The sequence below is a fragment of the Osmerus mordax genome, chromosome 8, assembly GCF_038355195.1.
Source record: "Osmerus mordax isolate fOsmMor3 chromosome 8, fOsmMor3.pri, whole genome shotgun sequence".
In the NCBI taxonomy this organism is placed as follows: domain Eukaryota; kingdom Metazoa; phylum Chordata; class Actinopteri; order Osmeriformes; family Osmeridae; genus Osmerus; species Osmerus mordax.
Genome location: NC_090057.1, coordinates 20,331,480 through 20,403,568, shown reverse-complemented (window position 1 = coordinate 20,403,568; position 72,089 = coordinate 20,331,480). Strand labels below are relative to the sequence as shown.

At 42.0% G+C, this 72,089-nt stretch overlaps 4 non-coding genes and 1 pseudogene across 4 annotated transcripts; all 5 read left to right on the top strand.

Annotated features, from left to right (window-relative positions):
* Window positions 1-660: 660 nt before the first annotated feature.
* On the top strand, window positions 661-742 carry trnal-uag (transfer RNA leucine (anticodon UAG)). Its single transcript has one exon. It is a non-coding gene; the product is annotated as a tRNA-Leu (tRNA).
* A 364-nt stretch (window positions 743-1,106) lies between these two features.
* trnag-ucc (transfer RNA glycine (anticodon UCC)) lies at window positions 1,107-1,178 on the top strand. The gene has a single exon. It is a non-coding gene; the product is annotated as a tRNA-Gly (tRNA).
* Window positions 1,179-1,581: 403 nt separating this feature from the next.
* trnal-uag (transfer RNA leucine (anticodon UAG)) lies at window positions 1,582-1,663 on the top strand. The gene is given in 2 exon segments: window positions 1,582-1,619; window positions 1,629-1,663. It is a non-coding gene; the product is annotated as a tRNA-Leu (tRNA).
* Window positions 1,664-2,883: 1,220 nt separating this feature from the next.
* Window positions 2,884-2,955, top strand: trnag-ucc (transfer RNA glycine (anticodon UCC)). Its single transcript has one exon. It is a non-coding gene; the product is annotated as a tRNA-Gly (tRNA).
* A 34,322-nt stretch (window positions 2,956-37,277) lies between these two features.
* LOC136948163 (uncharacterized) lies at window positions 37,278-39,850 on the top strand (annotated as a pseudogene).
* Window positions 39,851-72,089: the final 32,239 nt, after the last annotated feature.

The following is a 72,089-nucleotide window of genomic DNA, read 5'->3' as shown; positions in this document are numbered from 1 at the left end:
CAGCCTTTTGAAGTAGGACGTGCATGTGCAATTTCCCTGATAAGTTTAGCCTGATTGAAATTAACCACATGATTTGGATCCGGATCAGCCGTTGACGAACCGATATTTGCTGTTCTCACTCATCTCGCTAATGTTAACGGGCTAAAGGGACAATTGATTAACTTAGCTTCAACCCTTACGACGAACGGGGCCCAGTATGAGCAAAATAATAAATAAGAATGGAGGTAGAGCAACAATAGTAATGTTAACCCTTCTGTTATCATTCTGACCCATCAGTCATTGTGACCCACCGTCTATTGCGACAAATGTACCTCATACAAAAACAAAGTGAAGCATTTTCTTTTAACTGTCGGGCTGTCTCAGACCCCCCACATTGGAATGGTTAAAAGAAAATTATATTTATTTGTTTTTGTATTGGGTAAAATTGGGTAAACACAACGATGGTTCGTTATGAACCTTTGGGTCATGTGACCCGAAGGCAGCACGAGGGTTAAATAAAGTGCCATAAAGTTCATGTGTAAGAGCTATTTAGGAGGGCTATTGTTAGATGTGTTTTATCTTGTGACGTTCACCCGCTTCTGGTCATTTAGAATGTCGCGGGAGCACCTGGACGATCAATCAGCTTCGCGAAGAGCTCGTGTGGCCAAGACCTGACAATGGGGTAGCGTGGCCGAGCGGTCCAAGGCCCTGGATTTAGGCTCCAGTCTCTCCGGAGGCGTGGGTTCAAATCCCACCGCTGCCACTTTTGTAGGGTGCTAATGCCCTTCCATTGCTTTGAAGTCAGTAAGTGGGTTTGAAAAGGTTAACTGTGGCTCGACATGTTGTGCGATCGTATATGATTTTTCGGGGCATCGTAGGTATAGTGGCAACTGCAGTGGCAACTTTTTTCCATAAAGATGACGGGGTTCAATCCCCGGCCAGTACAGACCGTGGAGGCATCTCATCTCTTGTGACGGTCGAACACATCACGATTAGGCCACGTGTTCCAAACTCCGCAGAAGTATAAACCAGGCTTAGGGCAATTTCTTAGTAGTTGGACGTCAGTAGGTGGTGTGGAAAGGTGAACCGTCCCTCGAAATGCTGTGCGATTAAGGAGGCTGTTGTGTGCATTGGTGGTATAGTGGCAAGCATAGCTGCCTTCCAAGCAGTTGACCCGGGTTCGATTCCCGGCCAATGCAGAACCTTGAGAGAGATTCAATTCAACTTTATTTCGCCATGTATACAGATACTAGATACAGATACTTATTTCGCCATGTATACAGATACTAGGAATTTGATTTGGTGTTCTCCATACAGGCTATAGCATCACAAATAGAACAACAAGACAAAACAGAAAAATAATACAAGGACAGATAGTACCAGTATGAGCAAAATAATAAATAAGAATGGAGGTAGTGCAACAATAGTAATGTTAAATAAAGTGCCATAGAGTTCATGTGTAAGAGCTATTTAGGAGGGCTATTGTTAGATGTGTTTTATCTTGTGACGTTCAACTGCTTCTGGGTATTTAGAATGTCGTGTGAGCACCTGGACGATCGATCAGCTTCGCGAAGAGCTCGGGTGGCCAAGACCTGACAACGGGGTAGCGTGGCCGAGTGGTCCAAGGCGCTGGATTTAGGTGCCAGTCTCTCCGGAGGCGTGGGTTCAAATCCCACCGCTGCCACTTGTGACGGTCGAACACATCACAATTAAGCCATGTGTTCCAAAGTCTGCAGAAGTATAAACCAGAGGCCTGTTCCATAAAGCGAGTTTACCGAAGAAGCCAGACTTATGTCTGTTAGTCGGATTAATTTAGAGTTTATTCGGTTCCATAAAGCTAGCTCAACGTAGTTCGAACTCAGTTACTATGGTAACTTATGCTTTGAAACTAGTCTCGTCCGGGTCAGGCTAATTGTCAGGCTTAGACCGTGTTCTTGCTTAACCAGACGTTCCTGTAACACTGACCCAATGGGAAAACGATGATTTACCACGGACATTGTCATTTTCTTATTCTCATCAGTTCAATATGTAGGCTACATTTATAGAAATTCAACTTAAATAATAAATAGCCTACAACATTTAGCCTAATGCATCAAACAATGATGAACAATGATTTGATACACACCATAGCCGTTAAATGTATGGCTATGGTAGTTTGTGATTTCAAATGTTTAGGCATCAGGCATAGGCCTATATCTCAATCTAAATTAGTATAATTATCATAGCTATATAATTGTTATCAGTAGCCTGTTGCAAAAAGAACCTAAAATCCATAGGACATCTATCCTCCATTTTCCCGACACAAAAACCATGTTAAAAAGTTAAGCTACGGGATAATGTATTGATTAATAGTAGGCTATTTATATTAAACAATGTCAAAAAAGTCAATTTAGATGTGTTTAGTGGGTGTCAACGAAGTAAAGGTCTAAAAAAGGACCTCAACCTACGTAGCTATAGTTCACGTCAATCATGGCGTGTCATTTTATTTTGATGAAGCGGTGGATAAGAGCTGTCATAGTACACGGCTTAAAGGGAACGTTCTTTCTGGAAGAAGTCACGTGGCTGTGTGCATTGCTTTTGCCGTGGTGGATTGTATGATCCATGTTTTACCTCTCGGGCTGTTTAAGAATCGGGTGCACGCGCAATTAGCTTGACGACTTAAATCTGACTTGAATTAGTAGGAGTGCGTAAGCTGAAATTGGCCTTTATGGAACCTCTTTAGCCCCGCTTGACTAATTAAACTAATTCAAGTCAGGTTTGGGACTTTAAGTCCAACTTTTTTGAGCAGCCTTTATGGAACAGGCCTCAGGCTTAGGGCAATTTCTTACTAGTTGGACGTCAGTAGGTGGTGTGGAAAGGTGAACCGTCCCTCGAAATGCTGTGCGATTAAGGAGGCTGTTGTGTGCATTGGTGGTATAGTGGCAAGCATAGCTGCCTTCCGAGCAGTTGACCCGGGTTCGATTCCCGGCCAATGCAGAATGTTGAGGGAGATTCAATTTGACTTTATTTCGCCATGTATACAGATACTAGGAATTTGATTTGGTATTCTCCATGCAGGCTATAGCATCACAAATGGAACAACAAAACAATACAAGGACAGATAGTACCAGGGCCCCGTTTGTCGTAAGGGTTGAAGCTAACGACTAATCCGCATTCAAATCATGTGGTTGATTTCAATCAGGCTAAACTTAACAGGGAAATTGCACGTGCAAGTCCTACTTTAAAAGGCAGGAAAGGTCGATCACCAAAACCGTGATTTTCTAATGGTATGATGGCGGAAAAGACAAAAGAGAGAGCGGTGATATTCTCGCCATCCCAGCAAACTATAATAATGAGTCTCTACGAAGACAATAAGCATATTATCATGGCTAAGTCAAACACCGCCACCGCTGCCAGAGCAAGACAAGCAGCTTGGCAAAAAATTTACGATAAGCTAAATGCGTAAGTTTTGGGAAAATGTATAGGCTCATCTTAAGTGCCTCATTACCCCAATCAATCATATCACATTTCTTTAAATGTGCTCGCTGGCAGTAGGCTTAATGGAAGTTAATAATCGAATGAGATCTTGCTAACGAAAATAATGATCTCAACTCTTCCAGAATAAGTAGATAAAAACAAGGCCAAAGAGTATCTAATTGATACAAATTCATAGACACTTATGATGAGGATATATGTACTGAAAGCGCTTATATCATGTACTATATACAGTTAGGTCCATAAGTATTTGGACATTGACACAATTTTCATCATTTTGGCTCTGTATACCACCACAATGGATTTGAAATGAAACAATCAAGATGTGCTTTAAGTATAGACTTTCAGCTTTAATTTCAGGGTATTTACATCCAAATCAGGTGAACGGTGTAGGAATTACAATACATTTTAGATGTGGCCCCCCCCTTTTTAAGGGACCAAAAGTAATTGGACAATTGGCTGCCCAGCTGTTCCATGGCCAGGTGTATGTTATTCCCTCATAAAGGGAGTTCGTTATTTCATTGACAAGGAGCAGATAAAAGGTCTAGAGTTCATTTCAAGTATGGTATTTGTGTTTGGAATCTGTTGCTGTCAACTCTCAATATGAAGTCCAAAGAGCTGTCACCATCAGTGAAGCAAGCCATCGTTAGGCTGAAAAATCAAAACAAAGCTATCAGAGAGATAGCAAAAGTGTGGCCAAATCAACTGTTTGGTACATTCTTAAAAAGAAAGAATGCACTGGTGAGCTCAGCAACACCAAAAGACCCGGAAGACCACGGAAAACAACTGTGGTGGATGACAGAAGAATTCTTTCCCTGGTGAAGAAAAACCCCTTCACAACAGTAGGCCATATCAAGAACACTCTCCAGGAGGTAGGCGTATCTGTGTCAAAGTCAACAATTAAGAGAAGACTTCACCAGAGTAAATACAGAGGGTTCACCACAAGATGTAAACCATTGGTGAGTCTCAAAAACAGGAAGACCAGATTAGAGTTTGCCAAAAAACATCTAAAAGAGCCTGTACAGTTCTGGAACAACATCCTATGGACAGATGAGACCAAGATCAACTTGTACCAGAATGATGGGAAGAGAAGAGTATGGAGAAGGGAAGGAACTGCTCATGATCCAAAGCATACCACCTCATCAGTGAAGCATGGTGGAGGTAGTGTTATGGCGTGGGCATGTATGGCTGCCAATGGAACTGGTTCCCTTGTATTTATCGATGATGTGACTGCTGACAAAAGCAGTAGGATGAATTCTTTAGTGTTTCGGGCAATATTATCTGCTCAGATTCAGCCAAATGCTTCAGAACTCATAGGACGGCGCTTCACAGTGCAGATGGACAATGACCCGAAGCATACTGCGAAAGCAACCAAAGAGTTTTTTAAGGCAAAGAAGTGGAATGTTCTGCAATGGCCAAGTCAATCACCTGACCTAAATCCAATTGAGCATGCATTTCACTTGCTAAAGACAAAACCGAAGGGAAAATGCCCCAAGAACAAGCAGGAACTGAAGACAGTTGCAGTAGAGGCCTGGCAGAGCATCACCAGGGACGAAACCCAGCGTCTGGTGATGTCTATGGATTCCAGACTTTAGGCTGTCATTGACTGCAAAGGATTTGCAACCAAGTATTAAAAGTGACAATTAGATGATTATGTTAGTTTACCTCCCTGCCCGAAGAGACAACGTGGGACCCCCTTCCAGTGGGCTCACCATCCGCAGGAGGGGTCATGGGGGTCGGGTGCAGTGCGAGACGGGCGGCGGCCGAAGGCGGGGGCCTTGGCGGTCCGATCCTCGGCTGCAGAAGCTAGCTCTAGGGACGTGGAACGTCACCTCGCTGGCGGGAAAGGAGCCGGAGCTGGTGCGCGAGGTACAGAAGTTCCGGCTAGATATAGTCGGCCTCGCCTCGACGCACAGCATCGGCTCTGGAACCAGTCTCCTTGAGAGGGGCTGGACTCTCTTCCACTCTGGAGTTGCCCTCGGTGAGAGGCGTCGAGCTGGGGTGGGAATACTTGTTTCCCCTCGGTTCAGCGCCTGTACTTTGGGGTTCACCCCGGTGGACGAGAGGGTAGCCTCCCTCCGCCTTCGGGTGGGGGGACGGGTCCTCACTGTTGTTTGTGCTTATGCACCAAATGGCAGTGCAGAGTACCCACCCTTTTTGGAGTCTCTGGGAGGGGTGCTGGAAAGCGCTCCTCCCGGAGATTCCCTCGTCCTCCTGGGGGACTTCAATGCTCATGTGGGCAATGACAGTGAGACCTGGAGGGGCGTGATTGGGAGGAACGGCCCCCCCAATCTGAACCCGAACGGTGTTTTGTTGTTGGACTTCTGTGCTAGACACGGCTTGTCCATAACGAACACCATGTTCAAGCATAAGGGTGTCCATATGTGCACTTGGCACCAGGACACCCGAGGTCTCAGTTCGTTGATAGACTTTGTAGTCGTGTCGTCGGATCTGAGGCCGAATGTCTTGGACACTCGGGTGAGGAGAGGGGCGGAGCTGTCAACTGATCACCACCTGGTGGTGAGTTGGCTACGATGGTGGGGGAAGACGCCGGTCATGCCTGGCAGGCCCAAACGTAATGTGAGGGTCTGCTGGGAACGGCTGGCAGAATCCCCTGTCAGAAGGAGCTTCAACTCCCACCTCCGGGAGAGCTTCGACCATGTCTCGGGGGAGGCCGGGGACATTGAGTCCGAATGGGCCATGTTCCGGGCCTCCATTGTTGAGGCGGCTGACCGGAGCTGCGGACGCAAGGCGGTCGGTGCATGTCGCGGCGGTAACCCTCGGACTCGGTGGTGGACGCCGGAGGTGAGGGAAGCCGTCAAGCTGAAGAAGGAGGCCTATCGGACTTTGTTGGCTGGTAGGACTCCAGAGGCAGCTGATGTGTACCGGCAGGCCAAGCGGAATGCGGCTTTGGCGGTCGCGGAGGCAAAAACCCGGGCGTGGGAGGAGTTCGGCGAGGCCATGGAGAATGACTTCCGAACGGCTTCGGAAAGGTTCTGGACCACCATCCGGCGACTCAGGAGGGGGAAGCAGTGCACTGTCAACGCTGTATATGGTGGGGATGGTGCGCTGCTGACCTCGATGGGGGACGTCCTGGATCGGTGGAAGGAATACTTTGAAGACCTCCTTAATCCCACCAACACGCGTTCCGACGTGGAGGCAGAGTCTGGGGACATTGGGGGGGGCCCTTCTATCTCTGGGGCTGAGGTCGCCGAGGTGGTTGAAAAGCTCCGCGGTGGCAAGGCCCCTGGGGTGGATGAGGTCCGCCCGGAGTTCCTTAAGGCTCTGGATGTTGTAGGGCTGTCTTGGTTGGCACGACTCTGCAACATCGCGTGGACATCAGGGACAGTGCCTCTGGACTGGCAGACCGGGGTGGTGGTTCCCCTCTTTAAAAATGGGGACCGGAGGGTGTGCTCCAACTTTAGGGGGATCACACTCCTCAGCCTCCCTGGGAAAGTCTATTCAGGGGTGCTGGAGAGGAGGGTCTGTCGGATTGTCGAACCTTGGATTCAGGAGGAGCAATGTGGTTTTCGTCCTGGCCGTGGAACTGTGGACCAGCTCTATACCCTCGGCAGGGTTCTGGAGGGTGCATGGGAGTTCGCCCAACTAGTCTACACATGTTTTGTGGATTTGGAAAAGGCGTTCGACCGTGTCCCTCGGGGGCTCATGTGGGGGGTGCTCCGGGAGTACGGGGTACCGGACTCCCTGATCGGGGCTGTTCGGTCCCTGTACGACCGGTGCCAGAGTTTGGTCCGCATTGCCGGTAGTAAGTCGAACTTGTTCCCGGTGAGGGTTGGACTTCGATTTCTAGGCGCAGCCAGGGCGTTGGGGGGGTCCGGTTTGGGGACCTCAGGATCGGGTCGCTGCTTTTTGCAGATGATGTGGTCCTGTTGGCTTCATCGGGCCGTGACCTCCAGCTCTCACTGGAGCGGTTCGCAACCGAATGCGAAGCGGCTGGGATGGGAATCAGCACCTCCAAATCTGAGGCCATGGTTATCGACCGGAAAAAGGTGGAGTGCAATCTCCGGGTCGGGTAGGAGATCTTGTCCCAAGTGGAGGAGTTCAAGTATCTCGGGGTCTTGTTCACGAGTGAGGGAAGGATGGAGCGCGAGATCGACAGGCAGATCGGTGCGGGCTCTGCATCGGTCCGTTGTGGTGAAGAAGGAGCTTAGTCGAAAGGCGAAGCTCTCTATTTACCAGTCGATCTACGTTCCTACCCTCACCTATGGTCACGAACTGTGGGTAGTGACCGAAAGAACGAGATCGCGAATACAAGCGGCCGAAATGAGTTTTCTCCGCAGGGTGTCCGGGCTCTCCCTTAGAGATAGGGTGAGAAGCTCGGTCATCCGGGAGGGGCTCAGAGTAGAACCGCTGCTCCTCCGCGTCGAGAGGGGCCAGTTGAGGTGGCTCGGGCATCTGATAAGGATGCCTCCTGGACGCCTCCCTGGTGAGGTGTTCTGGGCACGTCCCACTGGGAAGAGGCCCCGGGGAAGACCCAGGACACGCTGGAGGGACTATGTCTCTCGGCTGGCCTGGGAACGCCTCGGGGTCCCCCAGGAAGAGCTGGTGGAAGTGGCCGGGGAGAGGAAAGTCTGGGCCTCCCTGCTTAGGTTGCTGCCCCCGCGACCCGACCCCCGGAAGATGATGGATGGATGGATTATGTTAGTTTGTCCAATTATTTTTGGTCCCTTAAAAAGGGGGGGGCCACATATCAAATGTGTTGTAATTCCTACACCGTTCACCTGATTTGGATGTACATACCCTGAAATTAAAGCTGAAAGTCTGCACTTAAAGCACATCTTGATTGTTTCATTTCAAATCCATTGTGGTGGTATACAGAGCCAAAATGATGAAAATTGTGTCAATGTCCAAATACTTATGGACCTAACTGTATGTGTATATGCATGTAGGCCTACACTGAAAGAAAGGGAATTGGCGGTCTGTTCAAACTATACATGTTAATTTAATATATACTACATGATTTGTTAAAGTTTCTCTTCCAAACATGTTTAAATCTAGTAGTATTACTATAATCTCGGGACTTGTGTAATCTGTAAATCTATATCATGTTGAGAGAAATTAATTTAGTTAGGTTTGGGTAGTGTCTGTCCCTCCCCCACTCATGTCAGGTACGTGCCTGCGCATGCGCTTAGAAACGCGCCAATTCTCTGAAGATTTTCAGTTGGAATTTCATTTTCATGCTGTATCACTGAAGAGAAGATCGGATTTCATAGAAACAGAAAAAAAAGTCAAAGATAGATCTCCGCGATAAGTGAGAACGTTTTTAATGTGAAACATTGTCATACTGACAGCTGGGCTGTCCCCGCATTGAAATCGCCAGTTAGTACTAACCTAGCTAACACACAAATATACGAGGACCGCTTTTTACACGCTGTCAGCTTGTTAACGTTCGCTAGCTGGTCAGTTTTATACATGTGGACTGAAGCGTTTGTATAGTGAGTGCTAGCTACACGTGGGGCTAGCTGCAAATATTGCATAGCTAGCTAGCTAGCAATAATGTCCTTGGCTAGGCTTCATGGGGTAATTAGCCCACGTGTGGTGCATTCTTTTTCGACTAGCGTTAGTACAATATTTCGCCTGTGCTTATCTTTTTTCACAGGCAGTTGAAAAAATCTGTTGTAATTTTGTTATAATATTATTATTTGGTATTTTTTTTATATATATAGGGTTAGCACAGTACCCTCTCTCATGATCCGTGCTTTTGGTCCTCTTGTCGTACATTGGACAATGCGCTTTGAGGCCAAGCACAGTTTTTTCAAGCAGATTGTTAAACATACCAGCTGTTTCAGGAACATACCTTTGACCTTGGCTTCAAAACATCAGCTGATGATTGCTTTCCATCTAAACTCTCCGTCGTATGGTAAATCTGACCTAGAGGTTTCTAATGTATCCACAGTCCCAATAGATGTGGTGAAAGATGAAATGGCTCAGGCTATTAGGCAGAAGTACCCTGACACATTTGAAGTGCATCTTTCCAAGAAGGCATCATGTTTTGGAACACAGTACTGTAAGGGTATGGTTGTTGCTCATGGGTCAGCATATGGATTACCGGAGTTTGCAGAAATCTTTCAAATGTGTGTAATCAATGACAAGTTGTTCCTTTTTGTGAATGTGCTGTGTGGGTGGTACAGTGACCACTATAGAGCCTTTGCACTAAACCCGTCACCCACAAAAGAACTTAAACTTCTGGCACTTGATGAACTGACGGATGGTTATCCATTGAGTGATTACCGAGTTGGAACAAGCCGCATGGTAACCTTAAAAAGGCATATCTTCATAAAAGGTTGGTTGATGACATAAAATGAAATAAAAGGCGGCGACCATGTAGAGACAGAAATGACATGCCTTCGTGTAAATAAGATAAATAACATAAGGCCATTTAGTTTGTTTAATAAAAGAGCAAGCTATACACCTGTTTTATAGGAAAGGTAACCTGAAATTACTTATTTTGTGATCGGGTGCTATATATAAAATATTAATATTTATTTTTTACTTGATCTTCCAGGGGGGGCAGGGCGCCCCCCTAATATAATGGTAGGGGAAACACTGATTGTGATGGGTATCACATTTAAACAGCTTGTCCATTGTTTAGGGCTGTCAATCTTTCTCTATAATCCCATTCGAATTTGTATGCCTTTATTATTTGAGATCATTAAACGAGAATGTGTGTTTGCCAACACACACACATTCTCGTTTCTCGTATATATATATACACACATTCAACTGGCAATTTCAACATTAATATTCAAATTACATTATAATCCCTAAATTTATTCTTACAGCCCTACAATTGGTATATTTTTCCCCTCTGTTTACAATTTACACTGCACAATTGCCTGTCTCACTCTGTTACATTATAATTTGCACACTGAGTAATCATTAAATCTGGCATTTTTGTTTCACAGATTAAAAATTTGCAAAATGTCTGCCTCCACAGTGATGAGGGTTATTTTAGAAGACAATGACTGCCGAAGACTGAAGTTTCAAGATGGCTTCCCTGGATCTGTTCAGGAAATGGTTGAGGAAGTAAAGAGACAGTGTGAGCTTAATTGTGCCTTCAGACTTCAATTCATGGATTCACTATTCGGCAATGAGTTCATGAACCTCACATCGATAGATGAACTCCAGGATAGAGGGACAATTAAAGTAATCCGGATTGAGAGTTCATCTTCAGATTCCCAATGTGCTGCAACCCCCTTCAGTTCTCCTTCAGTTCTGCCTCCAGCTTCACCTGCCAGTGAATCATCTTCATCTCATCGGTCTCTTGATAGGGATATTCTGTCTTCCCCCGAGTCACTACACTTGACAAGATCAGCTTGGCCTGCCAGTTTCCATGTGCCACAGTTCTCATATGATTCCGAGTTCAAACTTGACAGGGGCAATACTGCTTACAAAGAGAACGGCAAACTTCTTATTCCAGATCCTAGACTAAAGTCCAACATTCTAGAAGCCTTGGTGCAAGAAATTGTAAAGTCCAAACTTTATTGCTCTGGCCACGAGTTGAACATGGTTGTGAAGGCCCTTCTATCAAAGCATCCTTGCTTGACTGAAAAAGGTTCTGTAACAGGTTGTGCCGGATGGAAGGCCAGTTTGGGGAATAAACTTGCCATATACCGCACTCAGTTGAGAAAACTAGGTTGCACTGAAGTGATGATAAATTCCCTGAAGCACAAGCCAGAAGGAAAGTTAAGTCCTGCTGCTGCCATAAAGAAACCTCGGCGGTCTGAAGTAAACTACTGCCCCCCCTTTCCAGTTGGGGAATCTGAGACGAGCTTGGAAAAGCTCAGAGAAGAACTTCTCTCTGATGTTAAGAGAAGGAACAACAGGGAGCTAGTAAAGGTGAAAATGGACAGAACATTTGCATATAGGAGACAAGAAGTGGTTTCAAATGAACCCATGGTAGAGACCATCAGGGCAAGATGGCCAGCGTTCTTCGACGTATGTGAGGTATGGGAGTTTTTTACATGGCATGTTCAGCAGGTGTATTGCTCAGGAACTGCTAGCCTGGAAGCCAGTCTACACTCAAACACACACGCACGTCATGTATTGTAGCTGTTGAATATAGGTTATTATAAATCTTTGACTGTGTGCTTTCAGATAAATGCAGAGTTTAAGCGTATTACAACAATGCCTCTCCAATCAAGATTCCTGTCTCAGCTTGACATACACACCTTTGGGCTTTTGAAGCTGTTTGGAAAAAGAGGAGGAATGATAGGCAATAGACTGAAGACCATCCGGGAAGCCATTGATCAAGCAAGTACATTTATTCCAGAAAAAAAACATACGTATTGCAACACGATGCTGATTTAAAAAGTGTAATGTGATATTTTGCTTGCAAATGATGTAGAGTGTTTGTACTACAGTGGTGTTGGTGTGTAAAATTATATCTTTTTGAGATGGGGAGGGGGGGAAAGACCAATGAAAAGACTCTCTTTCCAGAACAATGACATTGAGTTTGCAAGGGAGTGCATCATCAAGGGACTCTGCATCTACCTCCATGAGGACCCAGCGCAACTAATGAGGGAGTATGTGGTAAGTCAAACTGATGTATTGTTGAGAGCAGAAATGGGATGCATTCAGTTTACCGTGAGAAGTTTATTATCATATTTTTTATTATAACCATCTTGTGTGAATATTAGAACTGAAACCAAAAATGTGACACCATTTCAGACCAATGTGCATATTCCAAATAAAACAAAGACTATTGTTTCCTCTCCAGACTGCAGACAGATCTGCCATCCAGGAGGGCATTGAGGAAACCACAGTGGGAATCTTTACCATCAGTGACTCGGGTGAAGTGGCAGACGTCGGGATTGTCCTTGAAAGTCAAGCAGTGTTGCAGGAGCTACCAAGTGTGGCATGTGCGACTGCCATGCTGTTTGGTCTTATGTACAACTTGAATCTGGACTACCCTGCTCAACTGAGGTACACCTTTGAGGTGATACAAAAAGTTATCATGGAGTTGGAAGGAAGCACGCTTTCCAAGAGGGCACAAGCTCTAAAAATCAAACTCTTTGAGACCGACGTTTTAATTCCTTTTTCCTCCGTTTTGTATGCTCTGTACATCACACTTTTTTTTCATTATTCAAGTTTTGTTTTGTTTGAGCTACCTGAAGTGGCACATTTAAAACCAACAAGTCCATATTATTACTCAAGACAGTGACAACAACAAATTGATTATCACTCACACGCGCACTCATAAACACATAGACATAGTGCAGAGACATTATAACTACTGTACAAAGCATAAAAGACGTTTCACATTAGAATTTCATAAAACTCTTGCAGTCCAACACCTTTACTCTCTAACATCCTAACAGCTCTACTGCTCTTTAATACTCCGAGATGACCTCTTTATCCTGCTGTGGTACCCCTCTGTGTTTGTTTATGGTTTCCTTATGTCACGGTGTGTTCATATTAAAAAAGCCTTAAGATTGTACTTTGAAGTCTGGGTTTACTCATGATGCAGCATTTAAATGTTCTATATAGTGCATTGAAAAAAACATTTATTTTGCGATTCCCCAAAGTTCAAAGGCACTGAACATCTCTTCAGTGTGTCCTGCTTATTTTGTAAACATTTAAGGAATTTTGTGTATTGTTTAACTGATATAATAGTGATGTTCATACCATACCAATAAATCCATCTGAAATGTGTAGGGATGTAGAACGACCTTGTTTGATTTTTTTTGTTGAGCAGTGGCACATTTAAAAATTCTATAGTGCATTGAAGAACCCATTTATTTTGCACTTTGCAATTACGCAAAATAAAAAGTGCAAAGACACTTAAAATCTGTTCAGTGTGTCCTGGTGCTTATTTTGTAGACATTTAAGGAATATTGTGTTAATTGTTGAACTGATATGATATTGATGTTCATACCATACCACTAAATTCATACTTCAAGTAGAGATGTCAATTTAACAAATTCTGAATAAATATAGTACATTAAACATGAAAAATACATTGATTATGGCCCTAGCATAAAAAATACATAACCAGCTTAAATTTGTTGAACATGAAAACTTTGGGTTTAAATTGCGTAATACAATCGTTTTACCAATATATAATTAATAAGTATGGAATAAGTATATTCCAATGAAAGATTCATGTTGGCAAAACATGATTTTATTGTTAATTGAACATGAAATCTTTGGGTTTAAATTGTGTAATTAAACCATGTGTGTCTGATGTAAAATTGTTCAGTATATTCCAATGAAAGATTCATGTTGGCTAAACATGATTTTATTGCGTGCAACCAATGTACATACTTCATTTATGTAAATTCAACAGACTTTTTCTTTCAGTGTATGTGTAAATCCCTCTTTGATTTCATTGACTGGGACATGGCAGGGAATATGATGAATTCATTCATCAGCTGGTTAAGCGCCAAGTACACTTTTCTTACAGCAACGCATGCTGCGGCTTTGCCAATGTTTTCTGTATTGCCTATACTGTATAAAAATGTACCTGAAGCAAAAAACCTCAAGGCTATGCAGGGAGTCTGAAGCACAGTTAAAGTTTCAAGTACCTTTATTGTCAATTTCTTCACGTCAAGACATAAAAAGGAATCGATATGACGTTTCCCACTCTCCCACAGTGAAACATATAAAAAGCACAGGCACAACAGATAAGACAAGACATTTCCTAAAATATAGCGTTACATACTCACATACAGCAGCATAAGCTCATAATAAAGCATAAAGCTTGCTGCGGCGTGTGATATTTGCAATATACGGCCCGAGAAGGTCTTGCAAATAAATGAGTCCTTGTCGGCTGAATCGATATCGCTCAAACAATAACTCATCCGTGTGAAATAAAAGATCTTGGCGATCGCGAAGAAATAAGTGCAGCTAGTTCAGGCAGGGCTTTCGGGCAGCGCGCGTCAGTCATCTGGGACGTAAGGCGTCTTACTCCACCTTCCTTTCCTCCGGCCACTACCACACCCAGGTTAGCAGCGCATATCCATTGGGCCACGGCCGATAAGGCGTCTTTAAAAGACACGCAGATACGCACACACTCACCCCGGTTGTTGTATGATCAGTGCTGCTGCCACCCTCCACCATCCCCTTCTCCCCCATGCTGTCTGTATGTTCTTTCCACCTGGGGGATTATATCTCTAGGAGTCAGGTGGCTGAGCGGTGAGGGAATCGGGCTAGTAATCCGAAGGTTGCCAGTTCGATTCCCGGTCATGCCAACTGACGTTGTGTCCTTGGGCAAGGCACTTCACCCTACTTGCCTCGGGGGGAATGTCCCTGTACTTACTGTAAGTCGCTCTGGATAAGAGCGTCTGCTAAATGACTAAATGTAAATCTCTATTGCTCTCTGCCTCATATGTCAAGTATGGATGTGTTGCATCGAGGAGGCAGGGAGCTCTTCCTTTAGATCATCCACTCCGCCAAAGTTAAATCTACATGTCCATGTCATGTAACAATAAATGCTCAAATCTAATACGTGATTGTCTTGACTGAACTCTATTGGTGTGGAAAGCTAATCGAACTAGAATATAGCTCCTTGGTCAACTGGGTCTCTCAAAAAGGGAGCTGCCATGTTATTTTCCGGGGGTGTGGCAAGCTTATCCAGCTACACTTACCTTAGCCTGCTCTGGAGCAGGTTAGTGCTAATTGATATGTTACCATGGTGATTTATCTAAAGTTGCTTCCACGAACCAAAAAGAGGGGCGTTTTTTATCTTAGCCTGAAAATTAGCTCGCTAAACCGCTTAGCGAGCTATAACGAATACCCCCCAGGAGATACCTGTCTGAGCATTCCACCCAGCTGCTAGTCCAAGCACTTGTCCTCTCAAAGTTGGACTACTGCAACTCGCTGCTCGACGGTCTCCCAGCATGCGCAACCCGCCCTCTCCAGAAGATTCAGAACGCGGTGGCCCGTCTGGTCTTCAATCTACCCAGACGCTCCCATGTTACCCCGCTCCTCATCTCCCTATCACGGCCCGTATCAGATTCAAAACTCTGGTACTGACCTTCCGAGCGGTGAACGGGACTGCACCCGACTACATCAAGTCTTTTCTCCAGCCTTACACTCCCCCCGCCACCTACGGTCTTCTTCTGACAACCGTCTGGTGGTCCCACCGCTCAAGAGCGCCCGGTCCCAACACAAGCTCTTCTCCTGTCTGGCCCCCCAATGGTGGAATCAACTCCCCACCTCCATCAGGGACACTGACTGTCTCCCCACCTTCAAGAAAAGGCTCAAGACGCACTTGTTCCGGGAGTACAACAGCACTTAGGAATGCTTGTCTGGACCTGATGTTAGTTTCCTCCAGGATCACAATGACTCGTATTGAGAGACGTGTTGCTCTTGTTGGTTAGTTGTAATGGTTTTAAATTCTTGTACTCGCTGTGAAATATTTTACTGTTGATTGTTTTTTCTACTATGGAAGCAAATCGTGACCAAAATTCAAATGCATTTGCAGAAATGCTTTTTCATTTTAAGAACGTGTATGCATTATTTGACTCATAAATGAAACTAGAGAGGGTACAATTTCTGGGGAAATTGTAGGGTGTGCTTGCTTGCGTCGGTTGCACAGGGGTCCGTTTTTTGAGAATTTGAAACCGTTAGTTGTAACGGTTTCAAATTCTTGTACTAGCTGTGAAATATTTTACTGTTGATTGTTTTTTCTACAGGTGCACTCTTGCACTTTGAGTTTCATGTTGTTCAATTATAACTTGTTTAACTGCATGCTCTTATGGTTCTTCCCTTTGGCACTTATTTGGTTTTCCACAATGTATGCTTCATGTTTTGGGTGCTCGCAATGTTTGGGGCTTATGATCAGTGACCTATGCTCTTTTGTAAAGCTCTCTCTTGGAAGTTGCTTTGGATAAAAGCATCTGCTAAATGCATAAATGTAAATGTTTAGTTGTAATGTTTTAAGTGGAAACAGATAAAGAAAGGGATAATTGTGTGTTATATCATCTAAATAAATATTGCCGTTAGTATAGCCTATTTGAAGGTTGTTATTTGTGTTATATGTTGGTTTTTGTTTTCAATCGGACGTTAAATATCATTTGTACATTTCACTTATCGTCCAGTAAACAATACCTTTCTTGTTTAAAGAGTTGTCTGGGGTCAGTTATTCTAATACCATTACTATACTATTATACCATTTGCATGTTAAAAGTAGGGTAGTTTATGACTAACCCAAAATAGGTAAACCTTCGGGGTAGCTACCTTAAAGAAACGAACTCAAACACCTCATCATTCCAGTCTTAAGTGAACTTGTTGCAGCTTGGGCATTATATGGAGTGTTGGGGTGCTACATATATATATATATATATATATATATATATATATAGCACAGCTCCCCCTGTCAATGATCTAGCTCCTCCTCAGCACCTGCATTAAAAATTCTCTGGCGCCGTCCCTGCCCAGGGTTGATTGTAACTGGTGTTGGAAAACACATGTAGTAGGGCAGAATAGAGGAACTGGGCAAAGGGTGCTGGTGTGGAAAGTCCCCAAACACTGTGCACAATGGGCAGAAAGTATTAGATGGCATTGTATCGAGGCCCAATTGGAGAAGAAGCCATAGGATATTTACAATTGTAGTAGGCCATTAAATCTGTTTTAAAAGTTCAGGGGTGTAATTTGTTGGATATGAAGCCCCCACTCCAGAGACAGTTAGTGACAGAGAGGTGCAGACATTAAGTTAAACATATTCATGCCTTAAGAATAGAGTAAAAAATAGAGACTAAATGTATAAATGGGTGTTGAAACTCAGTTCTCCGAGTTGGTGGTTGTCAGTTTAGGCAAAGGTAGGCTTTTAAACCTTTAGGTTTAAAATAATTCTGATTTCTTTTATAAATTTATAGTTGAATTTGAAATTTAACAGACATTTAATTCATTTAGCAAGTTGTTTAACTCAAACAACCCTAACACAGTACATATGGTATACAAAGCTGCAGTCAGATTTGGCGAAATTGTTAGCTTGAATGTTATCTTTACATATAGATGGGGTCTTGATGATGATGCGCACGCAGCTTCAAGTCAGAAAGACGCGTTCCATTTCACTTTTACTGTACCCTACACTTTTAATGTTCCCCCCATCCCCCCCTTTCTGAATAAAGTTCGACTGATCTGATTTGTTGATTTCTGTTGCTATGAAAACCAGTTTAACCAAGCTAACTAACATTGTTTTTAGCTCGCTTGCATTACCATTCAATCGCTAACAAAACATTAGTAAAAATAGCTTGCTAATCGGGCAGAATTTGTTCATGCAGGAGACTTTGAGACCTTAGCGCGTCACTAGCATCTCATCACGCAGTCAGAGCACAGATAATCAGCGTCAGCGCTCTTGGTTACCCAGCATGCAGTGCGGCATGTCAAAAAACTCAAAGACTTGTGGAAAATAGTTAGGTTACAACAACCATGCGAGGGATTTCAGTTGTTGTGTTTGTTCAGTTAGATGTTTGTAATGTTATTGTTTGTTAGTTAATATCATCTTGTTGGTCACCCTGAGTGTGCATGTTGTGTAGTTTAATCGCGGCAACTTTACTATCACAGGCTACACTCGCAAGGAACTGAACGTGGGTTGTCCCCTAGCCCAGTTGCCTATGATGCTATCTTGATTGTGGATTGACTGAGATTCTGGAAAGAGATCTACTCAAGAAGAGAGTCAATATCTGCGGTTTTCAAGCCGTATTTGAGAAAGTTTGAAAACAGTGTTGCAGTTAATATGTTTGATTGTGGGAGGCAATTTTTGGACTACATCTGAACCTCATGCGGCTGCTGCAGCATTTCTGCTTTGGCGTGACCTGCGCTGGGAGAGAGGGAAACAGCATGGATGGGCATAGTGTGCGGGCAGATGTTTCTTTAAATAGGGTGAAATGGAATGAGAAATGCAATACAAAATGGCTGAAAGGGGTGTATTTATGTAAATGTGAGTCAGGTGGCTGAGCGGTGAGGGAAGCGGGCTAGTAATCAGAAGGTTGCAAGTTCGACTCCCGGCTGTGCCAAATGACGTTGTGTCCTTGGGCAAGGCACTTCACCCTACTTGCCTCGGGAGAATGTCCCTGTACTTACTGTAAGTCGCTCTGGATAAGAGCGTCTGCTAAATGTAAATGTCCACATTGCCTCAATATCTTTGTGTCAATAAATCTAATATAATTTTGACTGATGGTTTTTCAAACCTTATTGGCTTCAAGGTGACATCATTTTGATGTACCATGCGCAATTTTGCAATTTTACCTTGAAATGTCAACCGTTTCTCAACCTTTGTCCCAAAGCTGACCAAAGCTAATACTCTGCACTTTCTATTCATTCATTCATTCATTCAACTCATCAGTTGGTGTGTAGCAGAAAGGATAGAGAGACTGACTTGTAACCTTAAGCTCATGAGTTCAAATCCCAATTCAGCCTATTGTTGTTGGCCAAACATGAAGTAGTTTTGCTCTCTTGTTGTCCAACTCTTGACCTTCTACAATGTATATTTTTATAATATTTAGCAATTTTTTCGGAGGAACCCGCATCGCTGCTTGCAGCTATATTTCATATTTATATGAAATATAGTATACCACCACAATTGATTTGAAATGAAACAATCAAGATGTGCTTTAAGTGCAGACTTTCAGCTTTAATTTCAGGGTATTTACATCCAAATCTGGTGAACGGTGTAGGAATTACAACACATTTGATATGTGGCCCCCCCCCTTTTTAAGGGACCAAAAGTAATTGGACAATTGGCTGCTCAGCTGTTCCATGGCCAGGGGTATGTTATTCCCTCATGGGAGTTCGTTATTTCATTGACAAGGAGCAGATAAAAGGTCTAGAGTTCATTTCAAGTATGGTATTTGTGTTTGGAATCTGTTGCTGTCAACTCTCAATATGAAGTCCAAAGAGCTGTCACCATCAGTGAAGCAAGCCATCGTTAGGCTGTAAAATCAAAACAAACCTATCAGAGAGATAGCAAAAACATTAGGTGTGGCCAAATCAACTGTTTGGTACATTCTTAAAAAGAAAGAATGCACTGGTGAGCTCAGCAACACCAAAAGACCCGGAAGACCACGGAAAACAACTGTGGTGGATGACAGAAGAATTCTTTCCCTGGTGAAGAAAAACCCCTTCACAACAGTTGGCCATATCAAGAACACTCTCCAGGAGGTAGGCGTATCTGTGTCAAAGTCAACAATTAAGAGAAGACTTCACCAGAGTAAATACAGAGGGTTCACCACAAGATGTAAACCATTGGTGAGTCTCAAAAACAGGAAGACCAGATTAGAGTTTGCCAAAAAACATCTAAAAGAGCCTGTACAGTTCTGGAACAACATCCTATGGACAGATGAGACCAAGATCAACTTGTACCAGAATGATGGGAAGAGAAGAGTATGGAGAAGGGAAGGAACTGCTCATGATCCAAAGCATACCACCTCATCAGTGAAGCATGGTGGAGGTAGTGTTATGGCGTGGGCATGTATGGCTGCCAATGGAACTGGTTCCCTTGTATTTATCGATGATGTGACTGCTGACAAAAGCAGTAGGATGAATTCTGAAGTGTTTCGGGCAATATTATCTGCTCAGATTCAGCCAAATGCTTCAGAACTCATAGGACGGCACTTCACAGTGCAGATGGACAATGACCAGAAGCATACTGCGAAAGCAACCAAAGAGTTTTTTAAGGCAAAGAAGTGGAATGTTCTGCAATGGCCAAGTCAATCACCTGACCTAAATCCAATTGAGCATGCCTTTCACTTGCTAAAGACAAAACTGAAGGGAAAATGCCCCAAGAAGAAGCAGGAACTGAAGACAGTTGCAGTAGAGGCCTGGCAGAGCATCACCAGGGACGAACCCCGGCATCTGGTGATGTCTATGGGTTCCAGACTTCAGGCTGTCATTGACTGCAAAGGATTTGCAACCAAGTATTAAAAGTGACAATTAGATTTATGATTATGTTAGTTTGTCCAATTATTTTTGGTCCCTTAAAAAGGGGGGGGGGGCACATATAAAATGTGTTGTAATTCCTACACCGTTCACCTGATTTGGATGTAAATACCCTGAAATTAAATCTGAAAGTCTGCACTTAAAGCACATCTTGATTGTTTCATTTCAAATCCATTGTGGTGGTATACAGAGCCAAAATGATAAATTGTGTCAATGTCCAAATATTTATGGACCTAACTGTATGTGTGTGCTTTGTAATATGTTCACATTAACTTCACATTCTCCAGGAGGGTGCTCAATCGTCTCACTTCAGAGAGGTCAGGGAATAATTTTTACAGTTCTCCAATATTGGCCCAAATGGGTAAACTGTTTTTTTTGCTTCCCTCTGGAAGATTTGTGTCAAACATAAGTGTTTGTATCTCCCCTCCCCCTTCTTCCCATTTGTGAAGCAGATTGTGTTGCCATTTGGTATGAAATGCACAATATAAAAAAAAGTTTGATTAATTGATTGAATGTGTGATTTCAGGGACCGTCAGAGATCTTAGTTTTTCCCTTATAGAAACTCAACCAATAAACAGCTGATCAATTCATGGGCATTTTATCTGCTGAAATGCTGTGAGAAACACAGCACATGGGGTAAAAACTGTACATTATTTTTATGTTCCACTAGAGGTCACTGAAAGCCTTACTACTCAACTTACTTCCCATAGGCTTGAGTAAAAAAAACGGTGTCAAACATGTACATTAGGGGAAGACAAGGACCAAGTCATATTACTTGGTGCATGCTGATTGTATGTTATCATAACCCATTGAAACCTACCTCCTCACTACAAAAGTAACTATTTATGAAATCATAATCAAAGTAAATTTGATTTGTATAACCCTATATAAGCAATGCCACAGGGGGCTTCACAGATGCCCACATATCAGCACCTATATTCCACCTAAACCCTCAAGGAAGGCAAGGAAAAACTCCACACTATTAACTTACAGAGAAAATTGGAAGAAACCTTGGGAGTAGCATTACAGTGTGGGATCCCCTGTTCCAGAGACAGTTGGTGATGCAGAGAGGTGAAAACCATAGGCTGGAGACAATTATACAATAGATTAGATTAGATTCAACTTTATTGTCATTGCACAGAGTACAGTACTGAGGCAACAACATGTAGTTTAGCATCTAACCAGAAGTGGAAAAACAGCAAAAAGTGCAGAGCATGGCATGTGTAAAGTGCAATAAGTGAACAAATAGACACAAATAGACAGTAAATACAAACAGCAATTTGGACAAGAATAGCAGCAATGAATAAGAAGTGTAAATAAGTATGCAAAGCGCAGGTGCAATTTAGTAGTAGTATAAGTGCAATGTTCAGTGCTGCAGGAGTGCGTGATGACAGTCAAGCCAGGGTGGAGGGGGGAAGTATACAAGTATACAATAAGAATACAAAAGTTATAATAAATATATGTTTAAGCTAACAGACTGCATTGTACCCTACTGTCAATACAACTTTTGAATACGTACACACAGGGGAGAATGTCAAATCCTTTAATCTTTTACATACTTGTGGGCCCCAGTGGTTTTTGAGTTGTTCTGTGTACAGGGTTACTGGAGTTTGTTTTTGTTATGGAGACAGAGGAATCAATCAATCAGACAATCAAAAAGAGCAGCATAACCAAAACATCCATAAACAACCCTTCTTGTGACCTGTCATGGCTCTCTTTGTTAGTAGACTTTGCATGGACCATTAGACAGGTATATTACAATAAAACATAAAAGTAGGATTTAATATGTTGAAATCCTTTATTTAAGTGGTTAACCACATGAACATTAAATGTAGTTTGTAGCTAAGTGCAATCATAGCAGCTGTGAAGACAATACCAGCTCAGACATAAATATGTCGGCAAATAGCGTAGATTTCACTGATATGGGGACAGGTTTTGATTCCAAAAACAAGTCTTGGATGGACTGTAGCATGTCCTTCAACTCATTCTGAGCAAGTGCCATGAAGACATGCTGATACATGAGTTGTAAATATTGCAACTTAACAGCCCCATGTCAGGATATCAGCAGCACTACTGTACATTTTATTGTGCTGCATTGATAGAGGAGACACATTGTGCATAAGTACTATTATTACTTGTCAATGAATCAACTCAGAAAGATATCTAGGATAGTGTAGGATAGTTTAAATGTACAATCATGTTATTGAGTGGAGTCAATTAAATCTGGGGACCTGTTTTGGTGGAATAATAGTTGTTTCATATTTTCACAAAAAAAAATCCTTTCATATTCTGTCCACCTCAGCATATTGTAGATATAGTTTATTTGGTTTGATTTTATGAAATTAGGGACCATAAATGGGTATGTTTGTTGTCAGTGTTATGGGTCTTTTTCAAGAAGTTGATTTTTAGCATGTAGTACATTTACATTTAGTCATTTAGCAGACACTCTTATCCAAAGCAACTTACAGTGAGTACAGGGACATTCCCCCGAGGCAAGTAGGGTGAAGTGCCTTGCCCAAGGACACAACGTCAGTTGGCATGACCGGGAATCGAACTGGCAACCTTCAGATTACTAGCCCGACTCCCTCACCGCTCAGCCACCTGACTCCGTACACCTTGCTATTTGGTTTAAAAGAATGATCAGGTCAGTGCACGCAACTGAGTACTGTGTTTGTGCAAGTATCTGTTTGTGTTTAGTTTGAAATTCACCTTGGACTTGGTTCTAATTCATTACATGTTGTGCCACACTTCAAGGACCAGTTTGGGGTTCCACCTCACTTGGACTCCAGCTATGCAAACCCACAATGTTCAGTCTGAGATTTTTTGGTATGTTTACCTTTATTCGTCAAATGCAAACAATTCCATTTGATGCCAAAGGTTGAAACTATTGATTGTGGGCAGACACTTTTTCATTGTGGCAGGATACAAAACTTTGCTGATCTCTCCCCAACAGGACCAAACCTGTCAATATGATCTTGGAATTTGGAAATCCATTATCAACATAGCAGGGTTAGGTCTACATGTTCTGTGTGTTTCAGTAATAATCAATTATTAGCAACTATAAGTAACTGCATTGTATGACTTGTTGCCATGTATTGGATATTTGAGTATATGGATAAGCTCTGGATAAGAGCGTCTGCTAAATGACTAAATGTAAATATGGGTGACCCATTACATTTGCTTCTGAAAAACTAATTTAGGTATCCAAAAAACTCGGAATTCTGAACAGGGCAGTCCATGTAGCACACCAACTGTCTACCAAAATTGGGTACTGCACTCAATCTTATTTTATATTGTTATATTTAATCTTCTACATTGTATAGTATTGGCTAGTATTATTTAGATACTTTTGTTAATTTTCTACTTTTTATATTTTCTACATCTTATATTTAAAACACGTTTAACACATCCACCTTCCTGCCATAGCAAATTCCTTGTTTGTGCAAACTTACTAAGAAAATAAAGCTGTTTCTGATTCTGATATCACAAAGGTGATACATGAGATCAACATAGATTTACTATTCTCATACTTAAAGGGGTCATTGACTGGGTTTTTGGGGTATTTCACACTGTTCCTTAAGGTCTCCGAATAGGGTATGTAACATTGGTTGGGCTGAAAATGGCCCGGGTGCTGTTCTATGCCCCCTGGTGCTTCCTGTTAAATTGAGTCAGGTGGCTGAGCGGTGAGGGAATTGGGCTAGTAATCCGAAGGTTGCCAGTTCGATTCCCGGTCATGCCAACTGACGTTGTGTCCTTGGGCAAGGCACTTCACCCTATTTGCCTCGGGGGAATGTCCCTGTACCTACTGTAATACTGGATAAGAGCGTCTGCTAAATGACTAAATGTAAATGTAATGTAAATTGTCCCGGGAAAAAACGCTAGGTTTTATCCTTTTATGGTATGCTCATGAATATATAGATAAGCTGCGCGCTGATTGGTTGGTTTTCAATGAGTGAAGCTGCGGAGCAAAAACGCAACACGGCCAACAGCACTCACTGAAACATCAAAGGTGGAGACTTGAAATAAAAACGTGCAAATACATCTATTGTGTCTACACAACACTGTTTTCAACATATTGACTAGATATCATTTGAAATGATAATGTTAGTTGTTTCCACTTCTGTTGTCGAAGCAAATGGGATCAACTTAACGTTACAGTTTAGCAACCAAACTATATTGTGATTCAACTCAGCTTCAGTTAGCTAGATATCTTGCTGAAAAATAAAATTAAAATAACCTGACAAAGATCTGGACACACATGCATCGTGAATTGTAGATCTACATGACAACACAGGTTATTTATTCGAATGAAACACAGTAAGGAACATGAAATAACGCGTTAGCCCCATTACCAATAAACTAGGCTAAATCATCACACATTCTACCTATGCTTGTGTTAGCAAGCTAAACTAGTTTACATGCCTACATTCTAGGTGTTTTCACTATCTAGCTGTTCTTGCATTCCTTGCAAATCGTTGCAAATTAAAAAGCAGATGAGCTAGAGTCTAGCATTGACTCGACGGGCATGGCTGATGTTTGTCTATACCTTAGCGTAGAGGATTCCTGTTAGTGATGTGTCGTTCGTGAACGATTCGTTAATTTTGAACAAATCTTTACAAGGACTCGGGAGTAACAAGTCCTCTCAAAGAGTGATTTGTTCATTTTCTCGTGGCGCGCATCGGGACTGTTGCATAGGCTCGTGCAGGTAAACATAAATGATTCGTTCATTTCCCGACTCGGTCTTCGGGTACGAGTCTTTGGATAATTTTTCACGTGACCTGCATAGGCTCTGTAGTGGTAGCTAGAGGAAACAAACGATTCGTTCATTTCCCGACTCGGTCTTTCTACGAGTCTTTGGATCATTTTTCATGTGACCTGCATAGGCTCTGTACTGGAGGAAACAAACGATTCGTTCATTTCCCGACTCGGTCTTTCTACGAGTCTTTGGATCCTTTTTTCACGTGACCTGCATTGTATTTTTTAGTAGAGGAAACAGTTTCCTCATTTCCTTTCGCGTGGCCGCTGTTTTAGTAAGACGTGAATGATATTCGCTCAAGTCATCATACTGACTGGTTTTGTTATTTTCACTTGACATTTACACTTACAGTTTAGTGCAGTGTAATTGTTTTCCGTGATAATTAAATGCTAGTGTGATAGTAAATGACCAAATCATACAAACTGTCATGATACATTTTTTTTTATGCAGGAATTTCTTTTAAAATAGTATCTGCTGGTGCACATATGTACGTAATACATATCACACATAATATGATACGTGTTTTCAGTGGACGGAAATCATACGTACAGCTTGCGTTTGTGATGAGCATACGGTTGGAACAGCCCCTCTTTTCAGCAACAGCGGTTTAGCAAATCCTTCTTTAAATTGTCCAAGGTTTTCATTCAAAACTGTCTTTGGTGAAATGGTTTGAGCAAATATTTACATTTACATTTATGCATTAGCAGACGCTTTTATCCAAAGCGACTTCCAAGAGAGAGCTTTAAAAAAGAGCTAATAGATAAGCAGCAAATAGATACCAAAATTCAATTTGAAATGTAAAATTTGAAAATTAAAATGCTTTTTCATTTTAACAATGTCACTGCATTATTTGACTCAAATGAAATTAGTAATCAATCATCCTATTTGCATTTTCTTCTTCAAGACTACACATTTTATGCCATAATCAAAAAGAAAACAGAGCGGACATTGCTTTTGGTAACACTTTATAATAAGTCAACGCTTTTTGGCATTTACAAATTGTTAACTAATAGTTAGTTAATCCTTTATAAAACATTTTGAAACATTAACAATACATTATTAAATAGTTAATAAGCTTATTATTAAACACTATGTTGATCCTTAATAAACACTGTTAAAATTATGGATTTTATTCCTAATACAATTCATAAGGTGTTTGATAACTGCATTATCATACTTTATAGACAGCTTGTTAATATAGTTGCAAACCAGTAGTTTAAAAGGTGTTAGTGGTACATGAGCTGGTATAGAAAGCATTAGCAAATGGTGAACAAACCATTTACATTACCTTTACAAAGCATGAGTAAATAACTAACAACATATTTACTTATGTCTTTAATTCATGTACGCCAAGTCGAATACATTATGTACACTAATACTTAGCAGATATCTTAACAGCTATTTTATAAAGACTTACTAATGATGCAACTTCTGATTAGTAATGCAAGTTATAAAGCATTTACTAACTGTTAGTTAAGGCTTTTGCGTGACCTAATATAAAGTGTGAACTATCTATGCTTTATCAAACATTTATAAGTTATTTATTAAGGTATTATTGTCCATACTCGAACCTCACATTCACAAAGGCTGAACATACGTTTCTCAAAAGGAAACAGACACAACACAATATGATACACAAAATTACTATTTTATTGAAGTAAGGACAGGCATGTGTCTTACTAACTACTAGTACTTAGCTCTACTAACCGAAAGTGACAGCGGTCGATACGTTAAAACCTCAGTTTGATATTTCCCGGCATGACCGAACGGTCGAGGTTAGTAAGTTGTTTATTATATGGCATTATTAGCTCTTTTCATTTAAAACATGTCGTTTTGTTCAGCTCTAACTACTCAAGTCTTCTCATGGTGTGTTTCAGGTGTTAGCACCTACAGCAGCAACCAATCTGAAATCTGAGCAACCAAACCTAGCAATCTGCCTAGCGCTTGTCGTTTATCTCTCTGTGTTCACACTTTTCTGCTCTTTTAGAAAGTTAAGAATTTCCTTGTCGCTGTTGATGTCTTCATTGTCATCTGGATAGTAAAACTCCTCGCTCATTTTGAAGATGACATCAGCGGAGGGCAATAAGAATACGTATCAGACCGCGACCGGCGATGAGGTCAATACGCGGCTGGCATGACAACCCATTAGCCAATCATAATGCTCGTACTGCTGTTGCAATTGAACCAATATGCTGTTCTTATTGGTCCAGAAGACGTTCTCAAAAGAGTTGTTGATATGTTGCCTTGAAAATGTAGTGACGTCACCAGTACAAGTGCAGCTGATTGCTCTGACAAGATGGCGTCTGCTCCAGATTCGCCGTGTCTGATTTGGGATCTTCCCATGTATTGTTGTAGTATATAAGAAACCAAATGTTTACTTAGTCAGCAAACGCTTTGTCTCCTCAATTTGTTAAAACGATTTTAACAAATCTCTGCTTTCAAAGGCGTTTGCAGACCTGTCGAGGAGTAAACATTTGCAGTTTATTACAGCCATTTTTGGAAAATAAAATACAGCTTTGGGTAACCAACTTTTATACCAATTCTACTGTATTGCTTCTTAATGGAAATAAAATACTATTTTATTATTAGTGTACATAATGTATTCGACTTGGCGTACATGAATTAAAGACATAAGTAAATATGTTGTTAGTTATTTACTCATGCTTTGTAAAGGTAATGTAAATGGTTTGTTCACCATTTGCTAATGCTTTCTATACCAGCTCATGTACCACTAACATCTTTTAAACTACTGGTTTGCAACTATATTAACAAGCTGTCTATAAAGTATGATAAAGCAGTTATCAAACACCTTATGAATTGTATTATGAATAAAATTCATAATTTTTAACAGTGTTTATTAATGATCAACATAGTGTTTAATAATAATAATCTTAATAACTATTTAATAATGTATTGTTAATGTTTCAAACTGTTTTATGAAAGATTAACTAACTATTAGTTAACACTTTGTAAATTCCAAAAAGCGTTGACTTATTATAAAGTGTTACCTTGCTTTTTCGTTTTCGTGTTCTGCCCGCAAAGAACTGCCCATAATTCGAAAACAAAAAAGCATTCTGAGCGGCGCAGCAGAGTGACGTCAGTAGCCGCTCTTCTTCAGCTCCCTGCTGACCGAGCTACCCATCTTGTTCGGTAGGGGGCGGTGTGCACATCTGCATTGAATTACATTGCAAATGTGCCGGGAAATTGATTGAATTGCCGGGTCTTTAGAGCTGCGTTCCCCCAACCGGTGCCCACCGGTCCGCGGGTAATTTCGTACCGGGCCGCACAGAAAAGAATTAATAACATGATTTCCTTTTAATTGATTATCAGAGTCTGAAAGACATTTTATTCTGAAAAATGACCGGATTCTCTCCTTCTCCGCGGGCCTTTTCCCCTGAGCAAAAAAGCTCTGCAAAGACATTTGTTTACTCATTTTTTATCAAGTTTGTGGGCTTTATTGAGCGGTAACTATCATGCGCGTCTCTTCCTCTTGACACATGACAAGTGATAGTTACCACTCAATGAAGCCTGTTTGAGACAACAACTCTATCGGTGTTTTGGATGAAGGCTATCCTGAGATCGCCACTAAAGCACTGAAAACCCTGCTTCCATTTCCAACATTAAGCCAACTAAACTGGATATACGGAACGCATTTCGGGTGTCACTGTCGTAGCTCATTTACACACAACAGTGGGACTGATACATCGAAAGCTAGCTAGTAACAATATAACGATGGAAAACCAGGCTAAGAAACTTAAAGATGGGGCTGAAAAATTAAGAGACAAAAATACATCACATTCACTAGACAAGGTTTTGTCAATTGAAAAAACGGCTATGTTTATTTTACATAAAACTCCAAAAAACTATTTTTCGCTCAAATCAGCAAAATATTTTTTGGTGTGGAAGTCACTAACTAGGATCACATCAAACCCAGAATATGCATGCATTAGCAGCGCAGCTGTCCAGGGCCTATCTTTCCTCCCAGTCCGTCCCTGCCGGTCCGTGAAAATATGTCTTACATGAAAGCGGTCCGTGGCGCAATAAAGGTTGGGGACCGTTGCTTTAGAGGACGCATCACAGATCACGGCGCTCCCTCAAATTGTGCAAACACTGTTAGAATTAGCTGAGCAGGTAGAATCTAATAATATATCTGAGTCTGATGCCCGTGACCGAGTAGAACAAATCATAGAGAGCTTGGCTGCACACTCTGCCGTCACAGATTTACACATTAATAGTAGCTCTGCCACTGTTTTAGTCATTGTTTGACATCAAGTTGCTCAGTCTGTGATGCGTCCTCTAAAGACCCGGTAATTCAATTCATTTTCCGGCACGTTTGCAATGTAATGCAATGCAGATGTTCACACCGCCCCCTACTGAACAAGATGGGTAGCTCGGTCAGGAGGGAGCTGAAGAAGAGCGGCTACTGACGTCACTCTGCTGCGCCGCTCAGAATGCTTTTTCGTTTTTTCGAATTATGGGCAGTTCTTTGCGGGCAGAACACGAAAACGAAAAAGCAATGTCTGCTCTGTTTTCTTTTTAATTATGGCATAAAATGTGCAGTCTTGAAGAAGAAAATGCTAATGTAAATAGGATGATTGATTACTAATTTCATTTATGAGTCAAATAATGCAGCCACATTGTTAAAATGAAAAAGCATTTCTGCAAATGCATTTTAATTTTTACATTTTACATTTCAAATAGAATTTTGGTATCTATTTGCTGGGGCATGTTTTGAAAATTAAATCTCAAATGTCTATTTCTTTTTCATTTTAATTAAGTGAAAGATTGAGCACTCTTGAAGAAGAAAATTAAAATGCAAATAGCATGATTGATTACTAATTGGGTGAGCTTTGCCTTCGGAAGGGCACAACCTTTGTTCTCTCACATATATATTATTTATTTATTTATTGTTTATTTTCGCCCCCCTAAGGATCAGTCAATATTTGGACTACATAGACAACCTATGTGTCAAAAGTTTCATATTGGTAGCGATTGCGTTGGTTGTATTTTTATTTACGTTCAGTTGCATGGTTAAGTAGAAATTGCGTTTTTGTGGTGAAAAGTGAAGCTAACGGTGGCTAATTTGCTAGCCACAGTCACTGACGTTACTAACGTCACTAACGTCACGAAAACACGCGTGACTACCTGTAGCAGAACATTCGTTTCGCATCTGTTAACTTGGGGGATAGCTAGGATAACTATAGCTTTACTGCAAGGCAGCTGCAGAAACGCCACAAGCAAAGAGGCCAGGGTGATAACTATTTACTCATTTTACTTTGTGATGTGAAACACAATTGTGAAATGTAATGTACAATATTAGCTGATATTATTAAGGAAGTAGGCCCACATCTACTTTCGGAAACGGTAGTGTACTATTTCACTGAAGCATTAGCATGACATTAGCCTCTGTTGCCTAGGCAACACATACTACAGTGGTCTATGATGCATCTGTTTTCAATCTTAAAATACACATTCCTCACAAATACATTTTCGTTGTAGGATTTATTATGACATTACATTACAAGTAAACGATTTGTTGGTGAAATTATCATTACCTGTGGTTTCAAACCAGTGTTGCTCACTGCAACGTTGTAGCATACGCGAGACACAGCTGTTTAGGAAGTCAAACGGCGACAACATGTTCTGCACTCCCCTTACTTAAATCAAAAGTCTTTCAATAGGTGAAACTATCTGACTACTAACCTGAACTTCATTGCCACAGCCTAAACTTTGTCAATCTGTTCATGATAATAATTAATTTCAGCCTAAACCGTACAACGGAACGTTAAATCGAATTCAACCAACGCAATCGCCAAGACGAACACAGCAGTAGTCTAGTACTGTACTGTAGTAGTACAATTTACCGGGGGGAACTTCTCCACACAGGCCTATATCGCATTTTGCGTTGTTACTGACAATGATTGCTACCAGTGAGCTTTTTATTAATGAGCGATTTTCCACTAAATAAATGTCAAGCTTATTTACGTTTTTGGGGGCATATTTTCAGTTAGCAGATGGTACCGTTTGAATCGCGATTCCATCTTCTACTGCCGGTAACGTCGTAGAATAATCTTCAAAGGGGTTACTGAATGAATGCAATATGAGTAGCTAGGCTAAATGCATGAAAATATCACGAGAAGGGAAAACTTAAAAGGACGTTTAAGTCATAGAGATTAGGTCAATTTTTACACCGGTCTGCCAAATGTATTTGTTTTGATTCAGCTATGAGGCTGCCTCTTGCAGGGGAAATGAGAAGATATCATATTTAATTCTACACTTCACTCGTATTTTGAGTTGCAGGCTAAATGAGCAGCAAAAAAGATGCTTTTAAATCTATGTCATCTTTATAAATAATAAGTAGGCCCTATGCATTTTTATATAAAATATACAGAAATATCAGTTGTAAAAATGTCATTAAAAAACGGACCCCTGTGCAACCGACGCAAGCAAGCACACCCTACAATTTCCCCAGAAATTGTACCCTCTCTAGTTTCATTTATGAGTCAAATAATGCATACACGTTCTTAAAATGAAAAAGCATTTCTGCAAATGCATTTGAATTTTGGTCACGATTTGCTTCCATAGTAGAAAAAATAATCAACAGTAAAATATTTCACAGCGAGTACAAGAATTTAAAACCGTTACAACTAACCAACAAGAGCAACACGTCTCTCAATACGAGTCATTGTGATCCTGGAGGAAACTAACATCAGGTCCAGACAAGCATTCCTAAGTGCTGTTGTACTCCCGGAACAAGTGCGTCTGGAGCCTTTTCTTGAAGGTGGGGAGACAGTCAGTGTCCCTGATGGAGGTGGGGAGTTGATTCCACCATTGGGGGGCCAGACAGGAGAAGAGCTTGTGTTGGGACCGGGCGCTCTTGAGCGGTGGGACCACCAGACGGTTGTCAGAAGAAGACCGTAGGTGGCGGGGGGAGTGTAAGGCTGGAGGAAAGACTTGATGTAGTCGGGTGCAGTCCCGTTCACCGCTCGGAAGGTCAGTACCAGAGTCTTGAATCTGATACGGGCCGTGATGGGAAGCCAGTGGAGGGAGATGAGGAGCGGGGTAACATGGGAGCGTCTGGGTAGATTGAAGACCAGACGGGCCGCTGCGTTCTGAATCCTCTGGAGAGGGCGGGTTGCGCATGCTGGGAGACCGGCGAGCAGCGAGTTGCAGTAGTCCAACTTTGAGAGGACAAGTGCTTGGACTAGCAGCTGGGTGGAATGCTCAGACAGGTATCTCCTGATCTTCTCCTGATCTGAATGTCGAACTTCACAGGGATCTTCTCATAGAAAAACATCAGCCATGCCCGTCGAGTGTCTGGTGCCTTGGGAAGATTATGAAAAGTGTCAGCATTCCCAGTACAGCCTGGAACACTGCATTTACAATGGTCCATTTTCAATATACTGTAAAAACTTTCAAACCTTCTCCTTTGTTGTTGGCGTGGAAGTACACAGAGCAGCGCGCAGTCAAACTAGTGTCTGAGACTCTGGGCCAGAACACCAGAGGGCTGGTCTGTATGTAAATGTTGGGGCTTGACAAAGGTGATGCTATATTTGTGACGTCACAAATACAGCTTTTTCAAAACCGAACGTTTTACAGCTGCATTTTCAAGTTGTGAGATTTAGATAGGAAAGAGGTGTCAATGGACTTTGAGGTTCACTGTATGTCCATTTTACATTTACATTTAGTCATTTAGCAGACGCTCTTATCCAGAGCGACTTACAGTAAGTACAGGGACATTCCCCCGAGGCAAGTAGGGTGAAGTGCCTTGCCCAAGGACACAACGTCATTTGGCACGGCCGGGAATCGAACCAGCAACCTTCTGATTACTAGCCCGATTCTTTAACCGCTCAGCCACCTGACTCCCACCGAACTGTCGTTCATTCAACTATGACAAGGTAAAATCGGTTTTGCAATCAACGACCCCTTTAAACATGAAACTGATATTGTTTCATAACAGAATTATCCTATTTCTCTTTATGTTTTAGTTTAAATCAGGCAGAATAAAGTTTATGGAACCAACAACTCATTAGTATGCTTCTTCATGTTCATCCAGACAGTCCTCCCTTTGAAGGAGTGGACAGACCACCATGTTTTTGTTGGGTTACAGTACAGAAAAGAATGAGGCTGGAGTCAAGATTTAATGAAAAGCATAATTTGCCAAATGATCAGTGTCACCCTTACGCCATGCCTTAACACACCAATGTTGTCAGCTCAGCTCTACTGTACATGTGCATAGCATGAAATGGGCTTAAGGCTGTCATCTAAATAAATGACATTCATTTGTCACACTGATAGTAGTTTTGATACAATATTATCATGTATCAAGCCCATCATTATCAAATATGCAATAATCAACAGGCAATTTTAGTTGGATGAACATCCCCTATTTTGACTCACAATGTGTGAGAAAGGGCACTAATGACTCAGGAAGCCTATAGGGGCCACTCTTCATTATAGTCTAGAGTGAGTAAACCCAATCTACCCATAGCCTCCAAATACTTTAGCATAATGGACTTCTTATGTAATGGAATTATAATTTGGAATATATCATTATCATAACTCTAGGTTGCTGCTGTTATTCCAATGACAATTACAGTCATGTACTATCTCTGTCCCACAATTACAAGCCTGCTGGTAAAAGAATGACTAGAACATCCTTATCTGTCAGAACATGTCAGGCCCTGAGATATCTTAGATTCATGTATGCATGGTATCATCAGCAAATCCACCCAAGGAAGGTGCACATGAACAGTATGTCACCTCTTGGAGCACAGGTGAGCTCATAAAGGGCAAAGGTTAGATCCAACGCAAATGGTCTGACCAAAGTCCAGATACTAATAGTAACTGAACAACGCCAGAACATTTACATTTATGGTCATGGTACTAGTCATCTGTGTGTATGTGCTGTATACGTTTTGGATATACGTGTGTATATGTGTGTGACAAAATGAGTGAATTGACAGAAGAAAAAAAAAATCTATACTTTTACAATGTTTTATCTGTTATCTTCTTTGGGACCTGATAAGGCAAAGGAGACACATTGCTTCACATCAACAGTTGATGGCACATGGCAGCCCTTTACTTCTGTATTTCAGACAGGTCAATGTAAAAGAACTGTTACTCAACCAGTACTCTAGAGACTTTGTTTCATTAACCCAATTGTTCCTTACCCTTGAATTGAAGTTTTATTCAACTTTTTAAATGATCAAGTTACCATTACATATCATGTAATTTGACAAGCCCAGAAGATAGTTTCTGACTCTGTAATAGTTCTGTAATATATTGTTGTCATTTCTTTGCACTTTTTATGTTGTGTGAATTGTTTATCTAATTAATTAATAAGTGTAGTTTTGTATATGCAACTGCTGGATATAATTGTATTGTGTATTAATTGGTGTTCATGTTTTTACTGGGATAAAATGCAGCATGGATTCCAAGACAAATATTCCTTGGAGACGATAACGTTTTATCCTATCTTATCTTAAGTAGGTAGAGTAAAAAAAAAGAAAAAAAAAGTTCAAGTTAGTCTGGCTACTGAAGACGCTACTTCTACTTTATGTTAAAACCAGAGGCTCTGCTGTCTCTAGGGGGCCTCAGTGAGTTTTCCAAGGGTTGTTGAAGGAATGTTGTGGGGAAGAAAACCAGTATGACACACTGGTGAAGAAAGAGAATGACTGGCAATGGCTACACATTAACAAAATTGATAAGAGTGCAATGTATTTTTCAAACGTGTCTCAAGCAATGGGATTTATTGTAGTCACTTTTAGACAGACCTTTTGAACTCTGTATTGCTTTGTCTGGGCAGCAACACTGACACATTGCAAAACCACCTGGGCCCTGTATTATTAATATGTTAACTAGTCTTAGTCGAAAACAATTCATTCAAAGAAAGTGAATCAAACCATTTTCGTGTTCATTAGGTAAAGTAGAAAGGTGTCATTTAGAGGGCAGTCAGCTCAAGCTTCAATACCCAAATAGTACACACATTTTGATCCTTGCAATTAACTGCTTAGTCAACATAAATTACAAGCTGCTAGCTACAGCTATAATGAATGGATTGACATACTATATAGACACAATTATTGGGACAACTACGAATCTAATCCATAGGCCCTAATGTGGAGTTAGGCCCCCCCTGTGTAGCTAACAGCTTCCATTCTTCTGGGAATGCTTTCTACAGGATTTTGGAGTGTTTCTGTGGGAATTTGTGCCCATTCAGCCACAAGAGCATTAGGGAATTTGGCACAGCTTTTGGGTGAAAAGACCTGGGGGGCTGGTTGCACAATACACCTTAAAGATCCTGTAAAGTAAATTCCATGTTTTGCTTCTAAGTACATTATATACACGAGTGAAATGAGTTCCTGAAAGCATGTGCAAAGCGCTAAAACTTTGTCGCACTGAAATGTGGAGTTAGACCGAAGAACAGTTTCTCTTCCGTTTTCAGATCAGGTTTTAATGGGCGGAGCCAAAAAATGCCCTATCTACGTCATTTCGCCCCATTTACATCAGATCACTGAATGGCTCCTCCTGCTGTACTGTTATTGTAGCTTACATCAGCTAGCTAGCTAGCTTCAGGATGTCTCCCACCACCCGCAACTGCATCTTCCCTGGATGCAAGAACTGCGCTGCAACGCCATTTAAGTTCCCTGTTGATAATGACAGGAAAAATAGGTGGATAGATTTGTGAAGAGCCACGCTCATGGAAAGCTTTAGATAAACTCCAACAGCCGCCTCTGCGCCACTGACCATTTCACGGCGGACAGTTTTAACATGGACCAGAGACAGACGGGGTTCACCAACACACGGCTTCTCTTGCAGCGCGGAGCCGTACCGAGCATCGCCCCCCCGGCCGTTCATCCTCCGGTTGCACTTGGACCATCCACCGCCGCCAGCAGTTCAGCACTCAGTTCTGTGTGCTTGTTATAATTATACAAGATAACTTTTCCAGAGGTATCTCTGCTATAATTAGTGCAAACCGCTAACCCACCGAGTAGCCTATTATCAAGTTAGTGGTTAGCACTAACTAGTATAACCATAATAAGGGAGTCAGGTGGCTGAGCGGTGAGGGAATCGGGCTAGTAATCCGAAGGTTGCCAGTTCGATTCCCGGTCAAGCCAACTGACGTTGTGTCCTTGGGCAAGGCACTTCACCCTACTTGCCTCGGGGGAATGTCCCTGTACTTACTGTAAGTCGCTCTGGATAAGAGCGTCTGCTAAATGACTAAATGTAAATGATTATATACTAGTGAATTCCATGTTTTTGCTTCTAAGTACATTATATACGTGTGAAATGAGTTCCTGAAAACATGTGCAAAGCGCTAAAACTTTGTCACACTGAAATGTGGAGTTAGACCGAAGAACAGTTTCTCTTCCGTACATTCTGACAGTTTTCTACAATGCCTTAGCTCCAGCTCACAAGCTCGCGACTGGTTGTCGCAAAGTATGACGTGTACAGCTTGTTGCAAGAATGCACGAGTTTTGGAACTAGGAACAAGCTTCTGCGCAAGACCGGACGAGTCGGTCTGGAAAGATGGAGAGGTCCATTTCGCACTCTCGCTTGCCTCACTGCGCCACTGAGCACTTTTCATAGAAATTAATGGGGACGCCATCTTGGAAGAAAAATCTATCTGTGTATCTATTACTATATAAGTCTATGGTCTGACTGAGACCCAAAGAACTTCCGTATTTGTTACCAGAAATACGCAATCGTCGTGATAATCTTCTTCCTCTCTGGTCAGGGCAACCGGTAAACAAATGGCACAAGCAACAAGCAAGAGTTATCGTAGCGTATCGGGCTGTTCTTGTTATTCCCAAAAGCAGCCATATCTGTCCTTTCATTCCTTCCCTGTTGATGGTGAAGTACGACGAAAATGGATTCAGGCTATCCGGCGGGATGAAGGACCAAACTTTACGATCAAAAAGGGGAGCACTTATGTCAGCAGCAGACACTTCACATCAGATGACTACGTTTTAGGGATCACTGTTTGCTGCTTGAAACCAGAGGCTATCCCTAGCATTTTTCCTTGGAACGACTTCACCCCTAAAGGAAAAAAGGAGCCTGTGTATGAGCGGTGCCACAAACAGCAGCCGTTAACGTCTGTAGAGTCAAGATAAAGGAAATAGCAAAGAAAACTTTAAAACTGGACTACGATTATGCGACGATGATGCCCGCAGGTAAGAAATTCCACCTCCTGTAACGTTATGTCTTCATGGTAGAGTGGTGCATTGCCTTCTTCAATCACTGTAACAGTTTGTCAGTATTTTACCACAGCTAACTTAAAGGGGTTTAAAATAATTTCTTTCCTCATATCACTGTGCCTAATTCACTGGCTATGTACTTGTGCTGTAGTCTACTTTGCAAAACTTCATGTTACTAATCCTGCTTGTTAACGTTGTTAACAAGTTGCTGTCAAGTAACTTGTTGCTGTCAACTTTTGAAGTTGATAAAAAGAAATACTGTTATCCACAGGGCTTTATAATTTCACTAAATTGAATGAAGGACTGAATGAACTTGTTAATTCTCAATCACCACAGGAATGCTAGATGAAGCAGCGGATTGCATCCAAGACTTGGAAGCCAAGCTGAAGAAAGCCTTACCATCCCCGGACCTCTTCAGCCGGTATTGTGCGTCAGATGACCAGATGCGATTTTAAACCAAATTTCCATCTGAGCACGTGTTTAAGATCTTCTGGGACTCCATTGCACCATCTGCCTCTCGACTGGTCTACTGGAGTAAAGCAAAGAGGATAAGTGAAGGCACCAGTGAAAACATCAGTCCCAGTTCCCCTCACAGCATGCCATTAATTGATGAATTTCTTATTTACTGTATGCAAGTAGCAGTTTGCATGAAGGAGCAGGTAATTGCTGACATGTTCCAGATAAGTTTAGCTGAGTAGGGAGAAGGTGAAATTCGTCATGCCAGGAAAATTCAAGAAGTACTGTCCCAATGTCCGTGTGATACTAGACTGCACTGAGATTGCTGTGGCGGCAGCTTCTTCACTGACCCTGCAATCAGAGACGTTCTCCCACTACAAAACAGGACAACCTTGAAGGTACTGATCGGAGTCGCTCCCCATGGTTTGGTGACATTCTTCTCGCCACTATACACTGGAAGCATCTCTGACAAGGAGATAACAAAGATCAGCGGAAGCCTTCCCTTACTTGAGTCAGGTGATGAAGTGATGGCCGACAAAGGATTTATCATCCAAGATCTCCTTTCTGGTGTTGGGGCCAAACTCATCATTCCACCCTTCAAGCATTCAGCCCAATTTACAAGAGAGGACACTGAGAAGACACAAGCCATAGCGCGTCTCAGGATAGTGGTCGAGAGGGTAATAGGCAGAATCAAGTCCAATCACATCTGGGACTCACCTGTACCTCTCACTCTGATAGGCACTGTCAGCCAGATCTGGCACAACTGTTAGATGTTGGTTAGATCTGAATGGTTAGATGGCTGAGCGGTTAGGGAATCGGGCTATTAATCAGAAGGTTGCCGGTTTGATTTCCTGTCATGCAGGCTGACGTTGTGTGGGCAAGGCACTTCGCCCTACTTGGGGGGAATGTCCCTGTACTTACTGTAAGTCGCTCTAGATAAGAGCGTCTGCTAAATGATGAATGTAAATATAAACTGTTGTATTTAAATAAACACAACAATAATAAAACAATAGCAATAAAACTGAGGCCCTGCTCATCGGCTCCAAATCCATCATCACCAAATCCCAACACACCCCAGCTCCACCCATCATCGTCGACGGATTCCCTGTACCCTTCTCCCCCCAAGTCAAGAGCCTCAGCGTCATTCTGGACAGCACCCTTTCATTTGCACCCCATATTCAAAACATCACCCGGACTGCATTCTTCCACCTACGCAACATCTCCAGACTGCGCCCATCACTGACCCAGTCCAACACCGAAATCCTGGTCCACTCATTTGTCACATCCCGCATCGACTACTGCAATGCCCTGCTCACCGGACTCCCCACCAAACTCATCAACAGACTACAAATCATTCAGAACTCGGCCGCCCGGATCATCACCTGTACCAAATCATCGGACCACATTACCCCTGTACTCATCCAACTTCACTGGCTCCCTGTACAATACCGCATCGACTACAAAAACCTTCTCCTCACCTATTAAGCTCTCCACAATCTAGCCCCCACTTACCTTTGCGACCTCCTTCACGAATATACTCCCTCCCGCACCCTCCGCTAATCCTTTTCTGGACTGTTAACCATTCCCACGTCACGCCTCAGTACCATGGTGTGAAGCACGGAGACAGACTCCAAGGGAGAAGGTAAGCCGAAGGGTTTTAATAGCACCTCTTGGTACAAAACAAAAACATTAAAGAAAAGAAAGTTATGTCGGCGTGTCTCTTCTTCAAGGATCTTTGCCTCTGGCCCTCCTGGCTCATTCGTTGGTCTCTTCTCTCCTTACGGCGAGTCTGTGTAGCATAAAAACCACGTCAACCACCATATCACCCCTTGTCGTCCCCTTTTGTACTCACCAGGAGTGGGGTAGATGAGCAACAGGTGTGCCTCGTTGAGGATTTGCTTCGATAATGAGGCCAACAGGCTGCCAACGGGCTGCCAGGCCCATGGCTGCCCGAGCCTTCAGCTGCTCAGCACCCAGGCTCTGGAACTCCCTCCCCCCACACACAAGACAATCAGACTCCATCACATCATTCAAATCTCAACTCAAAACTCACCTGTTCAAACTGACATACTCTCTATAACTGGACCCTGTGCACATCACTTGTTTTATGTTGATGTTCTGTTTTAATGTTGTTTCTCATGCTTTTATCTTTTGTCCTCCATCCATCATCTGCCGCTTTTCTGGGGGTCGGGTCGCGGGGGCAGCAACCTAAGCAGGGAGGCCCAGACTTCCCTCTCCCCGGCCACTTCCACCAGCTCTTCCTGGGGGACCCCGAGGCGTTCCCAGGCCAGCCGACAGACATAGTCCCTCCAGCGTGTCCTGGGTCTTCCCCGGGGCCTCTTCCCAGTGGGACGTGCCCAGAACACCTCACCGAGGAGGCGTCCAGGAGGCATCCTTATCAGATGCCCGAGCCACCTCAACTGGCCCCTCTCAACGCGAGGAGCAGCGGTTCTATTCTGAGCCCCTCCCGGATGACCGAGCTTCTCACCCTATCTCTAAGGGAGAGCCCGGACACCCTGCGGAGAAAACTCATTTTGGCCGCTTGTATTCGCAATCTCGTTCTTTCGGTCACTACCCACAGTTTGTGACCATAGGTGAGGGTAGGAACGTAGATCGACTGGTAAATAAAGAGCTTCGCCTTTCGACTCAGCTCCTTCTTCACCATGACGGACCGATGCAGAGCACGCATCACTGCGGACTCCGCACCGATCCGCCTGTCAATCTCGTGCTCCATTCTTCCCTCACTCGTGAACAAGACCCCGAGATACTTGAACTCCTCCGCTTGGGTCAAGATCTCCTTCCCGACCCGGAGATTGCACTCCACCCTTTTCCGGTCGATAACCATGGCCTCAGATTTGGAGGTGCTGATTCCCATCTCAGCCGCTTCGCATTCGGTTGCGAACCGCTCCAGTGAGAGCTGAAAGTCACGGCCCGATGAAGCCATCAGGACCACATCATCCGCACCCACACAAAACATGTGTGGGTGAACTCCCATGCACCCTCCAGGACCCTGCCGAGGGTGTAGAGCTGGTCCACTGTTCCACGGCCAGGACGAAAACCACATTGCTCCTCCTGAATCCGAGGTTTGACAATCCGACGGACCCTCCTCTCCAGAACCCCTGAATAGACTTTCCCAGGGAGGCTGAGGAGTGTGATCACCCTAAAGTTGGAGCACACCCTCTGGTCCCCCTGCCAGTCCAGAGACACTGTCCCCGATGTCCATGCGATGTTGCAGAGTCGTGTCAACCAAGACAGCCCTACAACATCCGGAGCCTTAAGGAACTCCAGGCGGACCTCATCCACCCCAGGGGCCCTGCCACCGCAGAGCTTTTCAACCACCTCGGCGACATCAGCCCCAGAGATATGCCCCCCCGATGTCCCCAGACTCTGTCTCCATGTCGGAAAGCGTGTTGGTGGAATTAAGGAGGTCTTCAAAGTATTCCTTCCACCGATCCAGGACGTCCCCCATCGAGGTCAGCAGCGCACCATCCCCACCATATACAGCGTTGACAGTGCACTGCTTCCCCCTCCTGAGTCGCCGGATGGTGGTCCAGAACCTTTTCGAAGCCGTTCGGAAGTCATTTTCCATGGCCTCGCCGAACTCCTCCCACGCCCGGGTTTTTGCCTCCGCGACCGCCAAAGCCGCATTCCGCTTGGCCTGCCGGTACACATCAGCTGCCTCTGGAGTCCTACCAGCCAATAAAGTCCGATAGGCCTCTTTCTTCAGCTTGACGGCATCCCTCACCTCTGGCGTCCACCACCGGGTCCGAGGGTTACCGCCGCGACATGCACCGACCGCCTTGCGTCCGCAGCTCCGGTCAGCCGCCTCAACAATGGAGGACCGGAACATGGCCCATTCGGACTCAATTTCCTCGGCCCCCCCCAAGACATGATCGAAGCTCTCCCGGAGGTGGGAGTTGAAGCTCCTTCTGACAGGGGATTCTGCCAGCCGTTCCCAGCAGACCCTCACATTACGTTTGGGCCTGCCAGGCCTGACCGACGTCTTCCCCCACCATCGTAGCCAACTCACCACCAGGTGGTGATCAGTTGACAGCTCTGCCCCTCTCCTCATACGAGTGTCCAAGACATTCGGCCTCAGATCCGACGACTCGACTACAAAGTCTATCATCGAACTGAAACCTCGGGTGTCCTGGTGCCAAGTGCACATATGGACACCCTTATGCTTGAACATGGTGTTTGTTATGGACAAGCCGTGTCTAGCACAGAAGTCCAACAACAAAACACCGTTCGGGTTTCGGGCAGGGGCAACTGGGAACCATTGTACGTTTTCTTCATGGTAGGTTTTTGAGCCACGCTTTGTCTGGTCCTTCGCCTGTTTGCTTTGGGTGACCCTACCAGGGGCACAAAGCCCCCGACAACATAGCTTCCAGGATCACTAGGACACGCTAACCCCTCCACCGTGGTAAGGTGGTGACTGAGGGAGGGGATCTTTTATCCTGTATTCTTTTATTGTAAGGTGACCTTGGGTGACTTGAAAGGCGCCTCCAAATAAAATGTATTATTGGGTGTGCTTAACCTTCGGCTAGGGCACAACCTTTGTTCTCTCACATATATATTATTATTATTTTTTCACCCCCCTAAGGATCTGTCAATATTTGGACTACATAGACAACCTAGGTGTCAAAAGTTTCGTATTGGTAGCGATTGCATTGGTTGGTTGTATTTTTATTCAAGAAAAGGCTCAAGACGCACTTGTTCCGGGAGTACAACGGTACTTAGGAACGGTTCGCTTGACCCGATGTTAGTTTCCTCAAGGATCACAATGACTCTTGCTTAGAGACTTGTTGCTCTTGTGGTTAGTGGTAACTGATTAAAATTTTTGTTCTCGCTGTGATACATTGTTTTATTACTGTTGCTTGCTTTTTTCCACAGGTACACTTGCACTTATAGCTGTTCATGTTGTTTAATTGTAACTTGTTTAACTACATGCTCTTATGGTTCTTCCCTTTGGCACTTACTTTGGTTGTTCACAATGTGTGCTTCATGTTTTGGCTACTCGCGATGTTTTTTGGCTATCTTGTTGTTATGATCAGTGACCTATGCACTTTGTAAAGCTCTCTCTTGGAAGTCGCTTTGGATAAAAGCGTCTGCTAAATGAATAAATGTAAATTCATGTTCCGTTGCATGGTTTAAGTAGAAATTGCGTTTTTGTAGTGAAAAGTGAAGCTAACGGTGGCTAATTTGCTAGCCAGTCACTTCAAACCAGTTCAAACCAGTGTTGCTCACTGCAACGCTGTAGCCTACGCGAGACACTACAAAAACATCTACACAGCTGTAGGAACACAAACGGCGACAGAACATGTTCGGCACTCCCCTTACTTAAATCAAAAGTCTATCTAACTACTAACCTTAACTTCATTGCCTAAACTTTGTCATCTATTCATTAAAAAATAATTAATTTCAGCCTAAACCGTGCAACGAAACGTTAAATCCAATTCAACCAACGCAATCGCTACCAAGACGAACACAGCAGTAGTCTAGTACTGTACCGTAGTAGTACTATTTACCGGGGCAGCTTCTCCACACAGGGCTATATCGCACTTTGCGTTGTTACTGACGACCCTATTAATTAAGTAATTATCACATTGCCTCGCTAATGCTCCTACTTGCCTTACTTACTAGTACTGTAAAATGTTAAGTGAATTGCAATAAATCGGTGGTTTATTCAGTTAATGACTTTTAATGTCAATACATTAATCAGTTGCTCCTGGTACACAAGGCCCAAAATGATACTGTTCCACTTACAGCAGAGAAAATTAAAAGTGTGCTTGTTACAATATTTAAGATCCCTTCCCGGGTATGTGATATGTGGTATGCGCCTTACCCCGCAAAGGAAGGGACAAAGAAGCAGTTATTGACATATATCTACGCCAATGACAAAAAGAGAGCACAGCCAAAACCAGGATAAGTATGCAACATATGCGACTACAGGGCAGACACACTGAAGAGGTGCCAGTGATGGACCTACAGGTGGCCCAAACACAGGCTGAACTCCAAGACCTTGAGGAGCGCCTTAAGGTGCTGGAGTTGCGAAAGAGAGTGGTAAGTATTTGGAGATGCCATGAACTATGGTTTACACGCAGCGTTCAACGTTCACATTGGTGCTGACAATAAGTAAATTACTTCTAATTCCAGACGCTGTGATGAAGTGGAAGACGGGACTGGGAGAGAAAGCTGTGGAGCTCCTCATAGAGGACACTCAAACACACCCCAGCAGCCCATTCAAAACAAGCCAGGTGAATGAATCATGATTGCAGCTTCCATATCCAACCTTTCACATGGCTATGTGACAAAAAACTAGAATCCCATAATATTTTTTTGATGATTATTATTTTAGATGTGATTTTTTTATTACTTGTATAGCCCCTTTTTACACGTGCAATTATGTTGATAGAACACTAACTTATTTTGTGCTTCATTGTCAGGGCCAACAGACAGGACCTGTAGCGGGGACTGGCAGAAGATTTTAATTCACTGTTTGGTACTTTGTTTGAAATAAAATGACTGAATGTTACATGGAAATGCTGCCTTGTTTATGATTAGCTTGAGTTAGGCTACACATCACACAAACATAGTCCTCCTAAAGTTGGCTACCATGTAGCCTATTATACAAGAACAAGTAGCATTTTGAGCAAATGAGGTCTGCATATGAACCGCCCCAATATAAGCAGTAGAATTGAATATAATATATAGGTTACTTAATTAACGTTGCAGTTACGGACTGGCAACGTCACAAAATTACGTTGCTAGGAGGTCGCGGTTACGGACTGGCAACGTCACAAAACAACGTTGCTAGGAGGTCGCGGTTACAGACTGGCAACGTCGGAAAATAACGTTCCCACGACGTCGCAGTTAAGGACTGGCAACGTGATTTGGTGACATTGCCGTTACCTCATGGCGTCTTTCACTTCCCACGTTGCCGCAACGTCGCCAAAGACGTTGCAGCAACGTATGTTTGGTCATCGAATGACGTTGCGGCAACGTGAGGGCAACGTAACTGTGTTAGCTGGGATCACATGCAATATACTCTCCAGATCTCAGTCTACTTTAAAAGACAAAGGTCCTTGAAAATTCACCATAATGATAATAACTAGAGAGGGTACAATTTCTGGTGAAATTGTAGGGGTGTGCTTGCTTGCGTCGGTTGCACAGGGGGGTCGTTTTTTAATGAAAACTGATATTTCTGTATATTTTATATAAAAATGCATAGGGCCTACTTATTATTTATAAAAATTACATAGATTTAAAAGCATCTTTTTTTGCTGCTCATTTACAACTCAAAATACGAGTGAAGTGTAGAATTAAATAGATGTCTTCTCATTTCCCCTGCAAGAGGCAGCCTCATAGTTGAATCAAAACGAATACATTTGGCAGACCGGTGTAAAAATGGACCTAATCTCTATGACTTAAACGTCTTTTTAAGTTTTTCCCTTCTCGTGATATTTTCAGGCATTTAGCCTACTCATATTGCATTCATTCATGAATAAAGAACCCCCTTTGAAGATTATTCTATGACGTTACCGGCAGTAGAAGATGGAATCGCGATTCAAACAGTACCATCTGCTAACTGAAAATATGCCCCCAAAAACGTAAATAAGCTTGACATTTATTTAGTGGAAAATCGCTTTCATAAAAAGCTCACTGGTAGTGATCATTGTCAGTAACAACGCAAAGTGCGATATAGCCCTGTGTGGAGAAGCTGCCCCGGTAAATTGTACTACTACAGTACAGTACTAGACTACTGATGTGTTCGTCTTGGTAGCGATTGCGTTGGTTGAATTGGATTTAACGTTCCGTTTAGGCTGAAATTAATTATTTTCATGCACAGATTGACAAAGTTTAGGCTGTGGCAATGGAGTTCGGGTTAGTAGTCACTAGTAAAGAATATATTGTGCTAAGTAAAGTTATGCATTGTGCTTATTAAAGTTCTGTCTTATGATCTGAGAAGTGTGCTCAGGCTTAAACATGGTGTCTCACACAGGGTGTGGGAAGCAGGCTGTTCTTTGTGTCTCTATCTCTTCATTTTCAGAAACAACCTTGAAACTGGGTGTAGATGGCACCCGAGCAGGTGGGACGCGTAGGCAAGAACAACTCCCTGATGCACGAGAGAACAAGCTCAACCCTTTTTTGATACTTGTGTTTCAATTGCATTGTATATGATATGCTGGGGCAGGGAAAGATAGCCAGTTGGACTTCGTGAACCAGCCCAAACTCTGTTGCGGGTAGGGAAACTTAGACAACCCCAGAGCTCTGTACTTGTTGATTTCCAACTGCTGCATTAAAGCTGATATTATCGGACCTCTGTGTCATTGAATACTATCATTACATATTGGAATAGACACAAAGAATTTCAATCCTTCACTAGTCAGATAGTTTCACCTATTGAAAGACTTTTGACTTAAGTAAGGGTAGTGCCGAACATGTTCTGTCGCCGTTTGACTTAAACAGCTGTGGATATGTTTTTGTTAGCTACTAGACTGCGTCTCGCGTAGGCTATAGCGTTGCAGTGAGCTACACTGGTTTGAAACCACAGCACAGGCAATGCTAATTTCACCCACAAATTGTTTACTTGTAATCTAATGTCATAATACATCCTACAACGAAAATGTATTTGTCAGGAATGTGTATTTTAACGATTGAAAACAGATGCATCATAGACCACTGTAGTATGTGTTGCCTGGGCAACAGAGGCTAATGTCATGCTAATGCTTGTCAATGCTAATGCTTCAGTGAAATAGTAGACTACTGTTTCCGAAAGTAGATGTACTTCCTTAATAATATCATCTTATATACATTACACATCACAATTGTGTGTCATATCACAAAGTAAAATGAGCAAATAGTTATCACCCAGGCCTCTTTGCTTGTGGCGTTTCTGCAGCTTCCTTGCAGTAAAGCAGATAGCTGCTTAGCTATCTTCCTGAAGTTAACGAGTTGCTAAACCAATGTTCTGCTAGAGGTAATCATGCGAGTTTTCGTGACGTTATTGACGTAAGTAACGTCATTGACTGTGGCTAGCAAGTTAGCCACCGTTAGCTTCATTTTTTGCCACAAAAACTTAAGTTCAGCCTAAACCGTGCAACGGAATGTAAATCCCAATAGAAGCAACGCAATCGAGACCAAGACGAACATTTTGACACCGCCGTTTTCTATGTAGTCCAAATATTGACTGATCCTTAGGGCTGGGAAAATAATAATAATAAGATATATGTGAGAGAACAAAGGTTGTGCCTTTGCCGAAGGCAAAGCACACCCAATTATTTTTATTTGTGTTTGTATTGGGTAAAAACAACAACGACCCTAAAAACAAGGCTGGATGTGAAATGAAAAAAAGATAACTCTTTACATATATTTTTATTATTTTCTATTATTTTTACAGAAGTTAAACTGAAACTGGGATCTTTTTCAATTAACTAGACATGCCTTTATACCATGGTCTGGGTGAATACTCGATTCTGATTGGCTGCAGGGGTGTCCATTATCAGGTGATATACGGACACTTACTACGTAATTGCAGCAAAACTGTCTTTTCACCGTTCTAAATTATTGCGCTGGCTACATAGTGTATGAGCCTGTGCAAAGTGTCTGTAATAAGTAACCATAACAACAGGGACGGAGTCCAAGCCTCCATTTACAATTTTTTAAGACTTGAACAAGCTAACTTGTATTTACAACAATGAGTGACTTTTCAAATTTTACTTTTCTGAATGTATTGTGTCAGTGTCACGTAACCGCTCATCTCACATCCCATTTGCTATTCACTTCGCTAGTCAATGTACTTCACACAGGCTGCGGCCAACACAACAGTAACAGCAACTCTACACATGGCTGATTATTTTCTTCTTAAAAATCTTGATTTTATTTGGGGACAATGACATGGCTCAATAGCTGGCTAGTCTTGTTGTTAAACATAATGTCAAATTATAATTACTGTTTGGAGAAAATGTAAACTTTGATGCGGTCATCTCACATCCATTTGCTATTCAACTCACTCCACAGGCTGTGGTCATACTGTACTGTAGCCTAGTACTAGTATATGGCCGATACTTTGTTCGTGAAAATCTTGATATGGATTTTGGGACAGTGACATGGCTGGTTAGCTAGCAAATCTTCTTGTCAAACATACTGTAAAATAATATTTACCGTTTGTCAACCGTACACAATGTTATTGCCTTTGACTCTTGCTAGCATAACGTTAGCTTTCGGGCTAATAGCTCAGCCAAAGGAATGCCTGTTTTGGTTCTATGAGCTGAGCGGACTAGAAATATCAGAGTTGGCGAACGTTAAAAAACGTTCTATTGCAAAACGCCTGAAAACATAAATTAATGTTTGTAAAAAAAAAAATCTTTGGCAAGTGGGATAATTCCCTTCGAGGTGTACACCTCGTCGGGCATTATCCCTTACTTAATCAAATGGGGTGCAAATTACGTAAGCATTTCATAAATGCATCACTCTGACTGTAAAGTGATGACACCTGCTAGGCTATATGCCTACATCATGTGAACTATGTTTAACAGTCTTCGTGGATTATGCCATCGCTGCTCAGTTTCTGTGCAGCTGAAAACAGGCGGTACTGCTTTCAGTTGCAACGTAGAGTACTTCGTTGTCTGATACAGTAGTGCAACACTGGTTGCAGAGAGCGGTTCCAGCCACACAGGAGCACTCAGCCACAGCAATTTGAAAGTATGTCCTCAAAAGTAATCTGTGAATAAAACATGATTTTAATAATACAATTATACTAAGTCATTAGATAACAACTACTTAACCCTTGTGTTATCCTCGGGTCATTCTGACCCATCAGTCATTGTGACCCACCGTCGTATTGCGACAACTTTACCACATACAAAAACAAAGTGAATCATTTTCTTTTAACCGTTGGGCTGTCTCAGACCCCCCACATTGCGAAGGTTAAAAGAAAATTATTTGTATTTGTTTTTGTATTGGGTAAAATTGGGTAAACACAATGATGGTTCGTTATGAACCTTTGGGTCATGTGACCCGAAGGCAGCACAAGGGTTAAAAAAACACTGAAGGTGAGGGCAGGCTAACCGTTCAAGCAAATAGTAGCGGTATGATTTATTAGGCTACCAGAACAACCAGAACAAATAAGCCAGCCTCACTAATCTCTTAAAAGATTTTCTTGGTATTATAATAGTTAGAATAACAGTGTTAGTAAAGCGTTGACAGGTTAGCATAGCCTATATTGAGAGTACAAAATCAGCTCTTACCTCACACTAACTAATGTACCCATCATGAACAGGCCTATGCTCCAAAGAACGTGAGCAGTAACAACCAGTTTCTGGGGTACCATGAAAGTATAGTTCAGGTTTAAGTCAAATAAACAGACATAAGTTTTATTATTATTATTCTACATCACATCACCAACTATAGCCAAACAAATACCCCAGAATCTGACTTGAACTCGTTAAACATGTTTTCCCACCTACTCTGAGGTTGTGAGGCTTTTCATGCTTCCTCATGGACCTATAACATACAGCCCTGACGGTCACCCTCCCTGCAGGGTCTTTATTTGACACTGTGGGAATTCAAAATCATTAATGTAATATTAGACAAAACACACTGGACTTCTTTTCAACACGGTACAGGTAAATCAGCAATCGGCTAATGTTCCCTTTTGTGCTCGTCACCTGTTCGTACCCGCGAGCACATTTCCAGTTAACTTTTCTTGACGTAAGCAAATACATGGGGTGCTAGTTTACCCATTTCTGATTGGTTTCAAACTTAGAAAAATTATTCTATGAAAAAGCAAGTAGTCGAGGGTCTGTCCATACATTGTCTTTAAACTAGTTGTCCTTGTAGTTCTTTTCTTTTTTTTATCATATAAAACTGGGTGCTGAGAAGTAGTTTGATAGTTTGTGACGTGATCCACAATATGCGTTTTGATCAGTTTGGTCAGATCTGTACATGTCAACGCAAAACCTCTGAAAAAGCTACCTTGGTTCGAAAAAATAAATGCCGCAAAATCGCTCAGAGAAATAACGTCCCTCGTGTGAAAGCTTGCATTGACTAGATACAAGTTCGAAAATTATTATTAATTTGCTAATTAATCGCACGGAAAAAACGCGTCCACTGTGCAAAGACGCAACGACTATGATTACTATAGTTACGTGATTGTCACAAAAGATCATTGTTCTTCAATGTCTTACATATTTTCATACATATGTAGGCTACTTTGCAATCAAATGTTAAGAGAATATTATGAAGATAGCCACGCAGAAACGTTAGCATCCCGTCATTTAGCTAGCCTAACATCAGTCAATCAGATGAAGCTTTGCCCGTGTATGCAGACATAGCGATATTAGGCTAACGTTGCATATCGGTCTATGCAAACATTCAAGCAAGGCCTACAGTAGCAGATCTATCGATCCATTGTTGAACCAAGGAAAAATAAATTTGATGCGAGGGATGTCAAACCGAATCTATTTAGTAGACCAGATATGAAACACATTTTTTTCAAATGAGATAGTTGAGGATTTTCATTGACTCAATGATAAAACAGAAGCCTACATTTTAATCCTGATGTAAAATCACAGTTGTAGTAAACAAGGCATGAGCCTGATGCCACAATGAAAAAAAAAGGATTTAAGCACTGTCCAGAGCAAAATATGTGATGGTTGTTGATGGCTACAATTGGGTTCGAAAGTTATGGTCGAAGTAAAATGTTTTTTGACGTTCCTGTATCGCCCGCGTTACAAAAATGCTGCCCCCCCTTCCTCAGTTACGACGCACTAAATTCTAACAAATATATTTTTTAGACGCTACACATGTTATACATCATTGGAAAGCTACGATTCTTGTGCTTGTAGATATGTAAACCATTTCAAGATCGAGTCACAACAACAAGTTTAGTCAACGTCTTTGTCCAGTCACCACTTTGGTGATGTTTACAAAGCCAAACGTCTCTACTTACCCTCAAAGGTTCTGTGTCGTCCAGGTATGCAAACAACACATCAAAACTTGATCTGCGTACATTCCCAAGGGTTCAAAGTATCTAACCATGTAAAGTAATTCTCCAAATACAATGTTTTACGTTCATGAATAGCCATTATCCTTTGTTTCATTATGCAAGTTAGCCGACGGAAGAAACAACTTGTTCAAATAAAAGTGCACATTCCTCCGGTTAGAAACGGAGAAAATACGATATGGAGGGATCAAAATGTCCGTTGAACCCTCCCCTTTTGATTGACACCTTGTTTGACCCAATAGGAGCTTCCATGCCCCGTTGACAGCCCTCTAAAGCCAATTAGGTCTGTGCGTCCTGCCCCCCCCCGCCCCCCCCCCCACACTCTTTCTAAACAAATTTCTCGAACTGGCTTCGACTGGCTCTGAAATGAGCTCGTTAGCCTTGTAGCTGAAAGCTAGCTGAAAATGCCAATACCTCATTTGTATGTGTCTGTGGAGCCGTCAAAATAAAAGTCGATTGCGCAATAGGGTTGAAAGAATCAGTTTTCTTTGTGCGCCAATCCTGGGAATCAGATAAAGCACTCCAATGTGTTCATGCTTCAATTTTTGTGTTTCAGTAATACTAATTAGGGATTTAGCTATTATATATGATAGTTCTAAGTACCACCTTTCATTAGAGATAACAATTATGAAAAATAATACCTTTTATCCTGAGTATTTGACCTTGGTTACAAAGGGTCATTTTGGAGTCTCCAAAAGGCCCTTTTAGAAAATGAATGGATGTACTCTTATAAAAACATGTGTCAAATATGAATATATTGTGGTATTATGTTTGACTTTTGATTTGAATTGGGTAAGGCTTCAACCTGTGGTCCAATTTAGTCTTCCAGCTAATACCTACCACCTCTAGGCCTCTTCAGGCCTCTGTTTTCAAAACAAAATCTAGACGGAAATAGAAATTTTCACTTTCCTTGTGTTCAAGCTTCTATTACTCAACACTAGTAGGACTGACAGGGGTCCTGACAACAGGGGACATAACTTCAGAGTGTCAGCTTTCAAAAGAGATCATTTACATGCATGTACTCCAAATGGTTCAAGAACAGCTTCCAATTTACTTTGGGTATGCTGTTTAGGCGTTTTCAGGCAAATTTAACAGGATTCTGAAGAGGTTAAGCAGCTGCATCGCTTTATTATGATTCCATATGCATAATTTACCAAATAACTACCTATAAATGTATCAGTAATGCAAAAATGTTTCCCCACTTCACTCGAAAGGTTTCCATTGTTAAATATTTTCTACCTGGCCATGGTGATGTGGTACAGTGCAGACTGCAGAGCAGACTGATCAACAATACATAAATCTTATTGTATCCCTTTCGATCATGTTAAGTCGATAGATACCTACATAGTGCAACAGAGTACCATTCATGTTTAATGGTACTGGTGATTAGGAACCCCTTAGAAAGGTCCACCCACTCCTACTTCTGGGTGCTCGCCTGATACTTCTTTTGTTCAATTACAGAGTACTATGTATTGTATTTTATGTGGATCCCACCTTCAACCTGATACAGAATTTTGCAGTTCATGTGGCAAGAACATGCAATTATTGCATGATGCCAAGTGGAGGTAACATTTCAAAGATGACTGATTTTTTTTATTAAGGCTTAGGCTATCCACATTCTAGACTGGGTAACGATCAGCACACTGCATGACTAAACAACAGGATTAGCAGTCATCTGCACCTTCTTAATGATATTTGATTGGACTTTGATTGTTTTAAGCAGCAAGCACAGGAAATAGTGCACTGGCTTCATTCCAATCCCATTCGGGATTTTGAACCTTTTGTGCTTTTGTACCTTCTTACATGACTCAAGTGCAGGTCATACTGTATCTGTTAGAGATGATGCCGCCTCTTGTGATCCAACCATTGACAGCATGGCACAAGGTAATTTTGTCAATGACACAAGCGATCTGATGGACACTGACAGCAGGGATGAAACAAGTAACACAGAAGAACATGGACAAGACGATCTGGAACTTAACTCAGACAAAGAAGGGAATAACCAGACAACTGGTGTTGTATTAGACACATGTTTGCAACCAGCTGACATTGGACAAGAGATATTAAGTTACGGTGACGGTGTATTTTGTGTTGCCCCTGCTGAAGGAAATAGCCCTCTAAGCTTTTTCAGAGTTCCAAAATTGGAGGCTATGGCTTTCCCAGTTCAGTTCCCTACTGGAGAGAACACATTAGATGAGCTCAACCGAATGAAAAAAATATCACCGAGCAGATATTTCAACTCTAGGCTCTTCTGTGTTGACAATCGTTTTGCCAGGGACACAAATTACATTTTCTTTGCACAGTTTGTGACAGAGATTCACATGGCTTCTTCCAGTATGAGCATACAGCTCCGCAAAGGGAAAGTAAGAACCAGAGATGGACGCAGAATATGCAACAGATTGCTGCAAGACAAACGCGAGGTTCAAAGATTGGTGCAAAACAAAGATGCAACCAGATTCATGATGCCACTGAGAGGTACTCCAGCCTATTGGGATAAAACCCTGAAAGATCTTTTTGCTATGCTCAGGCAACTGGGAACTCCGACTGTAAGGCAGAGTTTCTGGGTACATGTACAGCTTGTGTCTCTGTAAGGTCAAGAGGTCATACAGCAAGGCTCCCTCTGAGCAGAATATAGCATGCAGTCCAGACAGTGGGGAGACAGTGAGGAAAATCATGTACAAATAAGGCTTATGTGATTAACGACCACTTCACCTGTTGAACGTTCTAGGGTGTCAATACACTGACCCCTGAAGACCCGTTAAGGAAGCGATTCTGTGCATTCTATGTTTGAACATGTCCAGATACTGTATTTAAGCACTCTTGTAAGAGAGAGTCTTCACTCATGCTAGCCACTCTGTTGTGGATTGGTGGCATGATCCGACGTCGAGCTAATAAAACCGAGTCAACCCTTTTATAATTGTTGTGACTCCTTCCGGCCTGCCTTCTCCAGAATTTACATCTTATCACCGACCTTTTTCTGTACGTTTAGTGCAGCAGAAATGAGATGGCCAGAAGTGATAACAGCAATAAAGGCACAGCAAGGTGAACAAGTTAACTTTTCAGAACTAGACTGGTCCACAAAATGCGACATACTGAGAAGAAACCCAGTGACAACCATGCGCATTTTTGAAAAACGCGTTGAGGCTTTAATGAGAGACCTGCTCATGTCACCTGCACAGCCCCTGGGACACTTGGTTGACTACTTTTACCGTGTTGAGTACCAAGCAAGAGGGAGCCCTCATATTCATATGTTGGTATGGATTCAAAATGCACCGGTATTCGAGGAGAACTCTGATCAGCAGGTTTGTGAATTTGTCGATAGGCACATAACATGTCAGCTGCAGAACCCCAACACTGATCCAGAACTTTACAAAATTGTAACGGAAGTATAGACTCACAGCAAAAATCACTCAAAGTCTTGTAAAAAAGGTAATAAACACTGTAGGTGTAAACCTCCTGTGAAGAAAACCATGATCACCCGACCATTGTTAGCGGATGTCAGAGAAGCAAGTGGCGAGGCTGAATCGAGTGCTGAATCGATCATGACCCCAGACAAAGCCAAAATGAAGTTAAAACCAGTGTGGGATTTGCTGACAGACCCTAACCAATCCTTTGAAAACACTGCACAGCTGCTTGCACAGTGCAACTTGATATATGACGAATACGAACAATGTGTAGAGTCTCTGACCAACTCCAGCGTGGTTGTTATGAAGCGTGATCCAAAGGACTGTTGGGTGAATGGATATAATCCACACTTGCTAAGAGCATGGAATGCCAACATGGACATCCAATACATATTGAATCCCTACTGCTGTGTCATGTACATTCTATCCTACATTTCAAAGGCTGAACACGAGATGAGTGAATACCTCAAAACAATAATGAAAGACACGAGTCAAGCCGACACAACTGACCGTGAAGAAATAAAACAGATCATGCAGGCATACTCTAAAAACAGAGAGGTCAGTGCTCAAGAGGCTGTTGCCCGTGTATGCAGTTTGAAGCTTAAGATGTGTACACGAAGTGTTGTGTTCATACCGACGGATGACAATGCGCTAAAAATGAGTCTTCCGATGAGCAGTCTACATAACAAAACACCTGATTCTGAGGATGTGTGGATGTCGGGGATGACAGATAAATACAAAGCCAGGCCAGAAGGCATTGAATTTGAAACCATGTGCATGGCAGAGTTTGCTTCAACCTACAGGATTATCTACTCAAGACAAAGGAACGGTAAAAATGTATTGTCCCTTCTAAATGACATGGGAGCCATTCAAAAACGAACACACGGGAAACCCGCAATCATCAGATATGCACGTTTTTCACAGCAAAAGCACCCAGAGAAATTTTACGGCACGTTACTAAAACTGTACCTTCCCTATCGCTCAGACTTGCAGCTGAAAACGGAACGTTTCCCAACGTATGAATCATTTTTAACTGGCGCCTCTGTGCAGCTTCCAGGAACAGAGTACCTGCAGTCTGTTTTTGATATAGTCAACATGAACAGGGCCGAGTACGAAAGGCACAACACGGCAGTAGACAAGGCCATTGAGGAGTTTGAATAAAATGGACCCATTGAGGATGCGTGGACAACACTGGCTCCAGCAATAGAGTTGGTTCAGTTGGAAAGCATTGCAGAACGGGAGGAAGTACACCCTGACGAACATAACGAACAAGATGATGTTCCCGAATATAGCGCTAATGCCACAGATAGAGGAAGTAGTACATTTACATTTAGTCATTTAGCAGACGCTCTTATCCAGAGCGACTTACAGTAAGTACAGGGACATTCCCCCGAGGCAAGTAGGGTGAAGTGCCTTGCCCAAGGACACAACGTCATTTTACACGGCCAGGAATCGAACCATCAACCTTCTGATTACTAGCCCGATTTTCTAACCGCTCAGCCACATGACTCCCAGTAGTAGTACCGCAGCAATGGAAGTTCCTCAAATAAACCCAGCAGTAATGCGAAAGATGTACCAAAGCCTGAACCAGACACAAGCCAGTGTATTCTATACAGTCCGAGACTGGTGCACAAAACGCGTTTGTGGTCAAAATCCTGATCAGTTTTTTAACTTTGTAACGGGTGGCGCTGGCACTGGCAAATCACACCTTATCAAGTGCATCCACACAGAGGCATCAAAGATACTCTGCAAACTCCCCCGAGTCCGTGAGGAAAGTGACATGTCTATGCCCACTGTTCTGTTGACTGCTTTTACTGGCACCGCAGCCTTCAACATTTCAGGCAAAACTCTGCATTCCATCCTTAATCCTCGTGCTGCCTTCGGGTCACATGACCCAAAGGTTCATAACGAACCATCGTTGTGTTTACCCAATTTTACCCAATACAAAAACTAATAAAAATAATTTTATTTTAACCTTCGCAATGTGGGGGGTCTGAGACAGCCCAACGGTTAAAAGAAAATGCTTCACTTTGTTTTTGTATGCGGTAAAGTTGTCGCAATACGACGGTGGGTCACAATGACTGATGGGTCAGAACGACCCGAAGATAACACAAGGGTATAATCATCATTGATGAGGTGTCAATGGTTTCAAAACCTCTTTTTGCATATGTGAATTGGAGGCTACAGCAAATCAAAGGGAGCAAGAAGCCTTTTGGAGGTATTTCTGTTCTAGCAGTGGGAGACTTCTATCAGCTGCCACCTCTTGGAAAGGCTAAACCTTTGTGTGTATTTGAAGAGCACATCCTTGACTTCTGGCAAGACCACTTTCAGATGATCACTCTTACAGAAATTATGCGACAGAGAGAGGATGTTGCTTTTGCAGAACTCTTGAACAGAATCCGTACTAAACAAAAGAAGGATGCTTTATCAGTGGCAGACAAAGAACTAATTTGCCAGGCTGTGATTGACTCAACAGATTTATCAAAGGATGTACTGCATATTTTTCCTACCAACAAGGAGGTGGACCAACACAATTCAGCCATCCTTTCTGCTCTATATACTGAAATTGTAAACATTGACGCAGAGGATTACAAAAAGGATCCACAAACAAGCCAGATGCAGAGACAAGCTTCACCATTTAAAGGTCACAAAGGAGATCTCCCTGACACACTACAAACTGCAATTGGTGTTCGTGTAATGCTCACCAGAAACATAGATGTAGAGGATGGATTGGTGAACGGCTCATTTGGCAAGATATGTAGAATAGTTACCTGTGTCCAAGATGGCAAGACTGTTGTACAAATGATTGGTTTAGAACTTGACCATTCGGGCGCTGGGCAGAGACACCGCAATAAAATACCTGGGGAACCTGAGAACTTGGTGTAAATTGAAAGAACAGAGGAAAGATTGAGAAGAAATGTCAGTTCTCCATGAAACTAGCATTTGCATGCACTATACACACAAGGTTCAAGGGATGACAACCACGTCTGCAGTTGTGTCATGTAAGCGTATTTTTGAACCTGGTATGGCATATGTAGCACTCAGCCGAACAACCTCACTTGGTGGATTGCGCATCACTGATTTTGATGAAAAGAAAATATATGCCGATCCTGACATCTCAACCACTTTGGAGAGCATGAGAAGAGCCACGATGGACAACGTTATGCCACTTTTAAAGGATGCAAAAACAACCAGCCAGACACCAAAGCTAACCGTCATTCACCACAATACAGAGGGACTCCAATCTCATATCAATGATGTCAAGAGTCATCATGAACTGCTCCTTGCCGACGTTTTGTGTTTCACAGAAACTCACTTGTCAGGATCTGTTGTTGCTGAGAATCTCCAACTAGATGGCTATATGATGTTTAAGCGCAACAGGCATTTGTCTTACACAAACTATCAGCATTTGTCCAACAGAAATGGTGGCGGAGTAGCTATGTATGTTAAAAACCACCTCAAAGCACATGTCGTGCAATACATGCAGAGTGTAACCGACTGATAAGATGTAAATTCTGGAGAAGGCAGGCCGGAAGGAGTCACGACAAAGGAAAGGAGTTGACTTTGGTTTATTAGTCGAGCAGCCCGGATCAAACAATCAGTTCAAGACGAGCTGATGGCATGAGTGAGAACTCTGTCTCTCAGTTGTGCTTAAATACATGAGTTGGACATTACATATATAGAATGACACAGAATTGCTTCCTTAACGGGTCTTCAGTGGTCAATGTATTGACACCCTAGAACGTTCAGCAGATGAAGTGGTCGTTAATCACATAAGCCTTATTTGTACATGATTTTCCTCACTGTCTCCCCTCAGTCTGGACTGCATGCTATATTCTGCTCAGAGGGGGCCTCGCTGTATGACCTCTTGACCTTACAGAGACACATGCTGTACGTGTATCCAGAAACTCTGCCTTACAGTTCCTTCCTCTTTCTATATTTGTAAATCAATTTTAAGTGATTTGCATCCTGCGAAACCTCTCTACAAATGTCTAATAAGCCTGCACCCTTTAAATCACTATGGAATCAAGTTGAATTCCCATCACAATTATCAACTAGAGAGGGTACAATTTCTGGGGAAATTGTAGGGTGTGCTTGCTTGCGTCGGTTGCACAGGGGTCCGTTTTTGAATGACATTTTTACAACTGATATTTCTGTATATTTTATATAAAAATGCATACTTATTATTTATAAAGATGACATAGATTTAAAAGCATTTTTTTTGCTTCTCATTTCCAACTGAAAATACAAGTGAAGTGTAGAATGAAATGGATGTCTTCTCATTTCCCCTGCAAGAGGCAGCCTCATCGTTGAAACAAAACGAATAAATTTGGCAGACCGGTGTAAAAATTGACCTAATCTCTATGATTTAAACGTCATTTTAAGTTTTTCCCTTCTCATGATATTTTCAGGCATTTAGCCTACTCATTGCATTCATTCATTAATAAAGAACCCCCTTTGAAGATTATTCTACGACGTTACCCGGCAGTAGAAGATGGAATCGCGATTCAAACAGTACCATCTGCTAACTGAAAATATGCCCCCCAAAACGTAAATAAGCTTGACATTTATTTAGTGGAAAATCGCTCATTCATAAAAAGCTCACTGGTAGCGATCATTGTCAGTAACAACGCAAAATGCGATATAGCCCTGTGTGGAGAAGCTGCCCCGGTAAATTGTACTACTACGGTACAGTACTAGACTACTGCTGTGTTCGTCTTGGTAGCGATTGCGTTGGTTGAATTGGATTTAACGTTCCGTTGTACGGTTTAAGCTGAAATTAATTATTTTCATGAACAGATTGACAACGTTTAGGCTGTGGCAATGAAGTTCAGGTTAGTAGTTAGATAGACTTTTGATTTAAGTAAGGGGAGTGCCGAACATGTTCTGTCGCTGTTTGACTTCCTAAACAGCTGTGTAGTGTAGATGTTTTTGTAGTGTGTCTCGCGTAAGCTACAGCGTTGCAGTGAGCTACACTGGTTTGAAACCACAGGTAATGGTAATTTCACCAACAAATCGTTTACTAATGTCAGAATAAATCCTACAACGAAAATGTATATGTGAGGAATGTTTATTTTAACGATTGAAAACAGATAACGCTACATCATAGACCACTGTAGTATGTGTTGCCCGGGCAACACAGGCTAATGTCATGATGCTAATACTTCAGTGAAATAGTAGACTACTGTTTCCGAAAGTAGATGTACTTCCTTAATAATATCAGCTTATACTGTACATTACACATCACAATTGTGTGTCATATCACAAAGTAAAATGAGTAAATAGTTATCACCCTGGCCTCTTTGCTTGTGGCGTTTCTGCAGCTGCCTTGCAGTAAAGCTATAGTTAGCCTAGCTATCCCCCAAGTTAACAGATGCGAAACGAATGTTCTGCCAAAGGTAGTCACGCGTGTTTTCGTGACGTTAGTAAGGTCAGTGACTGTGGCTAGCAAATTAGCCACCGTTAGCTTCACTTTTCGCCACAAAAACTTAACTGAAGCCTAAACCATGCAACGGAACATAAATTCCAATAGAAGCAACTCAATCGCTACCAAGACGAAACTTTTGACACCTACGTTGTCTATGTAGGCCAAATATTGACTGAGTTTTAGGGGGGCAAAAAAAAAAAAAAAGAATAATAATAATATATATGTGAGAGAACAAAGGTTGTGCTCTCGCCGAAGGCTTGAGCACACCCAATGATGCATGAGTTATCAGCCATCTGTAACCTATACTCGCATAACCAAAATCCCACTCCACACTTGACAAAGAGTCAGTAAAAGATCATGCGGCTAATCTACTCTACACTTCACACTTAGACAATCACTTGGTCAAAACTCCTTTCCGGTTAAGGATAAAATCACCAAATGTCATCTAGTGTGACAAAACTAATTCACAACACACACATGCTAAATATACATACAGTAACTCTCAACAAAATTATTACTTCACCCCTAAATAGTATTCCTTAATACATCCCTACGACTAGGAAGGCTGTAAACTTTTTTACAAACAAGTTCCAAGAAAGAGAATGTCTTCTATTCGTGGTTCAGCCGAACTCGAATTCCTCTCTTAGGCAGGATCTTTCCGTCTCCTGTCCTTCTCCATCTGTTTGACTCAGTTGCAATCAGAATTAGACATTTCATGACATGCAACACTATCTCTCTCAATCAACATTATCAATGGAATCTATGGATGAGAATGAACTTTCAGAAGAAGTATCAGAACGACCTCTAATAGATTTGATGTTAACCGCAATATTCCCCGTGGTGATAACCGGCATATTTGTAATAGAATGCAAAGATTTCACAATTAGGGCCCGAAATATTGGAAAACAGTAACTCATGATCACTACAACAAGAATGATTACCACAAACACTGGTGCTAAAATACCTATAATCCATGTCACTAGAGAATTTCCTTTGAACATGTTAGCAACGACGTCCAAGATCTGATTATTATGATATCCTCCTAACACTGGCTTCTCGATTGGTTCTCACATTATTATTTTGTATGTCTCTGATATTATCAATAGCTTTAGACAAATTGCCAAGACCTTCAGATTCGGATGGAAGATATGTACAACATGAATCATCTCCCACAATAGCACAAACACCTCCCTGTGCGGCTGTGATTGCGTCCAGAGCAATTCTATTGTTTATGGTAAATTTTCTAATTGCAGCAACTTCAGCTCCCAACGCCTGAAATCCCATAAGTGTGGCATTAGCTACTCTCGCGACATCATGACGAGTTAATGCTATCATGTAATGATTAGAATATTGAAGTTCAGTATTCCAGAAGATGGTCTTGAATACTAGCTGAGTGCGTGTAAATATCCTGAAATCACGAGGTAGAGCACTATACCTGTCAGCCAAATCAGTTGCATCAGTGTTTTGCAAATGTACATAACCCATAGTTTCCGTATTGGAACGCTTAGCTCTTTAACCAGTGCGATGATGGGTCATGAATTCAATAGGTTCAACTACATACAATAAATTGTTAATTGTGCACACTCCACAAAGACCTCTGAATAAGGGCGGTAGGCTCGTCCATACATTCTCACCACAACACCAATTAAAGCCTGGAATGGGCGGAGTTCCCATTGCCGTAACGTGATATCCCAATCCCGGATACTCAAAAAGGCTCTGACACTGGGTGAGTCGCAAGAAACCTACGTCTTTGGCACCACGAGAATCCTTTTCTACTCCTCTAATGCACACTTCATAAATGGAGGACGAATTAATGTTAGCTGAAACTTTAGTAGGAACAATAGATAAATCATTAGACAAAGAAACTATATGTTTTTTATAGAATATTGTACATCCTACTAATGATGGCAACTCTTTAGGGACAGAGAATATAGTAGCATGAGAATTCTGTAAATGTGGTTTGCTTCCCTGACTTATGGAAATATTGGAATAGATAATATATTGTGACATCATGTTTAATAATCCTTTGGCTTTGACTACCATGTTGCTAGCTTTGGCCACATAGATGTTATTCAGCAAAATAATCGGTCGCAATGGAATCTTTGAATTAGGTTGTTCACCTAGCAAAGGATGTCTTTGCAATACGTACTGATATGCGAGAAGGCACATGGATGGTAATCCTTCAGAACCTTGAAGTGGAACTGTCCAATAAGGAAACAATTCTTCAGTTGATTGCGGTAACATGGAACACGCATAGCAAGAATTAGGAGTCAGTTTCCGAACTCTACTTTTGAGAGCGCTATACCATAAATTCGATGCAAAAGGATGGTCTTTATTGACTGGCATATCCTTATCTGTATATTTTACTTCATCATTTTCTTTGAAGGGTCCAGATATATCATTAGGTGAAATTTCTGGCCATGATGTGGGAATTGGAACTCTCCCAAATACAGTACTAGGTGGTGTGGCAGAGAGACCTGGTTTGAGACCTAAGCTTGGTGTTGTGTTGTCATTTATGGTCAGAAGACTGGTTTTCTCTCCCAATCTGCAGATTGATAAATACGTATTAAAATCCAGAACTCAACTGAACTTAGTCACTCCGTTTATGAAGAGACGAACAAACACTTTCTTCAACAGTGGTATCCAATAGGGAGCACATCTACCTTTCCAATAAAGTGGAAGATAAGTGTAAAGGTTGTTATCACAAAGCCAAATCATGAGATCAGTAGCAGGCCATGGATGAAGTGTTCCCAGGAAGATCCTCTTATCTGGACAACCTTGAGTAAAACCCATCTCATGCACTGTTTTAACGCCTTGAGTATAACTTAGACAAGTTACAGGTGCCTTCATTCGTGTAGCTTTAATTACTATTGGTAGAATATTGTCATAAGCATCCAAATCTCTCTGGACTAGAAACTTAGGAGTGAGCTTCTTCCAGAATGCATTACAGTACTCAACAGTAACTGTGCTGGGCTCGGTAAACATAAGTGCTTGACTTAGTATTAACACGTCTTCACCGTCAAGTGATTCGTACTCTGCCTTAATTGCTAGCATTGTTTCCGTCATGTTAAGGTATTCCACTTTCTGAACATAGAATGGTTTTCTTCCTGTTGTCATCCATGGATAAATTAAACAAATCATGTCTGATTCATTCATAGGAATATGATTCTGTACTTCAACTCCAAGAATGCTTGCAGGTGTTGGAACATTACGTCGTACATGTGTACTAACATGTTGATCATAAGAGTTAGAATGTTCACTAAATTCTTTTTGAACCACTATCCCTGCCTTGGTATCATCCCATGAATCATCATCCGAATTAGTAGGGTGTTCGAGCATGATCGCATAATTGACCGTAAATCAACGCCAGAAGAGAGATGATGCTCCGCACGACCACGAATTTGGTTCGGGTTCTCTGTGGAGTATCCCCCATCCTTTTTTCTGGTCTCTTGATCTTTCTCACGGTTCTGTCACTGCCAATGTCTTCACTTCTATACATCATGAAACAAAGAGAGAGAAGAACAACACCATATCCACACTCATGATAATGAAATATTAATATGGAGGCGAGAAATATTACCCATCCTTCGATGTTCTGTCTACTGTATCCTATACGTCCTATACTGCATTCGCTATAGGAGGTGCTTTTCGAAGTCGAGATGCATGAATCCATTGGGGTTGACCTGTAACCTTAACAGCTGTTCTGGTTGCCAAAAGAACCTGAGTCGGAGGTCCAAATCTTTGCTGGTCCTGCTGAGCCAATGTTTTTAAACTGCGTACCAAAACATAATCACCCGGCTGAAAATTATGAATACTCTGATCACCTGGAGTAGGAAGAGAATATGTTACTTGTTGGTTAATGTCAGACACAAAAGACCACAACTGTTTCACATACTGTTGTTGAGTTTCCTGCAACAAAGTTAAATCATTTGCTTGTGTCTTGTCCATCAGCACTCCTAGAGGAAAAGGTCTAGCCATCAAAACTTCATGAGGAGCAAATCCTGTGCCTGAATTTGCCATGGCTCTGATTGATAGAAGCACCTGTGGCAGAGCATCTATCCAAGTTGTCTGTTTTGTTTGATGTATTTTCACCAGTTTTTCTTTAATGGTCCTATTTGTCCTTTCCACTTGTGCTGAGCTTTGAGGATTATAAGGAATGTGAAATGTCCAATTAATCCCTAATGCTGCTGCTAATTGTTTGGTTACTCTAGAAGTAAAAGGAGTTCCATTGTCAGAGTCTATTCCATTTGGTATTCCAAAACGAGGGATAACATGTTCCATTAAACACTTAACTACTGTTTGAGCGTTTTATTTTCTCGTCGCAAAGGCTTCTGGCCATTTTGAAAATCGATCCACTATCACTAAAAGATACGAAAATACTTCGACACTTGGGCATGTGAGTAAAATCTATCTGTAATTGTTGGAATGGACCTTCAGGTTTCGGCAAATGATCTCTTTTAGCCGGATTGACGTGTGGATTACAACGAGCGCAGATTAAGCATCTCTTAACAAAATCTCTAACTTGTTGTTCTAGTCCAATTGTAAAGAACAATTGTGAAATATAGTGCATAATGCTTTTATACCCCACATGGGTAACGCCATGTACATAGGATATTAAGGATTCATACGCTATTTTTGGTAATGCTATTCTATCATCTACAGTTTTCCATAAACCATCGATGTGCTTTGTGCATCCTTTCTTCTCCCAAAGTAGAACTTCGGATGGCATTGCCTGATTCTGAAACGATATCAAGTCATCAATAGTAAACGGAGGATTTGATATTTGAATATTCATGAAAGAATGATTCATCCACGGTGGGAAGGAAGCATTTAACGCTGCATTTTTTGCAAGCTTGTCGGCTAAGTTATTACCTTTTGCAATCTCAGAATCTGCCTTTGAATGACCCGCACATTTTACTATGGTAAGGTTAGTTGGCAACATCATAGCATCTAATAGTCCTTTTACTAAATCTGCATGTTGTATGGGTCTTCCTGCAGTAGTTACAAAACCTCTGTTTTCCCAAATCTTACTGAAGTCATGTGCCACTGAAAATGCATATTTGGAGTCTGTATATATGGTAACCGATTTATCTTTGGCATATATACAATATCTAGTTAACGCTATTATTTCTGCCGCTTGAGCCGAAGAAACAGGTAATCTATGGGCTTCAATACAATTTCCTAAATCATCCACTATGGAATATCCGGAAATAATAGTTTTATCATCTGGTCGCATTGCTGAACCGTCACAAAATAGGACAAAATCATTATTTTCCAAAGCTGTTTGTTGCAAGTCCGTCCTTACACTGGATGTAGAATTAATAATGTCCATGCAATCATGAGGAGCTACATCCTCTGGTTCTGTTCCATGCAATAAAGCTTTGAGATGCACAGCTGGATTAGTGTGTGTGGCCGTGGAAATAGTCAAATTTTGAGTTCCTGTCAAAATGTGTTCGTAATTACTACGTCTTTGACTCGTCAAATGTTGTGTCGTAATATTCACTAAGATAATGTTCACGGTATGTGAAGTGTGTAATATCATGGGATGTCCAAGAACTATTGTTTGTGCCTTTTCCACCATTAAAGCAGCGGATGCAACAGCTCTTAAACAGGGAACCATGCCCTTGACGATTAGTGGCAACATTTTACCGTAATAGGCTACTGGCCTAACTCCATTTCCATGTTCCTGTCCCAGAACTGCGGATACTATTTCACCATTGTCTGCAACATACAGATGAAAAGTTAGTTTGTAGTCAGGTAATCCCAGTGCAAGAGCAGTACACAAGAGATATTTGATATGACGGAAGGCATGTTTCATTTCCTCATTCCATTGAATGACTTCAGGAGAATCTTTGAGTGTGGCTTTGCGCAATTCTGCGTCATGGACTGCATACTCAGCTATCCAATTTCTGCAATAGTTCACCAGTCCTAGGAAAGACAACATCTCAGTTTTGTTCCTTGGTCGTACAATGTCCTTAATGCTGTTCACTCTTTCCTGTGACAAAAATCGACAGCCATCCTTTAAGATGTATCCCAGGTAGTTTACTGATTCTTGACAGAATTGGAGTTTAGCAAGTGAGGCCTGGTGTCCCCCTCCTGCCATATGTTTCAGCAGAGCTATTGAATCTGAGACACATTCTGTCTCATTTCTTGCCGCCACTAGAATGTCGTCCACATATTGCAATAAGGTCGAGTTACATGGGAGTGTTAATTGTGCCAGATGCCTATTAACCATTGCGCTATAAACTGCTGATGAGTCAACATAACCCATTGGAAGGCGTGTCCAAATATACTGTTGTTGTTGAAATGTGAATGCAAATAATGGTTGGGTGTTTTTATGTATTGGAATTGAAAAATATGCTGATGAGAGATCAACAACTGTGTACCATTTAGAGTCAGTCAGCTGGTAATGCTGTTAGTATTGAATTAATATCAGGTACTATAGGTGAGATAGGGATGACTGCTTCATTAATCTTCCTCAAATCCTGTGTAAAACGATACTTGTTAGTGCCTGGTTTCAAGATTGGATTAATAGGAGTGTTATTTGGGGACTGAGCTTTACATATAACGCCTTGCTGTAATAAACTGTCAATAACAGGTTTGATCCCCTCTTCTTTTTCTTTGGATAAAGGATATTATTTGATGTAAACCGGATATTTACTCAGGTTAACCTTAGCTTCATAAGGTGGTACATCCAATAGTCCCACATGGTTTGCATGTAGTGCCCATAAAGTAGAAGGCACCTCACGTAACACAGATGGTGCACATAATGATATCTTAAAAGTACCATCATTACGAATCTGTGGTTTCAGGTTAGTTTGTAAGTCTTTTATGAAGAAATGCGTATGTTCCAAGCCATACGTCCAGATGATACAACTCTTATATGATTCCTCAGTATCAGGGGATTTCACTAAATATTGCTTGTATGTATCCATCAACTGAGGGACATCTGAAAAATCATTCCTGACTGCACACACAAAGGGCTCAACGTTATTAGAAACTGTCTTCCACAATAACAGAATCCCACGTGGTGAGATAAAGATGTTCCTTGGAACTTCTTGTAAAACTTCAGGATCTATAAGTTTATCTGAAAAAGGAAAATCAACTGATTTCAGATTAACAATCCTAGCAGCTGCCGCTACATTACAAGAGGCCAATTTCTTTATACCACTAATGGTGAATAACGTTTTCACAAATTCCACATCCCCTAAAATAGATTTAGCTATGTCTAGTACTGGAGAATAGTTGATAAGCCTTATTCGGGGGTATGTGGACCTCGATCCCATCCTGCGAACATAAGATGGTTGCATTTAATTTACTCAACAAGTCTCTTCCCAATAATGCCATTGGAGAAGTTGCGCTTACAATGAAAGAATGTTGTAATTTATAATCATCTATATCAATTTGTAATGGGAGTGAAATAGGATCTATCTGATGCCGACGGACTGGACAGTCTTTTTACTCAACGGACAGTCAATATCTGTTTTCCTTAAGCAGGATATGGTGGCTCCTGTGTCAACCAAAAAAGGAATTCTTTTTCCTGCAATACTGAAACTTAATTGTGGTATTTCAGATGGTGTATCTGAAACATGAAATTGTGGGGCATTAATGATACATTTAACATTGTCCAGATCCATCGCTACACAGCGTCACTTATCCCACATGAAATTAGCTGATGATTCTTTCTGCTGTGTGTCTTGCGGTACCATGGTTGGCCTCTGAGGAGTCGCATTCCATGGTAGGGAGGGGCGAGTTTCTCCCTGAGCATGAACACCTCTCTCTTCATCCTGCATTCTTAAGAGACAATCTCTGAATCTATGACCTTGTCTGCGGCAGTATCGACTTGTGCTCTTATTTCCTCGGAATGGTCTTTGTCCATTCCTATTGAAGTTGGAACGACCTCTATTTGGGGTGGAATTGTCCATGTTAAAACGTACATTCATCTGATCCCCAGAATTTTGATATACCGCTTCATTATTATTAGTCAAGGGTAGGTCCAATTGTACTGCCTGAAATCGAGACGATTGAACATTAAACAGTCCAACTGCCTCCAATTCCCGTATCTTTCTCATCAATCTCACTGGACTTAATGAAAACAAATCTGGTGCAGACAACTTAAGAGTGTAGGCTGATCTAGGATCTAATCCATTCAAGAACATACTAACGAAAAAAGTATCTTCAGCGTCGTTAATATCTAATTTTGCGTCATCTTTCCATGTTTTTTGAAATCGATTAGCATATGCGGAAACGGTCTCATCTGATTTACGTTTGCAATTTAGTACCTGTGTCACGTCACATTGTTTTTGTAAGAAGTCAGATACTTCAGCGATGTGGTCTTGTTTATGCGCATGCGTCAACCATGGATGGGCACTGTCATCATATTCAGGGCTGTCAAATTCAACAGATAAAGTTGGACAGGCTTCTATCAATGTCTCTAATTTTACATTTGGCATTAACGTAGTTAGAATTTATTGTGAATCTTTTCCCCTTAAACCTGAATGCATCAACACGGCCGTATACCAATTTATGAAAGCCTTTGGGTGTATAAATGGCTTTGGGGCGTCCTGTGCAATGCGAGAAATTTCTGACAATGATAAGGGGTGGTCCAAAACCTTATCTCCAAGAGTCAACAATGGGCTTATAAAAGTACCTTGTCCATTACATTGATGTTCCCTTGTTCTAGACTGTAGCAAGTCCAAAATTTCCTGTCGACATTTTAGTAAACCATGCCTGAGATACATGTCATTACACCGTTTATATCTCTGGGGTAAACTGGGGATTGTGGATCCAATTTGACATTATGCTTGTTTTGATATGCTTCTTCTGCACCAACAAAAGTGTCCAACAACACACCAGTAAACCGATCGATATGAGTGTCAATGTTGTTTTTCTGTTTCAACAGGTGAAATATCTTTTTGAATTCTGCCTGTAAACTTTCTTTGGTATATCTTAATTGTTCATCCTGGATCCGTCTCCTGTCACTTTTAAATTTCCGATTTGCATTATCAAAAGCCTTGTTGCAGTTATCAAGCCACATGTTAATACATTGATCACGCCATTTTTCAGAAGTTCGTCCTGAGATTCCCCGTGGGAAGACATATGTGGCAGTAGCGCGGGGAGTAGTATGTGTTTTAGATTTTTCGACAGAGCCGGAGTCTAGAAAAAGCCAGCCGTACATGTCATTCATTTCATCGTCGTAAGCGGGGGGGTCGTTGAAAGCGGATATCTGAGGGTACAGAGAGTTGACAGCGCCTGTGGTGTGTTTGTCTATAGGCATTCCAGGCTGAGCAGACATCTCATGTTATCATTTTTTGCTATATTTGCTGGCCATTGATCACCCATCAATTCCCAGGCATTAAATACCTCGCGCATGTAATCCGTATCCCAATCAGAATCACTGACAGCCAGATTATCAATCTTTTAGATTTTTCGACAGAGCCGGAGTCTAGAAAAAGCCAGCCGTACATGTCATTCATTTCATCGTCGTAAGCGGGGGGGTCGTTGAAAGCGGATATCTGAGGGTACAGAGAGTTGACAGCGCCTGTGGTGTGTTTGTCTATAGGCATTCCAGGCTGAGCAGACATCTCATGTTATCATTTTTTGCTATATTTGCTGGCCATTGATCACCCATCAATTCCCAGGCATTAAATACCTCGCGCATGTAATCCGTATCCCAATCAGAATCACTGACAGCCAGATTATCAATAAAATATTTACGAGCAATCTGCAACTGGTGTTTATCAAACGTGCCCTCAAGCGGTATTTGTCCGTCTGTCCATTTAAACAGATTAGTCAAATATGGTTCAACATAAAAGAATCCGACTTTAGTGAGCATCCATTCCCTAGGCGACATGTCTGTTAAACTTGTATTTGAAACTTGTTTCAACTGTGGATTCGTTTTCAATAATTTTGACATTGCCTTGCGTTCTTTCCGTGGTAAATCCTTCTCAGTCTTAAACTTTATGACTAATGGCATATTCGATTTACTAGATTGGCTCCCCATTTTTGCATGCACGTTTATCAAAAAATGTTAGTAAAAGCTAATATCCAAAGTCAGTTCCTTTTTTTTTTTGATTCATAGGTCGTTTATCTTTTAAGTTTTAATGATCTTTTAAGAAGATATCTCTTTACGTATGAATTTAGCACTTGAATGACTGTAATTCATCATAATACGTTTTTAGTTCTTGGGAAACATTGCTCGAGTCTTACACTTCAATTTAACGTGTCTTTCAAAGTTTTACTAATCACGTGCGTATCTACAACCATTAACCTAAGTTTTTATATCGTTCGAACCAGCAACGAGACTTGTTAACGGACTTTACAGTACCGGGAATCCTGCCCTTAAATTACTGACCTTCTAACCAAGTTTTGTTAGAGGTTTTTACGGTCCATACGTCTTACCATGACACATCATTTCATATGTCCTACGCAGATACAAAACTTTTTAACCAATTAGACGTCAAGCGGACCAGCCCTTGCTCATGGTTTCTGTTTGCATCTGTACCGTAGATTATCGCTTCCCAAGAAACTGTTAGGCCTTCTCGTATTTATCATTAATTAACAGTCATCGAGTGAAATAAGATACATTTAGCCAATTCCCTATTAATTTACTAGACTACTTCAAAGTCGTGCCTCCTGCCTTCTCTTCATACAGAACTCATCCATTCCCCTTTTTATAAATATATTTTGAACAGGTTCGTTCTCTTAACAGCTATGGGACCACAGGTAAGCAGAAGTTAATATAACCATTCAAAAATGACAATCAAAGTCTGCTCACCTGCTGGCACCCTTTTTCTGAAGATCCTGTTCGGTGACGCCACTTGTTAAGATGTAAATTCTGGAGAAGGCAGGCCGGAAGGAGTCACGACAAAAGGAAAGGAGTTGACTTTGGTTTATTAGTCGAGCAGCCCGGATCAAACAATCAGTTCAAGACGAGCTGATGGCATGAGTGAGAACTCTGTCAGTTGTGCTTAAATACATGAGTTGGACATTACATATATAGAATGACACAGAATTGCTTCCTTAACGGGTCTTCAGTGGTCAATGTATTGACACCCTAGAACGTTCAGCAGGTGAAGTGGTCGTTAATCACATAAGCCTTATTTGTACATGATTTTCCTCACTGTCTCCCCTCAGTCTGGACTGCATGCTATATTCTGCTCAGAGGGGGCCTCGCTGTATGACCTCTTGACCTTACAGAGACACATGCTGTATGTGTATCCAGAAACTCTGCCTTACACCGACCTAGAGTTTCTTGTCCTTAAAGTGGAATCCCCAGTAAGGGCATTAATTGCAACCGTTTACAGACCCCCAGATTACAGCCTGACTCAATTCTTGCCAAACCTGCGTAACCTCTTGGACTCTATGGAGATTTTGGATCACCACCCAGTCATTGTCTGTGGAGACTTCAACGAGGACCTGTTGGCCAACACAAGCAAGCCCATCTCAGACTTGTTACATAGTAGAGGGTTCACACAGCTGATCCAATCTGCCACCACTGAGAAAAATACTCTGCTCGATCAAATTTTTATTTGCAGACCTACTACAGTTATCACAACCCTGTCTACTGTGTCATGTCCTCTAACAGTTCATAAAGGTATCAGCTGAGTTTATAGAAAAATGTAAAGTACACTCTTGCACTTTTGAGGTTGATGTTGTTTAACCTCTGTAACCCCACTGCATATTTCTGATCACTACTTTATCCAATTCTCTATCTCTCTCCCTCCAACTCCTTCTACCTCCCCTCCCCTTGTAACTTTCCGGCGCAACCTCCGCTCCCTATCCCCCTCCCATTTCTCCTCTATTGTAACATCCTCCCTCCCCCCCATTGATGAGTTCTCGTCCCACCCCACTAACACTGCCACCGACACCTTGTTAACCACTTTAACTGCATCACTTGACTCTCTCTGTCCCCTGTCAACCAGGCCTGCACGATCTTCTCCCTCCTGCCCGTGGCTTACGGATGTTATTCGTGAAGAACGGTCCACCCTTCGGGCAGCCGAGAGGAGATGGCGCAAGTCCAAAGGCGGTCTGGACCTTGATAAGTATCACTCCCTCCTCAAATCCTTCTCTTCTCACATAACTGGTGCTAAAACCCTCTACTTTCTGAACAAAATTAACTCTGCTTCAAACCCCCACAAACTTTTCTCTACCTTCTCCACCTTTCTTAACCCACCTCCCCCACCCCCTCCCTCCACCCTGACAGCAGACGACTTCTCCTCCTTCTTTGAGAAAAAAGTCGCCGACATTAGCAGTCGGTTCCCTAAGCCCACCTTTCCTACCCTCTCACCCTCCATGACTGACCCAACTAAATGTCTAAACTCTTTTTCTCCCCTGTCTGAGGCAGAGATCTCTGACCTCATTCTCTCTCATCGCCCCATCTCCTGTCCCCTTGATCCTATACCCTCCCCTCTCTTTCAAACCATCTCCCTCTCCATCATAACTTTTCTTCTCCATGTCCTAAACTCCTCTCTCACCTCTG